Below are 72,089 nucleotides of genomic sequence, written 5' to 3'. Positions count from 1 at the left end.
ACCAAGTCAGCAGCTTGGTAAAGGAAATATCAAAAATACTTAAGAAAATAACATGTTAAGACTCAGTTTAGGTCAAATGGATAAAGCAGTCCAAAAGGCCAATGAGGAGAAGAATGCCTTAAAAAGCAGAGATACAAAAACTCTCTGAAAAAAATAATTCCTTAAAATGTGAATGGAGTTAAACTGATGACTTTTTGTGAAATCAGTAAAACCAAAAGAATGAAAAACTAGAAGAAAATGTGAAACATCTTATTTGAAAAACAACATGTGGAAAACAGATTCACGACAGAAAAGTTTAAAATTGTTGGTTTACCTTAAAGTCATGACCAATAAAAGAACCTAGACATCATTTTTCAAGAAATTTTCCAGGACAACCACCTTGATATCCTAGAAGGAAAAGGTAAAATAGAAATTGAGGGAATCCACCAATCACCTCCTAAAAGAGATCCCAAATGAAAACTGCCAGAAATATTATAGCCAAATTTCAGAACTCCCTAGTCAAGGAGAAAATATTACAAACAGTCAGAAAGATACAATTTAAGTATCATGGAGCTACACTCAGAATAACACAAGATTTAGCATCTTCTACATCAAGGCCTTATAATGTATTATGATATTCCAGAGGGCAAAAGAGCTAGGATTACAACTGAGAATCAACTACCTAGCAAAACTGAACATACTCTTTCAGGGAAAAAGATGGACATTCATTGAAATAGGGGCCTTTCAAACTTTTCTGTTTAAATGACTAGAACTGAACAGAAAGTTTGAGCTTCAAGTACAGGACTCAAGTGTCCCTGGAGAGGGTTTTTGGAAAAAACAAGTCATGAGTACTTTAATGATGTTGAACTGCTGGCATTCATACATGGGAAGATGATACTGATAGCTGAAATGAATTTTCTCATTTATTAAGGTTGTTAGAAGAAGTAAGACAAGGCAAGGAGGGAGATTAATTTGAAGGTAGAGAAAGGAATGTACTGGGAGAAAAGAAAAGGAGAAGTAGCATGGGTTAAGTTATACCACATAGAAGAGTCAAGGAAAAGCTTTTGTAGTGGAGTGGAAGTGTGGGAAGGTGGGGAAGAATGAGTGAGCCTTACTCTCATTGGAAATGGTTCAGAGAAGGAATAACATACACAGTCAATTGGGTATAGAAATATATTTTCCTCTAGGGTAAAATGAAGGGATATATATTTGTATAAATGAAATCAATGTAGCCAAGTATAGAAGGAAAGTAGAAAATTGGAGAAAAACTTTTATAATCTCTCAGGATGTGATTGTGTTGAAATACTGTTGTGGTGTAGGAATGAGCTGGTTGATTTAGAAAAAATATAGAAAGATTTGAACCAAAAGAAGGAAGATGCTATACAGCTCCAGAGAAAAGGATGACAAGTGAAAATATGCATAGTACAGTTTTACATATATGTATATGATAAATATGGGAGAGTTCCAGGCTCTTTGTAAAGTGGGAAATGAATTCCACATAGGGAATAAAGTTTATTAAATATTATTATACTTTAAAAACAATAGTATAGAAGTTAGTAAATTAAGTAGTAATAATAGCTAGATTTCTTAAGGAAATCTACCAAAAGATGAGGTGTTGGGGGGAGACAGAGCAGGAGAGAAGAGGAGAGGGGACAGGAGGGGAGGAGAGGGGAGGGGAAAGGAAAGACAATTGTGAGATTACAAGCAGCAGCCAGGGAACTAAGCAAAGCAAAAAAAAGAAAGAAAGAAAGAAAGAAAGAAAGAAAGAAAGAAAGAAAGAAAGAAAGAAAGAAAGAAAGAAAAAAGAAAAGAAAAGAAAGGACAGTTACAAAAGTATTGCTGGTGTGCTATCAGCATCAGATGGGGAAGGGGGCACAGGGAGTAGGGAAAGGGAGTAAGATGGTTGCAACTAGACTGAATCCTCAGCAACAGCCATTAGGAGAACAAGCATCATAGAAAGAGAGAAGTATAAGTAGCATTACATACATTTGCAAAATGCTTGCATCTGGACTGATATTAGTAGTCTTCAAGGGTAAGAGCAGGGTTTTATATAAGGGAGCAGTAGAAGGTGTATATGCTGGAAATAGGGAAAGGGAGGAATTAGATGAAGGAGTTGAGGTAATTCCTATTATCTCAGCAGATTTACATTTCATTTGGATATTTACAACTCAGTACTCCTTTTGGTGGGGCAGCCTTTGGGGCACCAGTGTGAAGCATCTGAATATCAAAATATACTGTATGGGAGTCTTCTAGTAAGATAGCTTCTGGTGTATAGGTTCCAGTGGCCCACAATGGGACCTATTAATCAAGACTGCAATGGGTTGGGAGGAGGTGGGCATAGGTGGATCTCACCTAATAGCTTAGAGTCTAAGCCTTAGAAAGAAATTAATTATTTAACATAGTAGATACAGACCATTTTTGAAATAAGTTAACTATAACATTTTTCATTTTTTCTGCTACATATTTCCTCTACTTAATAAATATATATGTATGTATATATGTGTATATTTATACACACATATATATAAACATGTATATATCTGCATTTAATTGTAGTCTTCTTTAGGTAAGAGTAAGGGGGAAGGGAGGGAAAAATAAAGTAAGTGCACAGCAGAGAACAACAGCAAAAGAAGCAAAGACAAACTGGGCAGCTTTGAAAACAATGTGTAATATTTATTATATAGATTTTTAGTGAAATGGAAATTTGTTATTTTATTCAATAATCTTTCCTATGTTCTACTGAGTACATAGAAATGCTTTTTTTCTTTTCTCATTTTGTATTTGAGTTTAAAATGAATAAAAATTTATAAAACTAATTTTATGGTATGACTGTGAAATGTGTGCAATGTGATATTTCAACCAAAAATTGTCTTACTAGTATATGTGATTAATAGTAATATGATCCTATTACTACAGAGAAATTATGTTTTTATTAAACAATAAGTTTCCTAATTAGTAATCCCAATAAGCAATCCCAAGGCTGAAGATGTTTATTTTATACCTACAAAGATTTCCTACTGTGCATTAAAGTTTCTCTTAATATTCTGATAGCATTAAATGATAGTCATGTTCAATAGGAAAATTAATATACAGTGTTTCAACAATAATCCCAAAGAACCCAGTATGCTGATTTATATTTAGGATGAGTCTTATAATTGGTTGATTCAAACTGACGCTGCTATTGAGTTTTATAGGCATTTGATAATATTGAACAATGCTGAGTAAAAATAGATTAATCTAGATCAACCGCTATATGATGCTTTTTTTAATTTAATGGAAACTGTAAACAAACAGAACTGCATAGTCAAAGTCACTATATAATAATCAAATTGCCAAAATTATGGTGTTCTTATTTCTTAAAATGGCATTTAAAATTCTTTAATAACTTTAAAAGTTGCAAAATAAAATGGTTTGAAATTTTGATTTGATTTCTAAAGATCCAAAAACCCTCACAGAGACAACCTAAGAAGTGCCTCCATCTAATTGCTGATATATATATATATATATTTAACTTTAGCTAGCAATTGTGACTTGTATCTAAATGGATATAGGTGATTCGTATATCTAGACCCTCAATTAGAACTGGATTTTCCTTTTAACATTGTTTTTGTAGTTTATCTAGATGATAGACCCAAATGACAGACTAGAAAGTGCTGGTTTCTTCTTGATCACATTAAGATAAGATAAGGTAAACATGGTTGAACAAACCTTGTAGTTTTGCATCTATGATTATATTGATTCAGGCACAAACCATCCTTTATTACTGGTAGACATTAACTAATAATAAACTTATTAAAAGACACAACATAAATGATAGATCATCTAAAAATAAAATTAATGTGAATTTGTGAAATAAGGAAAAAACTGATGAACTCAGGGTATGACTATAAGGTTAATAGAAGATAAAAGCTATTTTAGAGTGTGTACCAGTGGGAAAAGTTCTAAAAACAGGAAAAAAAATACTGTTTCAGATATTTATCTACTAGTTATCTGGTAAAATAGATGCAGTGTCCCTTTCACTTTCTGACCTTCTCCTATTATCCTATGGTGAGTAAGAATCAGTAAATTAGGAAGAGATGGTTAAGAGATGGTTAAGCTTAAGAGAAAGACACAAAGACTTGCTATGGTAATTCCTCTTCTTGCTGGGCTAATTACTAATTTCACTTATGCTACTTCTTGAAGGCTTTTCTGAAAGCAGGAAGTCATTATCCAGACAAAAGAAATCGGACAAGGTATAAACCTATTTGAATCCTGATTCACATTGGAATCTGAGTTGTACACCAGGACCTAAGTTCATATGTAGCCTGAGTTCACATCACTGTGCCCTAAATCTGTTTTAGGAATCCTCCAGATTTTCAGCTTCTTCACTTAGCATTTCTTTGGTCACTAGAAGGGGAGTAGAAGCACAAAACTAAAAAAAAAAGCAGCAAAACAAAGCAAAATGAAACAAAACTCAGACCCTCAAACTGACTATATTCTAGAAATTCTGGGTTCAGATGGTTATGTCTGGAGGGAGGGATTCCAGAAATTTAATTTGTATGACAGGTTTTTGTTAGTCTATTTGGGTTATTATGTATTTTTTTCTCTGATTACAATGTAATCCTCAATTCAATTTTCAATCTACACCAAGATTAAATACTGTATGCCATATTTTCCTGCAAGTCAGAATTTTTGTTTCATTGTAAAATCAATACCATTATATAAATATCATGTAACTAAAGGTCACTGAAATTGAGAAAGTTCAAAGGAAAAAGAAGTAGGTGAAGTTGGTCATAAGGTTCCAACTGAAAACTCATTTTGATTAGGGAAGTCTCTGAATACATGTAGTCCTTATTAATGAATCAGAATTGCCTTTCAGATAGAGAACAACATGAAAGATAAAAGGTCACTAATTTCCTATTAATTCTGGAGCAATACATCTCCATTTTGGCCCCAGGGTAGCATTTGCTAACTGATCAAAATGAGTGTAGGATTGACTTCCTAATAAATGATGAGCAGCTCCCATTGGTGTCCAAGAATGATGTTTGTCCCTACAGGTTGTGTTGAAGAAAGTGCATTTCCATCCTTAAAGCATCATAAATATGAATTATTATAATAATTTTATATGACATACTTCTTTAATTAAAATTAGCTTATAACTATACAGTACCTTAATACTGTTATCATTGACTCATGAATACCCAGTCCAGAGTGATTAAAATGGTGTTTTATTAAGCTATTTTTTAAGTGTTTCTTTTGCAAGGCAATGGGGTTAAGTGGCTTGCCCAAGGCTACACAGTTAGGTAATTATTAAGTGTCTGAGGCCAGATTTGAACTCAAGTACTCCTGATTTTAGGGCTAGTGTTCTAACCACTTCACCACCTAACTACCCCTAAAAACCTATACCTACTTTGCATGGGCCAGGAATCAAACCCAGGCCTCCCACATGGCAGGCGAGAATTCTACCACTGAACCACCCTGCAACTATCATTAAGCTAACTTAGTGGCACACCTCTCTCAAGGTGGGAGAGGGGCCCTGAAACCCCCAAATTTTATATGCATTTTCAAAGGCTTTGTTCCTGTCCCTTAACAACAGTCATTGCCCCCCCCCATACTAGTTTCCCCACCTTGCTCTCCAAGGACAAGGGACAATAGCACAGACTCCCATTCAACCTATGCAAAGTTATTTAACCTATTTCTTTTGTCTTAACTCTGTCCTTCCTGTAAACAGGTTGGGATTCTTTGAATTTCCACAAAGACCAGGCAACCAAGTTTTTGTAATGTATCATCCTTACAGACATCTGTAAGATTCTGGCAATATCCTTTCTCACCCTTCTGAAAGCAAAACACTTGATTCTTTCCCACACTCACAAAAATCTTTACAGATATTAAATTATTTGATCTTCCTGTGAAATAGGAATTTTGAACTTTTATGCATATTTTATAGCTAAGGAAACAATTAGAGGTTAAATGAATTTACTCACTCACACAATAGGTGCTAAAAAAGGATTAGACTTCAAGTTTTTTTACTTGAGATTCAAACACATTCTCATTATACCATATTATCTCTGTGGCCCTGGAGATACAACACTCCTCCAGCTCACAATATATCCCTCAGACAAGACAATCCACTTCCAAAATATGTTGTTTAACAACATTTTTTTAAATCTTCTAAAATTGTCACTTTTTTCTTATCAGATAAAAAACAATTAGTTAATAATAAAGGCAAATAAATGAGCCATCACAGTAAAAATATAAAAAATACACAATGAGATCATGCATTCTCTATAGCTTTCTGTAAGCTGCTGATAAGAAAGATGTAATATATTGCTAATTATAGCTTGCCAAACCATGTTTCCAATGAATACTTTCATTAAGAATGCTCTTGAAGCACATTTTGATGGTTCTTATAAATTTTTTTTCTAATAATGTAGCCGCTGGCTACTTGAGTTTGGTTCTGCATATGAGGAATCATTATTCAGACTCAGGAAAACAAGGGTAGAAAGAAAACAAAAATTTATTCAAAAGGTTACAGGATATAGGAAGGGATGAGAGAGAGAGAGAGAGAGAGAGAGAGAGAGAGAGAGAGAGAGAGAGAACACCAAGCAGCATTGGCATGGACAGAAGGATCCTGAGCTGTAGTACAACTCAGGTTTTTGTCTTGCCTCTGATCCAGAGGGCAAAAGGTGAACTCCCTTCCCCTATACCAGACCAGAATTAGGTAGAAGGTAAAACCTAAGGAAATCAGGATACAAATTAAACAGTGAAATCAATGGTATATCAAGAATGAGGATCTCTGCCCAATTTGAGCAGCCTTTAAGATTATAATTGTTTCTGTCAATTAACATCTCAAGAGTAGGTGTTAGTCAATTTACATCTCCACCCAATTTCTTTCTCTTAGATTCACAATTGTCTTCATCTTTCCCCAGCATCAATAAGAAAATAGGAATATAGGCCAGTAGTTCTTAACAGTTTTTCTATTAATTTTTTTTCTTTTTGCATTAAGAGATTCCCCAAGAGGCAGAGCCAAGATGATGACAAGAGAGGCTCGTGTCTTAGGCTCTTTCTCATAAAACTTCTAAACTAAGGACTCTAACTAAATTTTCAAGAGACAGAACCCACAGAGGGACAAAGTGAGGCAGTTCTCCTACTCAAGGTAACCTGAAAAAGAGCAGAAAGGCTCTGCTCCCCGGGGTAGGAGGGGCGGCCCATCAGAGGGGTGGCCCACCAGAGCAAAAGAACTTCAGCCTCCGGGAGGCAGTCCTAGGGTTCTGGGAGCTGGGGCTCACAGCAGCAGGGGAGTTTCCTGATCTACGCCCTGGGGAGCACCAAGCACAAATTGGGAGAACAGCAGGGGAACCTCTGCCAGAGTGAGCACGTGAATCCCAGCCCTCAGGGCACACAGTAAGCCATATGGCCAAGGCAGTCCAAATCCAGGAATCAGAAGCAGGTGGAGCCAGTAATCAGGAGCCCCCAGGGCATGAGCCCATTGAACCTAGGGAGGGGAGTGAAGAGAGAGACTGTTGAGCTCTGTCCCTGGAACAGGACTCTGGGGCTCTGACCATATTCAGATCCTGATCACAGTGTAGACCCTCCCCATAAAGCAGCAGCCCCCCCCCCCCACCTCAGCCCTGTGGCAGAGGGGGGCGCATATGGTCATTCACAGACCAGGAGGGAGGACAGAGCCTCACACACTGAGATCCTTGTGGGAATGTCCCAAAAAGCTCAGGAAGCACCCCAAAACCAGGCTCAGTCTGGGAAAATGAGCAAGCAGAGAAACAAGAGGAACACTATTGAGAAATATCTTGCATATGAGCCCAAGAAGGATCAAAATACTAAGTCTGAAGATGAGGAAACACAAGCTCCTGCATCTAAAGACTCCAAGAAAAACAGAAATTGGGCTCAGGCTATGACAGAGCTCAAAAAAGACTTTGAAAATCAAATGAGGGAGTTGGAAGAAAAACTGGGAAAAGAAAGGAGAGAGATGCAGGAAAAACATGAAAATGAAGTCAGCAGCCTAGTCAAGGAAATCCAAAAAAATGCTGAAGAAAATAGCATGCTAAAAACCAGTTTAGGTCAAATGGATAAAACAGTTCAAAAAGTTATTGAGGAGAAGAATGCTTTAAAAAGCAAAATTGGCCAGATGGAAAAAGAGATAAGAAAATTCTCTGAGAAGAACAAATCCTTCAAACAAAGAATATAACTCAGGGAGAATGATGAATTTACAAGAAACCAGGACTCAATACTTCAAAACCAAAAAATGAAAAATTAGAAGAAAATGTGAAACATCTCATTGAAAAAACAACTGATACAGAAAACAGACTTAGGAAAGATAATTTAAAAATTATTGGGGATTGGATGGCCTGTCCGGGCCAGGTATATGCTGGGCCTAAGGGGTGGTATGGGGGCTTAGGGCCTCTTGGCTCCAGGGCCAGGGAACTGTCTGCTGTACCACTCAGCTACCCTACAGTAGAGTCAGTGAAAGGAGAGAAAATACAGTACAGGGTAGTGGAGGAATACAAAATACGAAAGGAGGGAGTTGTGATCAGCAATGGCAAAGGTGGAAAAATATGGAAGTAACTTTTGTGATGGACCTATCATAAAGAATGTGATACATCCACAACAGAGTTGGTGGTGTTGGAACAGACTGAAGCACATTTTTTATTATTATTATTTTGGGGGGGGGGAGGTGCAGGGCAAATGGGGCTGGTTGGCCTGCCTAGGGCCGAATAGCAGGGTGATCGTTGAGTGTCTGAGGCCGGATTGGGACCCAGGTGCTATTGGCTCAAGGGCCAGTGCTCTGTCTGCCACCCAGCTGCCATTATTATTATTATTATTATTATTATTATTATTATTATTATTATTATTATTACTACTATTTTATTTTATTTTAGGTTTTTTCTTTTTTTGGTTTATGCAGGGCAGTGGGGTTGAGGTGGCTTGCATGTCACACAGCTAGCTAGGTGATTGTTGGGTGTATGGGACCGGATATGGGCTTGGGTGCTCCTAGCTCCAGGGCTGGTGCTCCATCCGCTGCACCACCTGGCCATACCTACAATTATTACTATTATTTTTTTTAATTTTAATTTTAAATTTTTTCTCTCCCCTTTACTTTATCACTCAAGTGAGTCTATATTTTTGTGGGGGAGGGGGTATTTTGTTCACTCTTAAACAAGAATATTTTATTAATGTATATAAAATGTACAAAATGAGAATAAATAAGCATTAAATTAAAAAAAGAGATCCCCCAATGCTTTTGTATCTTCCCCTCTTTCAGATACTTTGTGAAATTAATCCCTCAATGTCATCACAGTAGAGTCATCTCCAGCAGAAATCTCCTGAATATATTTGATCTATTCCATCTGTTTTCCCATTTTTTTATTTTCCTTAATGCTAAATGTATTTTTTTTTCTAAGTATGGTGAGTTTACTGTACTCAATGTAAAAAAAAGTTTATTATAAAAATCTTCATTTTTATCCTTGGGCTGACTTTACTTGTCATGTTTTTCTTCACTTCTTTCTACTTTCTACTTTACGAGTGGAAAGCATAATTTCCTGTTACCTTCCATAAGATTTTACAAACAAGTTAGCAATTTATATTGACATTGCTTTTGACTACCACCTTTCATTTTTCAACAAATATGTCAAATGTTTGTTGACTAAAGGGATTTTTAGGCTCTTTTGGCATTTTTTCATCATAATTGATTTACTTCAGTTAAACTTCAGTGTGAAATTATTATAGTTAGCATCTGTGTCATTTCTTCTACTCTCTTACATACTTTTCTTTATCAACTTTGTTTGAATAGACCAGTTTTGAATTATTTTGATTGCATGTCATTTTTGAAGCAGCATAGTATGGTACTTAAAAACAAACCTCTTCAGTCAGAAGTCAGGAATTCAAAATCCCATCCATCATTTCCTACCCATATGATCTTAGGAAATAACTTAACTTCCTTGAACCTTAGTTTCTTCATTTGTAAGTAGTACTTTTGTTACATTTGTTCTTATGGAGATAAGAGACTCAAGCAGTCACTACCGCAGAATTCATCATTGGGTGATATGTTGGAACTTGCACGTCTGAGACTATATTTTGAATGACTTCTGGAAAAGTGATGCCAAAATCGATGTATATCTGAGTCTTTTCAGTCTTAGGGTACAACTATAGGTGATGCATGATGACTACTAGATTCAGTGATGATTCCTTTGACAAGCAATTCTTTCAAATTCTTGGGATCTTTCATAACAGATAAGGGAATCCTCTATGATCTTCCTTAAAGAGGTCTGTTGTTTATGAGGCAGATTTGATAACTTGCTACTGACATGTTTCTCATCCTGCTTATGTAGTGATAACTACATGAGCTGCTTATTTAGCTGCTCTTTCAAACATTCTTCTCTTTCTTCAGGCAATAGAAACTCAGCAAAGTCAAATTTCTTTTGTTTTAGTATACTTCTGCATAAGCTATATGGATGATCAAAATATTCTGCTACTAGCTTGCTGTTTATAAGGTTTTACTAGTATCTTGAATAACATGGAGTTGATCTCAATTGGTGCTGATATGAAAATGTTCTCTGGGTCAGATCAAACCAAAGCTAATACTTTCCTGTTTATACCAACAATTTTTTTTTTAGGTTTTTGCAAGACAGACAGGGTTAAGTGGCTTACCCAAGGCCACACAGCTAGGTAATTATTAAGTGTCTGAGACTGGCTTTGAACCCAGGTTCTCCTGACTCCAAGGCCACTAAGCCAGCTAGCTGCCCCTAAGCCACCTGGCCACCCCTATACCAACAATTTCTTTAGCAAATTTCAGGCTCATTCCAAAATAACCCAAGGATGGATTGTCCTTTCATACAGTTCTAATATTTGTAGGCTATGATAGAATCCACTGGCCCCTGATTTCTCTCAATGATGATCGTGTCTTCTGTTCTATCTCTCAGCACATCTTCAGTAGATAATTTTCCCTGAATGTAGATCAATAGAGGTGGATTGCCCAATTTCTGCAATCCATTTAAGAGTCTATACCCTGGAGTCAGCTAGTCTGCATTTAGTTTTTTTCAAATTACATTATTCTTAGCAGTTTGGAAATATTTCATAAATTGGTTGTCTTTGTCCAGAAACTGATCATGCTTTGAATATTTTCATTTCCTAACTCAACTCTTTGACTATACTATATCCCAATAAACTTGCTTTATTCTAACTGAATTCTCTTCTACAGATTTTATTTCTACTTTTTACTGTAATTGACTAGCCATTTAAGTTACAAATGGAAAAGGTTTTTTCCCTTCGATTCAAAAGATAAGAAACATATATGCATCTTGTGATGTCCTACAAATCACAGTGAATCATTTTTCCAGATCAGGTCAAGATAGGGAGACTGAGAAAGGCATGCAGATATCAAGGAAAGAGTCAAGGAAAGAAAGAGTATATATTTAGCACTGAGATTCAACTGAATCTACCACTATATACTGGACAAAGAAATTGGTCAAGACCCAAAACAAACAGGTAAGCAGTGAAAGGAAAGAATTATTAGCTCTATCAAGCAAAACCTACACTTGGGCTACAGACATAATGTGAATTGAGAAAGAACTTGAATGTAGGGGTGAACAATAATACATAATACATATAAACAGTATAGTGCCTAAATATTTAAAGAAAAACTCAATTATTGCTATAAGAAAAATAGTAAAACGATAATACAAAAGATTTCAGTGGGTTTCCTTATCATCTACACATAGATGACTTCAAATGTTGAGCCATGATTTCTCTCCTGACCTCTAGCCATAGATCTCCAGCTGTTCATTGACTATTTTTAAGAAATAATTTCCTGGAGAAATCTAAAACTCAAATTTCTTTTTTTTTCAATTTTTTTCTCTTAATAAAATTTTCTGACAGTTACATATAGATAGTGTCATCATTCATTTTTGAAAAATTTGCTTCCTTCTGCCCTTCTTTACTCCCCTCATCAAAACAGTCACTCTCTCCTTACCCCCTCACCAAATATAGGTTATTCCTGTGCAGTAATGTGAAACATTTTCAAATTGATTATGTTGTGAAAGAAAAAGTCAGAACAAAAGGAAACATGAAAAAGAAAAATAATTTATATGAAAAATAGTATGCTTTGATCTGTGTTCAAGCTCCATTTTGCTTTCTCTGGATGTAGATGGTATTTTTCCATATTGAGTCTTTTAGAATTGCCTTTTTTTTAGTTAATAATATTTTATTTATTTTTCCAATTACACGAAAAGATGGTTTTCAATATCCATTTTTTTATTTTTGCAAGACAATTGGGGTTAAGTGAATTGTCCAAGGTCACACATCTAAGTAAGTATTAAGTGTCTAAGATCAGATTTGGACTCAGATCCTCCTGATTACAGGACTTTTGTCTATCCATTGTGTCACCTAGCTGGCCACCTCAACATTCATTTTTTTAAGATTCTGAATTTCAAATTTTAATCCCTCTCTTCCTTTCCTCTCCCTTCTCCAAAGCAGTAAGTTATCTGATATAGGTTAAATGTGTACAATCTTGTTAAACACATTTCCACTTTAGTCATGCTATAAAAAAAAAAGAATCAGAACAAAAGGGAAAACACCATGAGAAAAAAATATTAAAGAGGAAATAATGTGCTTTGATCTGCATCCAGATACCATAGATCTTTCTCTGGATGTCAATGGCTTTTCCATCACAAGTCTTTTAGAATTGTCTTTGATTACCATAGTTGTTGCTGTTGTGTATAATGTTCCCTTAGTTCAGTTCACTCTGTTCATGTCTCTCCATGTTTTTCTAAAATCCACCTGCTCATCATTTCTTTTTGTTTTATTTTTGTTCTTTAACATTTTAATTTTTTCTAAATTACATGCAAAAACAGTTTTAATATCTTTTTTCAATTTTTGAGTTCCAAATTTTTTCTTCCTCCTGTCCCCCCCACTGAGGAAATAAGCAAGTTGACATAGTTTATACATGTATAGTTATGAAAACACATTTCCATGTGAGTCATACTGTGAAAGAAAACAGATTAAAAAAACAATCAAATAAAGAAAGTAAAGTATCTGCATTCAGATGCCATCAGTTCTTTCTCTGAAGATGGATAGAACCTTTCAATCATAAGTCCTTCAGAACTTTCTTAGATCATTATATTGCTGAGAATAGTCAAGTTATTCACAGTAGATCACATTACAATATTATAGTGTTCTGCTTCTACTCATTTAACTCTGATTAAGTTCATGTTAAGTCTTTCCAAATTTTCTTCTTTTTTCCCCACTTACATGCAAAGATAGTTTTTAATATTCATCATCTGCAAACTTTTGAGTTCGACATTTTGCTGCCATCTTCCCTTTCCTCCTTCCTCCCCAAGGCAGTGAATAATCTGATATACAGTCTACCCATGATTTAGAAATTATCAGAGAAAATTGTCTTTATATAAGTATATTTTACATACTCTTATATTAGGTATGTTATCAAGAAAGAATCAGAATTAAGTGAGAAAAAAAGATTATGAGAGAGAATGAAGCTACTTTAAAATGTTTTATTTTCAGGCAGCTAGGTGGCACCGGCCCAGGAGTCAGGAGTACCTGAGTTCAAATCTGGCCTCAGACACTTAATAATTACCTAGTTATGTGGCCTTGGGCAAGCCACTTAACCCCATTGCCTTGCAAAAAAAAAAAAAATCTAAAACAAAAGTTTTATTTTCCTTCATACCATCTTCCCCCATTTGTACCTTACTTTCTCCTCTCCCTTTATCCTTCCTCACCATTGTTTTGCTTCTGATTGGTGTCTACATCACACTATTCTTTCTCTTTTCTATTTCTCTGTAGAATTTTTTTTTATTTTTAATTGATTTTAGTTTATTTTTACAATTACATATTATTGTAGTTTTTCAAATTCAAACACATGCAAATTTATAAGTTACACATTTCCTGCCACCCTCCCTTCCCCCCCTCCATTTAGCAGTAAACAGTCGAGTAAAAGTTATACATGTACATCAGTATTTAACATATTTACATATTTGTCATTTTTTTACAAGAGGAATTAAGACCAGGGGAAAGAAATACAACCATGAGATAGGAAGGAAAATCATAAGATAAATTTTAAAAAATGATTCAGATTCCATGGTATTTTTCCCCTCTGGATATGGATGGCAATGTCTATAATAGGCCTCCCAAGGTTGTCCTTAATTTCTGAACTGCTGAGAGGAGCTGCATGCATCACAGTTGATTAACTCACAATGTTTTTGTTAATGTGTACAATATTCTTGGTTCTGCTTCCTTGGATCAGCATCAGTTCATATAATTCTTCCCATGATTCTGTAAAGTGTGAACACTCATGGTTTTCTTATAGAACAATAGTATTTCATAACATTCATATACCATAACTTGTTCAACCATGCCTCAATTGATGGGTATCTCCTCAATTTTCCCATTTTTTATGATTTCTTTTGGATATAGATAGACCTAGTATTGGTATTGTTGGATCAAAGGGTATAATCAGTATTATTGCTCTTTGAGTATGGTTCTAGATTTTTCTCCAGAATGGCTGGATCAGTTCACAACTCCACCAACAGTGCAGTAATGACCCAATTTTCCCACATCCACTCCAACACTGATTGTTTTACATTTTTGTCATTGTAGTCAATTTGATAGGTGTGAGGTGATAACCTTAGAGTTGTTTCAATTTTCTTTTTCTCTGCTCAATAATGAATTGGAATATTTTTCGTATGACCATAATTTCTTCATATGAAATCTGCCTGTTTTATCCTTTGACCATTTATCAATTAGAGAATGACTTATAATCTTATAAATTTGATTCAGTTCTCTATATATTTTAGAAATGAGATCTTTATAAGAAATGATAGCTGTGAAAATTGTTTCTCAACTTTACATTTTCCTTTTTATCTTGTTAGCATTGGTTTTAAAGTGCAAAAGTGTTTTAGGTTAATATAGTCCAAATCATTTCCAATTTATAATGTTCTCTATTTATTTTTTAGGAATGAATTTCTCCCCTTTCCATAGATCTGACCAATACATCAAAAACCTTATGTCTAAATTCTGTAGACATTTGGATCTTATTTTGGTGCAGGGTATAGGTCTATGACTAGTTTTTGATAAACTGTTTTCCAGTTTTCCTAGAAGTTTTTGTTGAATAATGAGTTCTTATCCCAGAAACTAATGCCTTTGAATTTGTCAAAGAGTCAATGAGTATAGTCATTTGCTACTGTTGCTTTTGTACCTAATCTAATCTATTGGTCCATCATTCTATTTCTTAATCAAATGGTGATGATGACTATTTTATATATAGTTTTAGAACTGTCATAATTAGACTACCTTCTTTTGCATTTTTTCATCAATTCCCTTGGCATTCTTGATCTTTTGTTGCTCAAAATGAATTTTGTTACTAGCTATGTAATTTTTTCTAGTGATGTAAAATAATTTTTTTGATAATTGGTATAGAACTTAATAAGTAATTTAATTTGGATAGAATTGTCATTGTTAGTATATTATCTTAGGCTAATCTTGAGCAATTGATGCTTTTTTACCAATTGTTTAAGCTCTGACTTTATTTGTGTGAAAAGTATTTGGAGGGGCAGCCAGGAAGAAGGGGCCGGTAGGTGGTGCAGTGAATAGAGCACAGGCCCTGGAGTCAGGAAGACATGAGTTCGAATTCAGTCTCAGACACTTAATAATTACCTAGTTGTGTGACTTTGGGCAAGTCACTTAACCCCATGCCTTGCAAAAAAACAAAAACAAAAACAAAAAAAAGGTATTGGGGTATTTGCATTGATATAGTTTCTGGGTTTGTCTTGGGAAGTAGATTCCCAAGTATTTTATCTTATCTACAGTTACTTTAAAATGTAATTTCTCTTTCTATCTCTTGCCCTTGGATTTTATATATATATACATATACATATACATATACATATATATATATTTATATATATAATGATTTGTGTGGGTTTATTTTATAACCTGTTAATTTGTTGAGCTTTTTAATTGTTTCAAGTAGTTTTTAGGTGATTTTCTAGAGTTCACTAAGAATACAATCTTATCATCTGTGAAGAATGAAAATTTTGCTTCCTTATAGCCAAATATAAATCCTTCAATTTTTTGACTTCTCTTAGTAACATTCCAAATCCTATAATAAATAGTAGTGATGATAATGGACTTCCTTGTTTCACCCCTGATCTTATTTGAAATGCTCCTAGTTTATCTGCATTACATAATGTTTGTTAGTGGTTTTAGATAGATATTGTTTATTATTTTAAAGAAAACCCCATTTACTACTGTACTTTCTCATGTTTGTAATAGGAATGTGCTCTGTATTTTATCAGAAGCCTTTTCAGCATCTATAGAGATAAATCTATGATTTGTATATGATATGATAATATATGATCTATAGAGATAAATATATGAAGCTAACATGCTCCCAGAACTTTTCCCTCCCAAAGAAAAAAATGTAGCCTCTACCCTGAAATTCACACTATAGATCCCACCAAGAAAAAGAGAAGATTCAAAGAAGTTTTCAACTGTAGACATCATAGCAGATCTGGTTTTATTATTGAAATGGTCAAAGTTTTCTTAACACTGAACCACCCCTGTGATCCTATTAAGTTCATTTTTAATTGATATTTTATTTTTCCAAATACATGTTATGAAAGTTTTTCCACATCCATGCATATGACTAATTGAGTTATAAGATTTTCTTTCACCTTCCCTAACCACCTCCCTCCCCTCAACAACAAACAATGAGGTTAATATTGTACATACACATTTGTGTTAGACATATTAACAGATTAGTCATTTTCTGAATAAGGAATTAAGATTAAGGGAAAGAAATATATGAGATATTTTTTAATGAGTGAAAGTAGTATTCATCAGATGCTGAAGGATTTTATTTTGTTTTGATTTTCTTCCTCTAGATGGGGATAGCATTGTCTATAGCCAGTCTAATAAGGTTGCACTTGTTCTCTGAATTGCTGAGAGGAACTGCATCCATCAGGGTTGGTCATCTCACAATGTTGTTGTTAAATGTGTAGAATGTTCTCTTGGTTCTTCTCCCTTCCCTCAGCATCAGATCCTGTAATTCCTTCCTCTAGAGTCTGATCATTTATGTTTTCTTACAAAACAATAGTATTCCATAATATTCATGTACCATAACTTGTTTAAACATTCCCCAATTGTTGGGCATCACCTCATTTTCCAATTCTTTGCTACTGCATAAAGAACTGCTATGAATATCTTGGAACATGTGGTACTTTTCCCAATTTTTGTTTATTTCTTCTGGATACAGGTCTAATTTTAGAATTGCTGGGTCAAAGGGGATGATCAATTTCATGGATTTTTGGTCATAGTTCCATATTGCTTTCCACAATGGTTGGATCCATTCACAACTCCATGAGCAATGCATTAATATCCTAATCCTCCTAATCCTCCTAATCCTTCCACATTGATCATTTTCCTTTTTCTTATTTTAGTTAATGTGATAGGTGTGAAATATTGTTTTAAGAGGTATTTTAATTTGCATTTCTCTAATAAAAATGATTTGTAGTATTTTTTCCATATAAATTTCTCCATTTGAAAACTGTTCATATCCTTTGACCATTTATCAATTAGGGAATTATTTGCAACCTTATAATTTTGATGCAGGTTTCTATATATTTTAGAATTGAGACCTTTATCAGAATTCCTAGTTGAAGATTGTTTCCCAGTTTTCCACTTTCCTTGTAATTTTGGCAGCATTGACTTTATTAGTGCAAAAACTTTTTAATTTAATTTAGTCAAAATCATTCATTTTATAGCTTCTAATGAACTCTATTTCTTGTTTGTTCATAAATTTGTCCCCTTTCCACAGATCTGATAGATAGAGCATTTTATCTATGGTGTCACCCTTTATGTCTAAATGCTGTGCCCATTTTGACCTTATTTTGGTATAGGGTAAATCCTGTTAAATCCTACCCGATCATAGTTATTATCCTAGGAATAACTTACTATAATCCCTTTGCTAATATTTTGTTCAAAATTTATGCATCAATATTCTTTTGAGAAATTGGTTTATAATTTTCTTTTTTGTTTTTCTTCCTGGTTTAGGCATCAGCACCATTTTGGTGTCATAAAAGGAATTTGATAGAGCTCCTTCTATTTTCTAAAAAATTCTTTATGCAGAATTGGAATTAATTCTTCATTAAATGTTTGGTAGAATTTACTTGCATCTGGATCAGGAGATTTTTTTCATAGGGAATTTATTTTTTGTTGTTGTTTTTATTAGTTTGGGGGTTTTTTTTGCAAGGCAATGGGGTTAAGTGGCTTGCCCAAGGCCACACAGCTAGGTAATTATTAAGTGTCTAAGGTCGGATTTGAACTCAGGTCCTCCTGACTCCAGGGCAAATGCTCTATCCACTGTACCACCTAGCTGCCCCTTTATAGGGAATTTATTGATGGTTTCTTCAATTTCTTTTTCTGCAAAGGGGTTATTTAAGTATTTTATTTCCTCTTCTGTTAATCTGCGTAGATCATACTTTTGTAAATATTCATCCATTTCACTCAGGTTGTCAAATTTATTGGGATATAGTTGGGGAAATAGTTTCTAATTATCTCTGTAATTTCCTTCTCATTGATGATGAATTCACCCTTTTCATTTTTTTTGATACTAGAATTTGGTTTCTTCTTTCTTTTTTTTTAAATCAGAATAACCAAAGATTTATCTATTCTATTGATCTTTTAAAATAAAACAAACAGCTTTATTTATTAGATCAATGGTTTTCTTTGTATTAATTTCTCCTTTTATTTTTCAGAATTTCTAATTTGGAATTTAGTAGAGAATTTTAAATTTGTTCTTTTTTCTAGCTTTTAAAGTTTCTTGTCCAACACTTTGGTCTCCTCTTTCTCCATTTTATTCATATGAGTATTTATAGATATAAAATTTTCCTGAAAAACTGCTTTGGGGAGGCAGAGCCAAGATGGCAAAATAGAAGCAGGAATTCTTATAAGCTGTCCTTCAAAACACTCCAAATACCTTTAAATAATGACCATAAACAAATTCTAGAAAGGTGGAACCCTGAGAAAGACTTAGTGAAACATTTTCCAGCCCAAGAGAACTTGGAAGATCCATTGGAAAGGTATGTTACACCAGGTTTAGAAAAGCCCACAGCAGACTTCTGGAGCAGAGTCAAGATGGTAGTGAAAAGCTAACATGCCCCTGGAGCCTTTCTCTCCCAAAGATAAATGAATTCTCTACTCTGACATTCATGCTATAGATCTCACCAAGAAAAAGAGAAGATTCACAGAAGTTTTCAATTCTAGATATTGTACAGTATCTTCAGTGAAGATTTGTCTTTTGAGGGGGGAAAGGGAAGTAAAGTCTGGGAGGCAGGAGAACAGGGAAAGCCAGCAGGAGGCTTTCCACCACAGTGCAATCCAGGTCCCAACAGCTTAATAATAATAGAGGTCCTGGCAGCTAGATAGCAAGTTAGCAGGGAGGATCCCAAACAAAGTCTGAACCCTGAGAGCACTGAGGTAAATGACAGGATTGGGTTGGTAAGTCAGAACCTAGATATAAAAGAGGAAATAAATCTCTGCAAAGGCAAGCCTTGGTCTGCATAGGCAATGTCTTGGCCAACAAGAGCCAGGGATCAGACCTTAGCCCCAGCAAAATAGAAGATTGGATCTATACTCCATATACCCCAGGAGAAGAACTACGACAACAAAAATGAGTGCTAAAAGAGCACTCACTATAGAAAAATAATTCACAGATAAAGATGACAGCAATGCCATTTCTGAAGAAGAAAGCAGCAAAAAATTACTCACAAAAGTATTAAAAAGTCTATAAATTGGACTCAAATACAAAAGTTCATCAAAGAGCTTGAAAAAGAATTTAAAAACCAAAGAAGAGAGGAAGAAGAAAAGTGGAAAAAAGAAATGAAAGTCATGCAGGAAAATTGTGAGAAGTTGACCAAAGAGATCAATTCCATTAAAAGTGAAAATAACCAACTAGAAAAGGAAACGCAGAAGATAATTGAAGAAAATAAAATCTTAAAAATTAGAATTGAACAGTTGGAAACTAATGAATCTACAAAACTATGAGATTCCCTGAAACAAAATAAAAAGGCTGAAAAAAAATTGAAGAAAATGTAAAGCAACTAGAAAACAGATCCTGGAGAGACACTAACGAATCATTGAACTACTAGAAATCCTGGATCAACAAAAGACCCTGGAAAATATCATGCAGGAAATTATAAGGGAAAACTGCCCTTCTAGAACAAAATAACAATCTAACAATTGAAAGAATCCACAGAACCATTCCAAAAAGAGAGACCAGGACAAAAACTCCAAGAGCTGTAATAGCCAAATGCCAGAACTCTCAAATAAAAGAGAGAATATTGCAAGCAGCAAAAAGAAAACAATTCAAATACAAAGGGAAGACAATCAGACTTACATAGGACTTACCAGCCTCAACACTGAAGAAATAACATATTTCAGAGAGCTAAGGACCTGGGATTACAATCCAGAATGTACTACCCTGAAAAATTCAGCATATATGGATGTTTAATGAAATACAGGACTTCCAGAACTTCCTGACACAAAAACCAGAAATGAACAGAGAATTCAATTGCCAAATACACAACTGAAGAATTACATTAAAAATGGTAAATGAAAAAGGGGACTGAAAAAAAATTGTTTTTAAATAAGTTGGTCCTTAAAAATGTAGATATATAACAATTCTAATTCTTTAGAACTTTACTTCTCTATAGAAAATTAGAGGGTAGAATATAATTAAAGTAAATCAACCTAAAGGATAAGGACATAATTGGATCTTATCTCTCAATTGAAGGGATCCAAGATCACATGACTATGTTTGAGACAAAAAACACCCTGAGAAAAAGCAGAGTATTAACTTCAACTTAAGTGTTTCATTATACTATAGCACACTTTAATCACAAGGTGTTAAGCACCTTGTCTAATGAGGGCATCATAAGCTGTGAAGAGATGAGACAATGAAGAGATGAGACAATGAAGACATGAGACAATGTCTCTGTTACTCTGCTAAGCAACTGAGACATTTGTAAAGTTCACAGTGAGACCTCTAGAACCTCCCAGTTCTTAGAAATCTTCAAGATCTTACAGTTACAGCCTCTGGTGCTTCACTTAACAAGGGATTAAGTACCCTGGGTGGGGCAGGGGGAGGAAGTAAAAGGAGGAGAGACAATTGGCATTGGTTCATTTAACAAGGTATTAAGTATCCTGGGTAGGAAGGGAGAGATAAAGTGTGAAAGGAGGGGAGGTAAAGTATGAAAGAAAATAGACCTGGGGGAGGGGCACAAATAGTTCAAGAAATGATATGGCATTGGATGATACTTTGACTCATGAGGAGGATTGTGTATACTTGAAAGATATTTGAAAAGGGGGTAAGGTAAAAAATGATTATAATTACAATCTGATGCAGTTTGAGTAAATGCTGCTTATCAAGCAATCAAGTAAACAATCTGTGATGATATCTTGAAAACAATATGAGGTTAACAAGCAATCAAATAATTGAAATGTGATTGATGATACCTGATTAATAATATTAGAGGACCAAGTGAAGAAGCAGGAAGATTAAAATTTTAGAGGGAAAGAAGGGAGAATGTGAATGCTGAGTAAATTCTATTCAATAGATTTAGGCCAGTGAGGGAATAAGATACATTCCCATTTGGGTTTAAAAATCTAACTTAATCTAAAGGGAAGTATGTGGGCGGGAGGGGGGGGCAGGGAATGGGAAAGATAAGGAAAGAAGGGACTGATAAAAGAGAAGGAAAGGTATAAGTGAAAATAAACTGAAAGTTAAATTCCTAAAAGAAAAGTCAAAGGAGAAAGGTAGTAAAATTTTGGCCAGGAGGAATAAGAGAAAATGAACGAGATAAATGTAAGTGGAGAAAGATAGCATGGAGGAAAATACCCAAATTAGTAATCCTAACTGTAAATGTGAATGGCATGAAATGTTCCATAAAATGGAAATGGATAGCAGAATGGATTTAAAAAAAAAAAATCCTACAATATATTGTTTACAAGAAACACATTTGAAGCACAGTGATATACACAAAATACAGGTAAAATATTGAAGCAAAATATATTATGCCTCAGTGGAAGTAAAAAAATCTGGGGTAGCAATTTTTTTTAGGTTTTTTTTTTTCTTTTCAAGGCAAATGGGGTTAAGTGGCTTGCCCAAGGCCACACAGCTAGGTAATTATTAAGTGTCTGAGACTGGATTCAAACCCAGGTACTCCTGACTCCAAGGCCAGTGCTTTATCCACTACACCACCTAGCTGCCCCAGGGACAGCAATCTTAATTTCAGTCAAAGTAAAAGCAAAAATCAATCTCATTAAAAGGGATAAGAAAGGAAACTACTATCTTCTTAAAAGGCACCATTGGTAATGAAGCCATATCATTACTAAATATGTATGCACCTAGTGGTATAGTATCCAGATTCCTGGAGGAAAAACTAAGTGAATTGCAAGGAGAAATAGACAACAAAACTTTAATAATGGGGGAACCTCAATCTCCATCTCTCAGAACTAGATAAATCTAACAACAAAATAAACAAGAAGGGAGTTAAGAAGGTGAATGAATATTGCACCTCCACCAAAACTGACATGGACTAGGGCACAAAAACCTTAAAATCAGATGCAGAAAAGCAAAAATAATAAATATACACACTGAGATGATGCAATAAAAATTACATGTATTAAAGGGTCAAGGAAAGATAAACCAAGAACTAATTTGAAATTAAATAACTTCATCTTAAATAATGGGTGGATCAGGGGTGGCTAGGTGACACAGTGGATAAAGTGCCAGCCCTGGAGTCAGGAGTACCTGAGTTCAAATCCGGTCTCAGACACTTAATAATTACCTAGCTGTGTGGCCTTGGGCAAGCTACTTAACCCCATTTGCCTCGCAAAAACATAAAAAAAAAATAATAATGGGTGGATCAAACAGCAAATAATAGAAATAATCAACAATTATATACAAGAAAATGATAATAATGGGACATCATAGAAAAATTTATGGGATGCAGCCAAGGAAGTTTTGAGGAGAAACTTTATATCTCTAAATGTCTATATGAATAAAATAGAGAAAGAGGAGATAAATGAACTGGGTATATAACTAAAAAAGCTAGAAAAAGAACAAATTAAACAACCCTAATTAAATGCCAAATTGGAAATTCTGAAAATCCAGGGAGAGATTAATAAAATGGAAAGCAAAAAAGACTATTGATCTCAAATAAAAATAACAGTTGATTTTATGAAACAGCCAATAAAATAGACAAATCTCTGGTTAATCTGATAAAAAAAAAAAAAGAAAGAAGATAACCAAATTACCAACCAAATTACCAGTATCAAAATGAAAGGGATGAACTAACCACCAAGGATGGGGAAATTAAAGAGATAATTCAGAGCTACTTTGCTAAACTAAACTGCTCAGATTAACAGAAGAGGAAACAAATTACTTAAATAACCCTATTTCAGAAAATCCCAAGAAAATCCCTGAGAAAAAGTCTCCAGATCCAAATGGATTTATAAGTGAATTCTACTAAACATTTAAGGAAGAATTAATTCCTCTTCTATATAAACTATTTTTTAAAAAATAGGAGAGGATGGGGCAGCTAGGTGGCACAGTGGATAGAGCACTGACCCTGGACTCAGGAGTACCTGAGTTCAAATCTGGCCTCAGACACTTAATAATTAAATGGCTGTGTGGCCTTGGGCAACCCACATAACCCCATTGCCTTGCAAAAACTAAAAAAAAAAAAATAGGAGAGGAAGGAGTTCTGCTTAAAAACTCCTTTTTGATCAAAAATTCCTTTTATGACATCAACATGGTACTGCTACCTTACCCATGAAGAAACAAAATAGACAAAGAAAATTATAGACCATTTACCCTAATGAATATTGATGCAAAAATCTTAAATAAAATTTTAGCAATGAGACTTGATAAAGTTATTACCAGGATAATACACCATGATCAGGTAAGATTTATACCAAGTAGGCAGGGATGGTTCAATATTAGAAAACCACTCAGAATAATTAAATATCAATAGTAAAACTTACAGAAATCTTGTGATTATCTCTGTACATACTGAAAAAGTCTTTGATAAAATACAACATCCACTCCTATTAAAAACCACCAGAAAGTTTAGGGATGAATGGAGTTTTCCTTAAAATAATCAATAGTATCTAACTAAAACTATCAACAAATATTATATTTAATGGGATAAACTCAGAGCATTTCCAACAAATTCAGGGATGAAACAAAGATGCCCATTATCATCGTTACTATTCAATATAGTATGGAAATGCTAGCAGGAGCAAAAAGAGAAGAAAAGGAAATTGAAGGAATCAGAATTGGCAATGAGGAAGCAAAACTCTCACTCTATGCAGATGATATGATGGTATACCTAGAGAACCCAAGAAAATCATCTAAAAAATTCCTTGAAACAATTAACAAATTCAGTAAAGTATCAGGATATAAAACACACCCACATAAATCATTAGCATTTATACATATGAACAAGAAAACCCAAGAATAAGATATAGAAAGAGAACTTACTTTTGAAATAACTGTAGACAACATTAAATCTCGGGAATCTACCTCCCAAGACAAACCCAGAAACTGTATGAACACAATTAAAATAAAGTCACATCTAAATAATTGGAAAAATGTCAAATGCTCATGGTTAGGTAAAGCAAATATAATAAAAATTACAATTCTACCCAAATTAAATTACTTATTCAATGCCATACCAATCAAACAACAAATAGCTACTTTACTGAGCTAGAAAAAATAGTAGCAAAATTCATCTGAAGGAACAAAAGGGCAAGAATAGCAAAGAAACTGAAAGGGAAAAAAAATGTAAATGAAGGTTGCCTAGTTCTACCAGATCTCAAGCTATACTATAAAGCACCAGTCATCAAAACTGCCTGGTAATGATTAAGAAAGAATAATGGATCAGTGGGTTAGGATAGGTTTAAAAGAAACTGCAGTAAAAGACTACAGCAATCTACTATTTGACAAATTCAGACATTAGCCTCTGGGATAAGAACTTAATGATTTGACAAAAATTGTTGGGAAAACTAAAATATAGTATGGCAAAAACTAGGCATAGATACACATATCACACCCTATACCAAGATAAGGTCAAAATGGGTACAGGATTTAGGCATAAAGAGCGATGCCAAAGATAAATTAATAGATCAAAAAATATTCTATCTATTTGTTCTTTGGAAAAGGGTAATTTGTGACCAAACAAGAATTAGAGCACATTATAAACTGCAAATCAATGACTTTGACTAAATGAAATTAAAAAGGTTTTGCATTAATAAAATCAATGCTGCCAAAATTAGAAGAAAAGCAGAAAGCTGGGAAACAATCTTCATACCCAGGAGTTCTGATAAAGGTCACATTTCTAATATAGTTAGAGAATTGCATCAAATTTATAATGTCACAAGTCATTCCCCAACTAATAAATGGTCAAAGGATAAAAACAGTTTTCAAATGAAGAAATGAAAGCTATATATAATCATATAAAAATGCTCCAAATAACTATTGATTAAAGAAGCGCAAATTAAAACAACAATGAGGTATTATCTCACACCTATTAGATTAGCCAAGATAAGAAAAAGCCAAGATCACCAATGTTGGAGAGGCTGTGGGAGGATTTTGACATTGATGCATTGCTGATGGAGTTGTGAACAGATCCAACTTTTTTGGAGAGAAATGTGGAGCTATGCCCAAAGAACAATAGAACTGTTCAATAGAACCCTTTGACCTAGCAATTCCAATTCTAAAACTATATCCAGAAGAAACTGTAAAAAATGGGGAAAGTCCTACATGTTCCAAAATATTCATAGCAGCTCTTTTTGTAGTGGCAAAGAATTGGAAATTGAGGGGATGTCCATCATTTGGGGAATGGTTAAACAAGTTATGATACATGAATACCATGGAATATTATTGTTCTATAAGAAAACATAAATAGTTGGACTCCAGAGAAGCAGAGAATGACTTATGGGATCTGATGCTGAGCAAAGGGAGTAGAACTAAGAGAACAATGTATACACAAACAACATTATGAGATGAACAACCTTGATGGATGCAACTCCTCTCGATAATCCAGAGAGCTAGGACAACAGTATTAGACTGATGATGGACTATTTTATCCCCAACCAGAGGAAACAAAACAAAACAAAACAAAACAAAACAAAACAAAACAAAACAAAACAAAACAAAACACACAGAAAAAAAACACCCCTACTGAACCTGATGAACACTTTATAAAAAAGTATCTCTTATACATCTCTTTCCCTTAATCCTAATTCCTCATGCAAAAAATTATTAATTTGTAAATATGTTTAATATGGATGTAAAATGTTAACCTGACTGTTCCCTACTGAGGTGAGGGGGGAGTGTGAAGGAAGGGTGGTGGGAAATTTTGTAACTTGGAAATATGCATGTACAAAGAGGTGAAAAATAAAAAAAATTAAAAAAACAAATGGAATAAACTTGAACTATACTAAAAAAAAAGCTCACAGCACAGTCCCTGCTGCTATGCAGAAGCAAACCAGCTCCAATCATCCAGGCATCTCAATCCATGGTAGTAGCAGCAGTTTTGAGACCTCTCAGAACAGGGATTGCCAAGGACAATGTGGAAGGATACTGGGAAAGCTCTGCCTCACCAGAGTGAGGACGAAGTATCGACCAGTGCAGACCCAGTCCAGAGACCAGTAATAGGCCTATGGAATCACCTGGCAGGTGCTTCCAGAACTCAACCCATGGATGGTAAGGGGGTTGTAGGAGATTGCAGATTTCTCTCAGCTATCTATAGCTGAGGCAGTATTCTGTGACTTTGCTGATCCTCAGTTCCAAGTTGCAGTCTCAGAGAAAAGATCTTTATTATATTAAAAAATCCAATAAAATTGATATACCTCTGGTCAATTTGATTTAAAAAAAGAAAGAAGAAAACCAAATTGCTAGTATCATAAAAGAAAAAGGGGAACACCAATAAGGAAGAAATTAAATTAATAATTCAGAATTATTTTGCCCAACTCTATGTCAATAAATTCAGCAATCTAAGTGAATTGGATGAATATTTACAAAAATATAAGTTGCCCAGATTAAGTGAAGAGAAAATTAAAAACTTTAATAACCCTATCTCAGAAAAAGAAATTCAACAATCCATTACCGAACTCCCTAAGGGAAAAAAATCTCTAGGGTCAGATGGATTCACAAGTGAATTCTATCAAACCTTTAAGGAACAATTGCTTCCAATTCTATATAAACTCTTTGGAAAAACAGGTGAAGACAGAACTCTGTCTCACTCTTTCTATGACACCAATATGGTGCTGATACTCAAACCAGGAAGAGTTAAAACAGAGAAAGAAAATTATAGGCCTATCTTAAATAAAATGCTTAGATGGGGGTGGCTAGGTGGCACACTGGATAAAGCATCAGTCTTGGAGTCAGAAGTAACTAGGTTCAAATCCGGTCTCAGACACTTAATAATTACCTAGCTGTGTTGCCTTGGGCATGCCACTTAACCCCATTTTCCTCCCAAAAAAAAAAAACAAAAAAAATGCTTAGATGCAAAATCTTAAAGAAAATCTTAGAAAAATGATTACAACAAGTTATCACTAGGATAATACACTATGACCAAGTAGGATTTATTCCTGGAATGTGGGGTTGGTTCAATATTAGGAAAACTGTTAATATAATTAATTATATCAATAACAAACCTATCAGAAATCATATGATTATATCAATAGATGCTGAAAAATCTTTTGACAAAATACAGTATGCATTCCTATTGAAAACACTAGAGATTATAGGAATAAATGGACTGTTCCTTAGAATAATAAGCAGTATCTGTCTGAAACCATCAACAAGCACTATATGCAATGTGGAGAGAGGCTAGAGGCACTCCCAATAAGATCAGGGGTGAAACAAGGATGCCCATTATCACCACTACTATTCAATATTGTATTAGAAATGTTAGCTTCAGCAATAAGAGAAGTAAAAGAAATTGAAGGAAGTAAAATTGGGAAGGAAGAGAGACAAAACTCTCACTCTTTGCAGATGAGATGCAGAATCCCAAACAATCATCTAAAAAACTACTAATTTCCAGGGATTCAATGAAAAAAGTGCAAACGAAGGTGGCTTAGTTCTACCAGGTATAAAATTATAAGAGCATCAGTCATCAAAACTGTGTGGTATTGGCTAAAAACTAAGAGTGGTAGATCAGTGGAATAGACTAGGTGCAATAGCAGGAAATGATTATAGTAATCTGCTGTTTGATTAAACCCAAAGAGTCCAGCTATCAGGATTAAAAACTCTCTCTTTAATAAAAATTGTTGGGAAAATTGGAAGTTGGTATGGAAGGAACTTAGATTAGACCAACACCTCACACCCTATACCAAGACAAGATCAAAATGGATACAGGATTTATGCATAAAAAAGATATTATAAGTAAAGCAGAAGACCAAGGAGTAGTTTACCTGTCAGAACAATGGAAAAGGAAGCAGTTTATCATCAAGAAAAAGATGGAGAGCATCAGTAAAAACAAACTAGATAATTTTGATTACATTAAATTACTTTTTGCACAGATAAAACCACTGTAACCAAGGTAAAAAGAAATGTAGTAAATTGGGAAACAAGTTTTTAACTAATACTTCTGACAAAGGACCCATTTCTAAAATATTCAGAGAACTGAGTCAAAATTATAAAAAAAAAGCCATTCCCCAATTGACAAATGGTCAAATGATATGCAAAGGCAATTTACAGATGAGGAAATCAAAGAGATCCGTAGCCATATGAAAAATTGCTCTAAATCATTACTTATTAGAGAAATGAAAATTAAAGTATCTCTGTGATACAACCTCATGCCTCTCAGACTGGCCAATATGACCAGAAAGGACAATGATCAATGTTGGAAGATATGTGGGAAATCTGGGACACTTAATACATTGTTGGTGGAGCTGTGAACTCATCCAACCTTTCTGGAGAGCAATTTGGAATTAAGCAAAAAGGGCAACAAAAATATGCACACTCTTTGATCCAACAAGGAAAATAATGCCTTAAAGGGCAAAATTCGCTAGATGGAAAAGGAGATACAAAAGCTCTCTAAAGAAAATATTTCCTTCAAATGTAGAATGGAGCTAAGGGAAACTCATGAGTTTGTGAGAAATCAAGCAACCAAAAGAATTAAAAACTAGAAAAAAATGTTAAATATCTCTATGGAAAAACAAAGTGACCTGGAAAACAGATTCTGAAGAGATAATTTAAAAATTATTGGGCTACCTGAAAGTTATGACTAGGAAATTGTTTTTCAAGGAATCCAGGAAAATTTCCCTGATATCCTAGAAGCAGAGGGTAAAGCAGACATTGAGGGAATCCACCAAACGCCTCCTGAAACAGATCCCCAAATAAAAATTCCCAGAAATATTATAAACAAATTCCAGAACTCCCAAGTCAAAGGGAAAATATTACAAGCAGTCAGAAAGAAACAATTCAAATATCATGGAGCTATAGTCAGGATAACATAAGATTTAGTAGCTTCTACATTAAGGAGTTGTAAGGCTTGGAATATGATATTCCAGAGGGCAAAAGAGCTTGGATTATAACCGAGAATCAATCCAGTAAAGGAAAAAAAAATGGACATTCAATGAAATATGGGTCTTTCAAACTTTCCTGTTGAAATGGCCAGAGCTGGACAGAAAGTCTGATCTTCAAGTACAGGACTAAGGTGAAGCATAGAGAAGGTAGGTAAGAAGGGTAAATTATGAGGGATTTAATGAAGTCAAACTGCTTGTATTTCTGCATGGGAAGATGATACTGTTAACTCATATGAACTTTCTCATTGATTAGGGCAATTAAAAGGAACATATATAAATAAGGCACAGGAAGGAGCTGAATATGAAGATGTAATATATTTTAAAGATGGAGTTAATGGGTGAGATAGAGAAAAGAGAAGCAGAATTGGCTAAGTTATTTCATAAAAGAGGCAAGAAAAAGCTTTTGCTATGGAGTGGAAGGGAGGAAGGTAAGTGGGATTGAGTGAGCAAGCCTTCACTCTCATCAGAAGTGGCTCAGAGAGGAATTAACATACACATTCACTTGGTATGGAAATCCATCCTACCCCAGAGGAAAATAGGAGAAGAAAGGGATGGGAGAAAGGGGAGATTTGCAGGGCTATGACTGGACCACTATGCAGATGGTGGGAAAAAGTGTACTTTGAGAGACTGGACTTGAAATGATCATGAAACAATTTTACTTTGCTTGACCATAACTGGAGGAAGTGTTCTTGGGGAGAGTTAATATGGTTCTTGAAATGATTTTGATTTGCACGATGCTTTGTTTGACTCATAAGGATTGTGTGTCCATGGAGGGTACTTGGAAAATGGTATAAATTAACTGTAACTTTACTTTTTTTCCCCCTTCCCTTCCTATTTCCCTAAAGAGGAGAACAGATTTTTAAACCCAATTAAGAATGATTTCCTCTTTGGGTCAAATCTCTTGAGAGTATGATTTACTCAGTGTTCATACATTCCTATAATCCTAAAATAGGTAGCTGTGCCATTTCATGTGGTGTAATTTAACCTCTTATATTTAGCTCTCTCCTAGTACAATCCATCTTTTCATGTTTTTCTTGCTTTAACACCTCTGTCAAAATATATTCCTTTTATCTCTCCTGATAGAAGTATCTTTCTCAGGGGTTGATTGATTGATCGATAAGTAACATTGCCTCATAGTCATTGTCTAAGTACACTCCCCTCTTCTGTCCCATTAGAAATATACTTTTCAAGAGTTATAAATCACATCAAATTATAGTACTCCAGCCATAGCACTGCAAATCTAACCAACAGTACTGAGTAAAATCTCTCCTTCTGTCCCTATGATACTCCACCCATTATAACTCTCCTTAAATAAAATATCAGGCACACTCTCTCCCATTATTCCCATAGTATACCAACTATAGCATTATAACCCTTATTAATTAAAGTATGAAATAATGCAAAATCACTTCATGATCTCATGATGTTCCACCCTTCTAAGTACACTCACTCTCTGACCCTATTGTACTACAGTCCTCCTTAACTAAAGTATCTATAGAAATGAGATGACTTCATGATTAAATTATGTATAGATCATATATATGCTCCCCATTCTTCTGTCCCAATAGGAAATTCCAACCTCATAATCAACATTGCCTCCTGTCTTCTTTACACCCATATTTTCTAAGTTCAATTCCTTCAACTATATTCAACCCTCTAAGGTTATGGCTAAGATAATGGCTAAATATTCAACATGTTATTGATCATAATATAGTCATACCCTCCCTCTAAGTATTGCTTCTTTGAAGTATTCTAAGAAAAAATACAATTCTCAAGATTTACAAGTGTTATCTTGCCTTGTAGTGGTATATACTGTTTAATATTCTTGACTAGCATTTTTCCCCTTTCCATTTACCTTTTTTTTTGTATCTCTTGAATCCTGCATTTGAAGATTGAATTTTTGTTCAATTCTGGTCTTTTGTATCAGAAAATTTTGAAAGTCCTCTATTTTATTGAAAATTCATCTTTTCTTTATAGAGAACTGAGTCAAATTTATTTAAAAAATAAGCCATTCCCCAATTGATAAAGGGTCAAAGGATATACAAAGGCAATTTACAGATGAGGAAATCAAAGTGATCCATAGTCATATGAAAAATTGCTCTAAATCGCTAACTATTAGAGACATGAAAATTAAAGAATCTCTGAGGTATCACATCACACCTCTCAGACTGGCCAATATGACCAGAAAGAATAATGATCAGTGTTGGAAAGAGTGAGAAATCTGGGACACTAATGCATTGTTGGTGGAGCTGTGAACTCATCTAACCTTTCTGGATAGCAATTTGGAATTATGCCTAAAAGGCAACAAAAATGTGCATATCCTTTGATCCAGAAATACCACTACTGGGCCTATACCCTGAAGAGATCATGAAAAAGGGTAAAAACATTACTTGTTCAAAAATATTCATAGCAGCTCTGCTTGTAATGACAAAGAATTGTAAACTGAGTGAATGTCCATCAATTGGGGAATGGCTGAACAAATTGTGGTATATGTATGTTATGGGATACTATTGTTCTATTAGAAACCAGGAGGGATGGGAATTCAGGGAAGCCTGGAAGGATTTGGATGAACTAATGCTGAGTGAGATGAACAGAACCAGAAGAACATTGTTAACAGCAACATGTGGTTGATGATCAATCTTTTTTCTGGAAATAAAACAAAAATTTATTAAAAAGGTTACAAGACATAGGAAGGGTGAGAGAGAGAGAGAGAGAGAGAGAGAGAGAGAGAGAGAGAGAGAGAGAACAGCCATGCAGCATTGACTGGGGCACAAGTTGGTAGAGAAGACATGGCCCTGAGTAGGCATTTTAATAACTACACAGATCAGAAAAGTAATTTGCAGCAAAATTTTCTATTTTAGTTTTGGCCAAGTTTATAGTGAACAAAAATTCTAGTTGAAGAATTTATTTCTCCTTTACAGCCATTAAATATGCCAATAGGCATTATCCTGATCTGCAGGCTCACTCTCAAATTTAATTATGATGCACCTGGAATGATCATGGCAATTTGCTATTACAAAACAGAGAGGTACACTAGGACATGTTCCCTTTTGAAGTCAAATAAATAATATTTTTCAATGGACCAGGTGAAGGAACTTTTAAAAGAATCCTACCCCAGTTGAGGCTAGGGTCATTCTTTCAAAGGTCAATTACTCCATCTGCAGCATTTAACATCAAACTCCATAGGGCTAAATGGCTTCATTGGCATATTGTCTTTCCATCATACCTGATGTCAGGCATATCAATATGTTCTAATATAATAATTACCTATAACCAGAGCTTCAGGTGGCTGGAGCACTAAGGAGAATTAAGAGTGTTCCAGGCTGTAATTTGATATAAGGGATCCAGGGGAAAAAATAATAATTCAATTGTTGTTCCTATAGCTAAGGACAGTGCTATAAATGAAATGTAATAAACAGATTGAGATGTAAAAACACAACAATTCTAATTCATATTTTTTATGAAATCAACTTTTTGCAATAGACCCATTTAGCTATTAACTATGTTTAAAGTAACTAAACATCTTCTTCTGGCTAGGAGGTTACCCATCATCTCCATACTTCTCACATAACAATAGACTAGAGATTGCCACATAGAAATCTCAATTCATCATTATTTTGTCTTCCTCCTGTTACATTGGTGCTTTCCCTCAAAGGAAATGGCCAGTTTAGTCCCAGTTTATATATATATATAACTAGAAATATCTAAACATAAACTTAACTGCTAGCCATCTTCAGAATACAAATTATTACTTTCAGAATTCTTTAAAGCCATTCGAACATCTTGGGTTAACTTTAAATTTCTAACATGTGTTATTGATTCCAATGCAATAAAACAATAGTAAATCCACAGATGTATACCAGAAGGGGGCCATAATTTGTGATATTTCCCTTACCACCCTTTCAAAGCAATCACATGCTGATTCCAGGCTTTCACATTACAGTAGTCAAATAGCTTACATGTTCACAAGAGAATTTTGATTAACTGTTAACATTTCTTTGAAGTTACAAAAGAATATCATATAACTGATAAAAACATATACATAAATATGTGATGATAGATGAAACAAAGATTACAAACTTTCTTCCTTTACCACAAAACACCTTATGAGATTGCTGACAATTATCAATATTGATTTAACATCAAAACAAATCAGATTACAAAATTTAGTACAATATTTATCTTTCCCAGAAGAAATAAGTAAATTATCAATGCTCCCACATTCCTTGACATACAATTTATCCCAATTATATTTTCCTGCTTAATAACATATATAAATTCTCAATGCTTGTTATAAAACTTAGGTTACTAAATTACTCTGTTTCTTTTTTTTTAAAACACAAGGTGGTGACCTGTTCTTATTAAAGGCCTTACCACCCTTTTTTGGCCTCTTGAGGGCAAGGAGTCTACATTTACTAAACCTAAACCTTAAAGTCTACAATAACCTAAGTTGAATACACCCTTCAATCAATATTAAATCAATAAAAGCTTAGTTCACAGCTGAAATCATTTCACAAACTTTACCACTTACAAACTTTCAAATGGTATAAGAAGACAGGCTCAGATCACAACTTCATTAATTACTTAATTTTAAATTAGACCTTTTTAATTAATTAAATTCAAACCCAAACTAAAAGGAGTAACATTTAACTCAGGTAACTATTTCAGATCTGAATTACACACACACACACACACACACACACACACACACACACACACACAAACAGGCACAAATAACCAAAACAACTCTTTTGTATAAAGGTTTAAAATTTACCAGAGACTGTTGTATACCCTGGCCAGTACCAAATCTCAGAATATAGAAACAATTTCCTACCTCTCCAGGCCAATAGAGAGATGTGCCATCGATATTTAAATACACATGTACATACAAATACACACATATATTTGTATTATTTTTTAATGTACCAATTAAGACCAGTTGGAACTATATATATATATATATATATATATATATATATATATATATATATATATGATTGAATGCATTCTTCAGTAACTTTATAAAGTTCAAATCCAGTTAATCTATTATAGAAATATTAGTTATTAGCACAGGCTTAATTAAAAGATGAAATCTGAATTTCCTAAGTCCCAGAAAATGTTATCTTCCCCTTTTCTTTAACTAATTGACCAAGCTCTCAATCAATCTGCCCATTTCCCGTCCCCCTACGAAGAGTGGAACTTCTTCAGCCCAGCTAATGTCTTTAGGGAATGGGATTTGGAACTGAAAACATAGTCTTTGTCCAATCCCCCCCTCCCCAAACCAAGAAGAAGGCGTGAGGGTCCCCTGTCTCTTAAAACAAGTTTTTTTTTTTGGGGGGGGGGTCTTACCCTTCCTTCAGTGAAGCATGCATTCCATCTGAGACATAGGTTTGAGTTTCAAAGTTCTAAAAAGGGAGATTTCCCTTCTCCCTCCCCCCACCCTGGTGGCAGAGAAACAAGAGAGAGAGCATTTCAAAGAGAAAGACTGTATCCATAAACTCAACATTTTTCCATTTTTTGGAAAAAGGGAAACACAGAAGGAGGGCTAGAGGTCCAATAATTTTCCTACTTTTCTAAAAATCTAGGATCTAAAAAAAGGGGGTATTGCTTCACACTATGGAGCTCAATCCAATTTCCCAGTCTAGGCAGTCTCCAAGCTGGCTTACCATTTATGTAGCTGTAGCTGCTGGCTACTTCAGTTTGGTTCTGCCTATGAGGAATCATTATTCAGACTCTGGAAAGCATGGGTGGAAATAAAACAAAAATTTATTAAAAAGGTTACAAGTCATAGATAGGAAGGGCGGGAGAGAGAGAAAGAGAGAGAGAGAGAGAGAGAGAGAGAGAGAGAGAGAGAGAGAGAGAACTGCCAAGCAGCATTGGCTGGGCCATAGGCTAGTAGAGAAGACTGTGACAGATGATCAATCTTAATGGACTTGCTCATTCCATCAGTGCAACAATAAGGGACAATTTTGGGTTAGCTGTGATAAAGAATACCATCTGTATCCAGAGAAAAAATTGCGGAGTTTGAACAAAGACCAAAGACTATTACCTTTAATGTAAAAAAAATTATCTTATTATGAATTTTGCTATCTTTATTTCTTCCCTTAAAATATGATTTCTCTCTTAACACATTCTATTTAGATTAATATATAGCATGGAAACAATGTAAAGGCTAACAAATTACCTTCTGTGGGGGGGGGGGGGTAAGGGAGGGAAATGAGAATAGGAGAAAAATTGTAAAATTCAAAAATAAATAAATTTTTTAAAAAGTTCATCTTTTCTCCCTAACAATATATGTTGAATTTTTCAGAGTAGTTAACTATTGGTTATAATCTAAGTTCCTTTGTCCTCCAGAATATCATATTACAAGTCCTCTAATCCCTTAATGTTGAAGCTAACAAGTCCTGTGTAATTCGTATTGTGCTTCCTTCCTATTTAAATAGCTTCTATTTGGCTGTTTTCAGTATCTTTTCCTTTAGTTGAGATTCTGGAATTTGGCTATGATATTCCTTAGAGATTTTATTCTTGAGTCTCTTTATGAAGATGTTCTGTGGAATCTTTCAAGAATGATCTAGGATATTAAGGAAGTCTTCCAAGATAATTTCCGGAAAGACCTTTATCTGGGCTCTTTTTTTAAAATTTAAGTTTCCTAACAGACCAAAATAATTCATTAATTATTTCTCCTGGATCTATTTTCCAGATAATTTGCTTTTCCTTCAAAGGCACTTTACATTTTCTTCAATTTTTTACACCTTTTGATTTTGTTTGATGTAATCTTAGTGTCTCATAAATTCATTAGTTTCTATTTGTCCAATTCTAATTTTTAGGATTTTATTTTCTTCATTGTGCTTTTGTGTTTCCTTTTTCAGTTGGTTAATTTTACTTTAGAATGAATTACATTCCTTTTCCAGTTTGTTGATTTTATTTTTTGATGGGTTATGTTCTTTTTCCAGTTGATCATTTTTATTTTTAAAAGAATTAATTTCTATAGTCAATTTTTCAACATTTTTGCCTCTCATTTCTTTTTTTCCATTTTTCTTCTTCCTCTCTTCTTTGCTTTTTAAAATCCTTTTCAAGTTCTTTCATGACATTTTTGGATTTGATATCAATTCATAAGCTCTTTTGAGACTCCACATGTGGGCAATTTCTCACTGTTTTCTTCTTCTGGTTTTTATCATCTCTATCTGAAAAGTAGCTTTCTATGGTTACAGCTCTTTTTGGTTTTTTGCTTATTTTGATAGTTGAGTTCTATTCCTAGGGTAAAAGCTTTTTGTGCTGAGGCCAGAATCTGATCTATTTGCCAAAGTGTTGCCTATGCAACCTAGTTGTTACTTATTCAGAGATCTATTTCCTCCTTTATTCCCAAACTTTGCCTATGCAGTGGTTCCCAATCCAATCCTATCTGTTGTCCCAGCATCCCCAGGGTTTGTATTTTGTTTGGGGTTGCAACCCTCTGTTCTGACCTGCTATCTATCTGAACCAGGACTTGGGTTGCTATCTAGCTTAGCAGTGACCTGGGTCGTGCTGTGACTAATAGCCTCCCACTGGCTTTCCTGCTTTCTAGGCCTATGCTGGGTTATTATTTCCCTTTACCCTTGAAGAGACTGACCTTTACTGAAGATCCTACATGATATTTTGAATTGAGACTTTGTTTTGCTCTTTTTTTTGACAGTATCTATACCTTTAAGATCTGTATATAGGCTCCATTTAAAGTTTGTAGGGGAAAGCTCTAGGAGCATGTTAGCTTCATGCTGCCATCTTAGCTCTGCTACAGAAGTGTTATAATAAATTTCTAAATCCAATTTCCAAAAGGATATCATACCTTCTTTGAGCCAGATCTGTTAAAAAGAAGATTAACTTAGAATTTTCACTTTGCCTTCTTTTTTCTCTATTATGATATGTCCTTTCTGCCACTACACATGGCATACCTTCTAATGGTTTCACCTTCTTCACCCAGTATAATCCCTTTTTTATGTCTTATTCAGTTCCTGTCTTATATACCTAACTTCTGTCATAGTATATTCCTTTCAACCATCCTGATAGAAGTACAATTCTAGAGTCATGTCACCATCATGATAAATTTGTACCCTCTGTTCAAATACACGCCCTTTAACTTTCCCAATAGAAAAATAACCCTCATGAGCTAAAGTACCATCACTTCATAATTAATGTATAGCCATTCCCTCTATCTGAGTACCCTTCCTGCAACTGTCCTAATAGAAATGTAACCCTCAAAAGCTAAAGAAAATTGTCACATCATGATCCTCTGTCTAATTATGTTCCTTTCAACTGACCTAAGAGAAATACAATTCTCAATAGTTGCAGGAATTAGGCAGAGCCAAGATGGTGGCATGAAGGCAAGAATTCCTGGAAACTCATTTGCCCCCCAAAATCCAAAAGCTGCCAAATTATGACTCTAGCCAGAATTTAGAGGGGCAGAATCCACAGAAAGACTGAGTGATAAAATTTAACAGTCCGAGACAACTTAGAAGTTCTGCAAGAAAGGTCTGTTCCACCAGGACCAAGGGTTGGAAAAAGTGGCAGTGCAACCACAGCCTCAGGCCAACACAGCTGGGCTACATGCCTGGGTCCATGGCAGAAGGGGGAGTTTTCAGACCTCTTAGCCCAGGAATCATCAAGTGGTGAGAGAACTCTGCCACACCAGAATAAGTGCAGAGCAAGCACTAGCCTCAAAGCAGCCCTGAAGTTAGGATCTGCAATGGGAGTCAGCAGAGTCACCCAGGACATTCAGAGCTCTCAGGCCATAGACAGTAAGGGGGTCAGGGGAGACTGCAGAGGTCTCTCTGCTCTCTCTCAACTGTTTGCCCACACTCAGATCAAAGTTGCAGTCTGCCCCCCCCCACAACACCACTATAGCCAAGCAAGGACCATCCTTACAGCTCCAGGGCAGAAGGGAGGGCCTGAACTCAGGCAGGAGAGCAGTCATAGCCTCTCATAAGACCTTGGAGGAATTAAGGTCCCTGTGGGATGTCCCCCCAAAAAAACTCAAAGCCTTGGAAGTGTGGTAAATCAGTATTAAGCTGAGGAAATGAGCAAACAACAGAAATAAAGAAGAATCTAACCACAGAAAATTACTTTGGTCCCATGAAGGATAAAAATACATACTCAGATGATGACAAAATTGAAGCTTCTGAATCCAAAATCCCCAAGAGAAATAAAAAATGGGGTCAAGCTATGAATGAGCTCAAAAAAGACTTTGAAAAGCAATAAAGGGAGATAGAGGAAAAAATAGGAGAAGAAATGAGGGCAATGCAGATAAATCTTGAAAACTAAGGCAGCAACTTGGTGAAAGAAATACAAAAAATACTGATGTAAATAACATTAAAAATCAGTTTAGGCCAAATGGAAAAAACAACACAAAAGGCAAATGAGAAGAATGCCTTAAAAAGCAGAATTGGCTAGCTGGAAAAGGAGATAAAAAAGCTCTCTGAAGAAAATAAATTCTTCAAATGCAGAATGGAACTAAAGGAAGCTGATGACTTTGTGAGAACTCAGGAAAAAATAAAACTACCAAAAAGCCCCACAAAAATTAGAAGAAAATGTGAAATATCTCATTGGAAAAACAACTGGCCTTGAAAACAGATCTAGAAGAGATAATTTAAAAATTATTGGAATACCTGAAAGTCATGACCAGGAAAAGAGTCTAGATTTCATTTTTCAAAAAATAAATACAGCAAAATTTCCCTGATATCCTAGAAGCAGAGGATAAAATAGAAATTGAGGGAATTTGCTGATAACCTCCTGAAAGAGATCCAAAAGAAAAACTTCCAGGGATATTATACCCAAATTCCAAAACTCCCAAGTCAAAGAGAAAATACTAAAAGCTGCCAGAAACAAGCAATTCAACTACTGTGATTCTATGGTCAGGATTACACAGGATCTGGTAGCATCTACATTAAGGGCTTTTTGGGCTTGGAATATGATATTCCAGAAGGCAAATGATCTTGATTTATAACCAAGAATCAACTATCCAGCAAAACTGAACATCCTCTTTCAGTGGAAAAGATGAATGAAACAGGGGACTTTCAAACTTTCGTACTGAATCAACCAGAGCTGAACAGAAAGCTTGATCTCCAAGTACAGGACTCAGATGAACCATAGAAGGGGTGGTCAAGAAGGACTAATTATGAGGAAGTTAATTATGTTGAACTGCTTATATTTATGCATGGGAAGATGCTGATAACTCATATGAATTTTCTCATTTATAAGAACAGTTAGGAGGAGCATATATAGACAAGGTACAGGAAGGAGCTGGCTGAATATGATGGTATAATATAGTAAAAAGATGGAGTCAATGGGTGATAAAGGAAAGTACTGGGAGGAAGAGAAAGGAGAGGAAGAAGTGGCTAAGATATTTCACATTAGAGTCAAGAAAAAGTCTTTTCAGTGAAGTAGAATGGGGGAAAGTGAGGGGGAATGAGTGAGCCTTCATTCTCATCAGAAATGTCTCAGAGAGGAAATAACATGCACACTTAATAAGGTATAGAAATCTATCTTACATGAAAAACAAGCAGAAAGGTATGAGATAAGGGGGAATTGGGGTAGGGAAGCGGGGAGTACGTGATAGAAGAGAGGAAGATTGTGGGAGAGTGCACTCAGATACAATACACTTCTGAACAGGGACAGGATGAAAGGAGAGAGAATGGAATAGATGAGAGTGGGGAGGAATCGAATGAATGGAAATACAGCTACTGACAGCAACTGTGGGGAAAATATTTAAACAACTTCTTTGGTGGACTTATGATAAAGAGGGCAACTCGTCCCAGAGACAGAGCCATTGGAATCTAAACATCGACTGAAGTACACTTTTTCTTTCTCTCTCATTATTCTTGAGGCTTGTCATCTTTTGGGGAAGGGGAGGGGGGTTTATGAATACTCTCACAACAAGATTATTGTAATAATATAAAAGAAAGAAAGTTGCAGATATTGTCTTCTTGTTAATCTTATTGACTAATATTTTTTTTGGTTTTAACATATCTCTAGGGTCTTGTATTTGAAGATCAAATTTTCTGTTCAGTTCTGATTTTTTTTCAAGTATGTTTAAAATTCCTCTATTTCATTGAACAACATTTCCTCTGAAAAAATATGTTGAATTTTTTCAGGGTAGTTGATTCTTGGTTGTAATCCAAGCTCCTTTGCCCTCTCCTCTGATCTTTTTTTTTTAAGTTTTTGCAAGGAAAATGGGATTAAGTGGCTTGCCCAAGGCCACACAGCTAGGTAATTATTAAGTGTCTGAAACTGAAGTTGAACCCAAGTACTCCTGACTCCAGGGCTGGTGCTTTATCCACTATGCCACCTAGCTGCCCCTTCCTCTGATTTTTTAATGTAGAAGCTGATGAGGCCTATATAATCCTGACTTTGACTTCCTGGTATTTAAATGGCTTCTTTTTGGAGCTTGTAGTATTATCTCCTTTAACTGAGAATTCTGAAATTTGACTAAAATATTCCTTGGAGTTTTTAATTTGGTATCACTTTCTGGGGGTGGGGGGTGATCAGTGGACTCTTTCAAGGACTATTTAATCTTCTTTTTCAAGGATATTAGGGTAGTTGTCACTGATAATTTCTTTCATGATATTTTCCAAGTCCTTTTTCTGATTTGATTTTCAGGTAGACCAATAATTCATAATTGTACCTTTGGATCTATTTTCCAGGTTGGCCATTTTTCCTAAGAGGTACTTTACATTTTCAATATTTTTTTTTCAGCCTTTTGGTTTTGTTTGATGGAATTTTGGAATCCTATAGAGTCTTCAGTTTCCATTTATAAAATTCTAATTTTTAGGGGTTTTGTTTTCTTTGGTTAGCTTTTAGTGTTTCTTTTCCCAATTGTTTAATTTTACTTTTCAAGGCATTGAAGTCTTTTTCAATTTGATCAATTTTACTTTTATTGTTGTTTTCCTCAGTCAATTTTTCATAATTCTCTTGGATGACTCTTATTTCCTTTCTCCATTTTTATTTTTCCTCTCTTCTTTGGTTTTTAAAATCCTATTTGAGTTCTTCTATGAAATTCTTATGGATTTTGAGATCAATTCCAAACCTCTTTGAGGCCTCGCATGCAAAAATTTTGGCTTTCCTCTTCCAAGATGCCATTTTTATCATTTCTATTAACTATCAAAATGAGCAAAAAAAAATTATGCAAAAAAAAAGTATTTCTATGATTAGATTTTGGGATTTTTTCCTTATTCTTTTTTTTGCTCATTTAGATAGTTCACAGGGCACCGGGCACAGTCCCAAGCTGTTTGTGTTCGGGCCAGGGGTCTGATTCCTTGCTTACCACTTGATGTGAGCTATTTATTCTCTGCATTAGAGTAACCCAACCCACTCCCACCTGTTGCACCTGCACTCCCATGGGTTGAACTTTGTCTTCAGAGCTGAGGTTGGGACCCTCACTCCTGGCCTGCTGCAGCACTGGTTTCTGAGCCCAGATTTCAGCTCTGCAGGGGCTAAGAACCTCCTATATATGTTGGGCTATATTTACTTTTTTACCCACCTGAGACAGATCTTTACCAAAGTTTCCCCACAATATCTTGAGTTGAAAATTTGTTTCACTGGGTATTTTTGAAGGTACCATTGTTTTAGGTTCTGCTAAGATATTTCATTTACAGTTATTTTGTGAAAAGTTCCAGGAATTTCCTAACTTCATACCACCATCTTGGCTTTTCTACTAGTAGTCCTTCAACATTTCTTATACAACAATAGTATACTATTACATTCACATATCACAACATATTCAACCATTCCTCATTTGATGGGCATTTCATTAATTTCCAATTTTTTTTTGCCACAAAAAGGGCTGCTATAAAGATTTTTGTACTTGTAGGTCCTTTCCCCTGATCTCTTCAGGATACAGACCTAGTAATGGTATTGCTAAATCAAAGGGGACACACAGTTTTATAGCCCTTTGGGCATAAAAAAAACCTCAAAATTTCTAAAACTGATCTCATTTCTACCCAAAAATCCAAGTTTATTTCAAATGTCTCCTTTTCTACTGAAACCATCTTCAAGGTTCAATCAAAATTTTACCTTCTATAAGAGGATTTTCCTGATTACCTTCAGTTCTGGTACCACTATATAAGAGTATCTTCTAATTATATATATATATAAAATTTATTTGTAAAAAGAATTTATAAAGTAGCAAGATATTGAATGTGAGATCCTTAAGATTAGAGATCATACTTGTTTGGTTTTTTTCTTTATATCCCCACTACTTAGCAGAATGAGTGACATACATAATAAATGTTGACTGATTGAATTTGAACAAAAAATTTTTACATTGTATTAGACAATCTACTTAAATTCTCTTTTGATACTGATGAAATCAATAAAATAGGATGATGTAACTTCCTTAAGAGCAGGAATAATTTATTTACTATCTGGTTTTTTACTTCATAGAAATTTGAATATAATAGAAATTCAATAAATGTCCTCCATACAAATCCTTTTGTTGATTATAAATTTATTTTATGAGTAATTTGCTTAGAGTGGAACCTTTTTGGACTAATATATAATTTAGGCTTAAACAACTACTTGAGGCAATTGTTGACCAGTTATTTCAGTCATGGATATTCTTGGCAAAGATGGTGAAGTATTTTCCATTTCCTTCTCCAGTTCATTTTGCAAATGAGGAAAATAAGGCAAAAAGTGTTAAATTACTTGACCAGGTCATACAACCAGGAAAATATATTTGAACTCAAGAAGATGAGTCTTACTGACTTTGGGCCTAATATTTTCACCATTGTGCCACTTAACTGCTCTATATTATTATTATTTATCAGCTCTGTATTTCTTTACTCGTTCCCCAAATATTTGCATTCACCTTCATTCATGTCTGGCCACTGGACTCAAATGGCTTGGGAGGAAAAAGTGAGGCTGGTGATATAACACAACACCCTCTCAATAAAATCCAATTCTTATACTTGTCATGGCAACACCTCCCTGATGTCATGGTTGTCATCAAGAACAAAAGGCAAATATTATCTGCATTCACCTTCAAGGGGATGCCCCTTAATTTTAATAAGCATATCTGTAGTCACCCTACTGAGGCACTTCATTATTTTAGTCTACAGTTATGCTTCTCCATTTCTTTTAATTAAATACTAATCTCATCTTGAAATTACTTTTCTATTTTAAACAGATTTGATGGAAAGGTAACCAGGAGCCAGTGGTATTACATGGGTAAACATCAAAATGGTGAACATGGCTAGTGCTATTCCTTTCTAACTCAGAAGTCTCCAAGTTTTTTAATTAAATATTCCTCTTATTAAAAGAAAAAAATGAGCACCATCCCCAAAATATGTTTATTCAAAAAATGGCATATGTGTACTATTATATATATGTATGTATGTATGTATGTATGTATGTATGTAAAAGAAGCTAGATGCCACAATGGATAGAATGCCAAGCTTTGAGTCAGGAAGATTAATTTTCTCAGTTCAAATATGTCCTTTGACACTCAGTAGCTGTATGACTCTTGGCAAGTCATTTAACCCTGTTTGCTTCAGTTCCCCATCTATAAAATGAACTGGAGAAGGAAATGATAAACCACTCCAGTATCTTTGCCAGGAAATCCCCAAATGAAATCCTCAAATAAAGAGTTAGACATAACTAAACAACTACTATTCTATATATTGCATACATTATAAAAATTATACATTGAAATTAAAAAGGTAAGCAGTGTTTTAAAATATTTTCATTTATTAGTAGCACAAAAAACTTTTGATTTCAATAAAATAGTGTTAATAATACTCATTAACATTATTTGTGGAATCATTTAGAAAAATTAATAATATTTGTTAGTGACAGTAATGTTATAATATATGTTTGATTATATTAGTTTTATAATTAGTTTAATAATTTGTTATGAAAGATTTAGTTATTAATTCATTTATGTGAAGAGCTAATTTTAATGGCTGTCATAATTGAAAAAAAGTTACAAATGAAAGTCATACATTATTACTTATACCTGATCTCTGAGGCCTAGAGAAGTTCATCAGAACTTACCAAAGATTACACATGTAATAAGTATCAGAACTGCTTTTTGAATCAGGTTTCACTGCCTTCAAATCTCTTACGCTTGCCAATATGCTATGATGTAAGTTTTTGTTAAAGTCTGGGAGTTTGGGATAAAATTTCTACAACCTTGTTTTATATTTTAATTACTTGTTTTTGTTATGTTATTAATTTTTTTCATTTTAAAAATTATTTGTCCTTGTTGACTGTAAACTAGAATTAATTAAAATGTTTGCTATACCAGAGAATGAAAAGTTTTTTTAAAAGACATTAAGTATTATTACAGTAAGAGTTGAACATTTTTCCCCAGAGTTTACAAAAAACAATACCTTTTCTTTTTATCTATTCATGGATGGATAGCCTAGTCTATGTAATATGTGCATATCTAATTCTTTATATTAAACTAATAATTAGATTTTTAAAAAATCACATCCTTACCTCTTTGCTTCAGTCATGCCTGCAAGAAGGAAATAAGAATATTAACACAATGAAGAATGGTGTTTCTTAGAATAGGTACTGTTGATAAGCTGTATCCAAGGGCTCTGAAAAAAGTAGAAAAATACATTATAGATGAGACATTTTTACAAGGTCACTTCATTCAGGCTGGAAAGTGGCCAACACAATGTCATTATTTAAGACAGGATCTGAGAACACTTCAGGAAATTACAGACCATTTAGTTTTGATTCCATTGTGTGTATTTAGGGGGGTAAGTTTTAGAAAGTAGTTTAGGAGATTAAATGGGAAGTACTGAGAAAAGCACAGCTTGATTAAAGATAGCCAGTGTAATCTTAGGAATGAAAAGTCATGCTTCACTAATTTTTGGACTTCATTAAGGAAACAAATGCCAAGAAAAGCAAATTAATGCCGCACAATTCCTATTTCCAAATTTTCAGAACCTTTTTGGTAAAGTTTTACTGATTGACTATAAATTAAGGAAGTAGAATGAAAAATAGAAAAGAAAGTTGGTTTTTAAAAATCAGAAAAGATGTGTAAAAAATTCAAAAGAAAAATAAAACAAATTAATAATTAATTAAATTATTCTAAAAGGAATGGAGAGAAAATAGTTCAGGCACTAGGACTTACCTTTTTGAAAATATGATATCAGAGATAGTGAAATAATCTAAAATATACCATCTTTCTATCATCATTATCAATTGGCATTTAACATTTACATTTGATGTTTATATATTATTTCATTTGATTCTCATAACAATTCTAAGAAACTTCAGATGTGTGTACAAACATGAAAAAATATAGACAAAAGGATAGAAAATGAAAATTCATATAAATTAAATAACTTCCACTTTGATATTTACAATCTATTTTCTTCATAACTGGATTGTTTTGAGGGGGGTTTGCAAGTTTTATTAACCTTATTTTCTTGATGAAGTAGCTGAAATTTGGAAAGTAGTTATATAGTTAAAAAGTGCTATGAATAGAATTTGAACTCGGATCTCTGATTTTGAATACAAGGCTTCATTTGGCTATGTTATATTTAATAGTATGTGTTAATGAAAGTTTTTATTACTGAAAAACATTTTATATAGTGCCTCATTTAGGCAAAAAGGGAAGGTTATTATGAAAGTATACTAAGAATATCTTATCAATTAAGAAGCAAAAAATCTGAGAGTTTTTCTTATAATTGTTTTTGGTGCTGCTGCTATTGTTGTCATTGATATTAAAATCAACCCAAGATAACTAGAAAGCAAGTTAGGATTAACATTTTTGGTAGACCAAGACCTAACTGAATGGAATGGCAAACAGTCACTGGAGGTGAATGAATTTTCTGCACAAGAACTTGGAACTAATTTTAAATAACTAAAGATACAATTAAAATGATCATTGCTCTTTGAAAGGGATAAATGAAGATGGAGGCCCAGTCACCTTTTAGGTGCAGTATAAGAAGCAGTCTGGCATGGTACAGATATGCCACTGGCTGAATTACTGATCAGTATCTATCTGCTTTAGTATAGGGAGAATCCTCACTGGGAGATATCTACATCGATAAAATTCAAGGGGGAAAAATGTTCTTTCCCATATTGCCTGTCAAGCATGAAAAGTCTCTGGAGAATGGGGGTAATTTCCTTCATTGTCTTTCCCTAATATAAAATAATCCCATTTCTAGAAATATTGCTATGTCTCCTTACTCCCTTCTTTACTCCTTATAATCCATCTTTCAACCTTATCATTTCACCAAAATTATTCTCTCCAAAGTCACTATTCATTTCTTAGTTATCTCACCTATCATATCACTCTTCATTCTACTTTGCTGGATCCTCATAAAGATCATGCCAACTTGCCCCACAAGGTTCTGTCCTAGACTCTTCTCTTTTCTCTCTATCTCACTTCTCTTGTGATCTCATGAGTTCCCATGAATTTGATTACTATTTTACTAACAATTCTCAAATCTTGCTGATCTACAATTGTATATCTCCAATGGCCTTTCATATAATTTGACCTGGATGTCTAGTTAGACACCTTAAACTCATCATGTTTAAAATGGAACTAGAAGCAGGAAGTGAGAAGGGTACAAAGGAAGAAGGACAAATTCTAAGCAAAATAAGCTGAAAACTTGCTTATCAGGGTTTATAATCCCAGGGATAGATATTAAGGTTTCATTATAAGAATAAGGATGAGGAAGTTAATAATAATGACCAAAATATAATTGACATGGTTCAGAAATATCCAAGAAGCAAAAACCAGATCAGACAAAAACAGAAGATAAATGTAAGAAGATAACTGTTAAGTTGATCTGGGTTTCATTTGCAACCTTTTCACTACTTCCTTTGTTCTTAGAGGAAACTGTTTTCTATTTATCTGTCCATGACTTACTTGGAGAGATGGGAGTGGGGAGGAATACAAATACATACATACATACATACATATATATTGTGTATATATGTATACATTTATACACGTATATGTATTCATATGTATACATGCTTACATAAATAGGCAGATGATCAAAAGATACTCTTCCTAATTTTCTTAACTGTCAGACAAAGCAGCTAACATTTTAGAAACTTTATTCCATTGATCATTTATATTTCTTTCTATACTAATTTAAAATTGGTTATTAAAAACTAGAAAATCATCTATGATGATTTTGTCTAGGAATGCTCAGAATGGAAATTAACTCCCTAGGTGGAGCTAAAGTGAGATCAGGTGAAAAAGTAAGTTTATTATTAATAATAATTTTTCCAGAATACATAGGTATATTTGTATTCAAATCATGGTCCTGGATCATCTCCTTTGGAACTGAAGGGAGATATTGATAAGGAAAATGAGTTAAAAAATCATATAGCCTAGAGAGTAGATCATGAAGTAGTAGGTGAAGTTACCGTAGTCCTACTAGCATTGCCAGCCACTGAGGCAACCTAAAGCGTGTACATAAACTCTGGCACATATAAACAAACACATGCATGCACACAGGCACTCATGAACTCTCACACACTTTCCAGAGGTGCAAGTTCTTGGCTGTCCCACTTCATTTAATATATATCCCTAAAATATAGAGGGGCAACATATGGAATCTTATGTTCTGGGTTTTTTATTTCTATATTCACTTGAAATTAATATATTTATATGCATATTTATATTTATATATTCATGAATAAAATGAAGACCATAAATGTGTGTATGTAGTCTAAATCTTTTTATTTGAATTACCAAGTTTTGAAGCCAAGTGTTTCAGGTAGTGACACTGGATGCAATCACTCTAGAAGAAATCATTGTTCTTGATTATTTTAAATTTTAGCTTAATCTTTCACTAGTTTTTCTTTGGAGGGGGTCATTTTTAAAAGCTCTTTAACCAGTTTTTTTCAGAACATGCTTTTTGAAGACCTGGTTTTTTTATTTTGTTTGGTTCATATTTTTAATCTCCCATTTTTTAATCTGCTTTTTTTCATAATTTAGTTAATGTGTGTATATAGGATATTTTAGAGGTAAAGTGCAAATTATTGATACTTCTGATTCTGACATAAATTTAGTATAATTAAACTATGTTCACATGCAATTGATATTAATTTATTGGATGCTACTTATCTAGTTATAGACTTACAATATATATGATGCTGTAATTGCTATTGTGACATACTTTACATGCCATTTTGTGTTGTCACTAATATGCATACCTGCTTTAATTATTTTATTTGTTATCTTAATTGAATGCAAATATTTTATTATGTTATTGCTATATAATTAGCATTTCAATTCTTTGACTTAGCATTATTAGTTTGCTCAATACTATTATCATGCATCAATTTTAAAAAACTCAGAAAATGACAATTGAAATTTACGTTCTTGTCATATCTAAAAAATGAATAGAGATCTCTTATAGTGTCTGAAAGTTGTATAGCCTAGACTCACATGGAAAGTAGGTCAGTAAAACCTGGAGGGATTGTTTGGTGGTAGTGGGACTCCATAGAAAATGTATGCTATCTTTACTCAATCTTCTACTTAGTACAAAAGGAAGAAGCTTTCAGAATTGTACTTAGAGGAAATTACTGAAAATGTTAGAGAAAGAATCATATATCCTGAGGATACAAATGAAGTTAGATTTGAAAGAGTACATAAAAATATAATATATACTTCATGAACTTCAGTGGCCCCTGAATGGTTTCAGTGACAGAGAGGTTACAACTTTTGATTTGGGTGCTATATGTAGTAATTATTTTAGAAAGCAAATATACAGTTAAAATTAGAGATTAACTGAAAGAAGACTCAATGTCAATAATCTCATGATTATTTTCTTATCTATAAACCATGGAATCAAAACAAGAGAGTCATATTGCAAATGGAGAACTGAATATTCTATAAAACATATATATATATATGAAATCTTAAAGAAAAATTATTAAGAAATGGAATACCAAACAAAATAATTTTACTTTGAAAGAGAAAAGGCAAAATGAGCCTTCTGTCCTGTATATATAAATGCTATCCTAGAGCTATTGTGGATAGACCAGTTCTAAGAAGGTGATGGTCACCAGAAACTAATGGTAGTAATTAGCAAAGGACAAAGGACTGCCTGATATAAAGACAGGAGTCTTCACCTTTGAAGAAGAGCTGTCCCTGAAAGATTGAGTGATTATATACAGGGAATCGAATTTCAACATCAATTGACAAGATTACATTATCACATTTTGACCAATTAGAGACTGATTGCCAAAGAAGAGCAGTAGCATTAGCCAGCTGTGCATTGAGTGTAAACCAGGGAACACTAACATGAATGCATGTATCCTTTCCCAAAGTTCATGTGATTCTAAAGCTATGGTCTTACTGAAGGCAGAAGTCAAGGCTATATGTGAAACCCAAGGACTTGGGCCACAGAGAAGTTCAGCTAAGAGAGTGGGATTTTTACCATAGAATCTCTGAAAAATAGTTGAATCTTATTTCATTGAACTCTCTTAGCCTCAATTGTATATGAATGGCTAATGGCAAGGACATATAGTTGATGAAGGTCTTCAAGAAGTAATTCGTGCCAAGAAGCAAAAAAGCAGAGGTAAAGAATTCAATTTCCATTCATTATTAAGACACTTCTTGAAACAATTTTTTCTGTCCCAAGATGACAGAAGATATCCTAGAAAATGTGATACAAGAGCAGCTAGGTGGGGCAGTGGATAGAGCTCTGATTCTGGAGTCAGGAGTGGGGGGAGTTCAAATCCAACCTCAGAAACTTTATACTTACTAGCTGTGGGATTATGGGCAAGTCACTTAATTGCATTGCCTCACAGAAAAAAAACAATTATAAGAGAAAGAGAGAGAGAGAGAGAGTGAGAGAGAGAGAGAGAGAGAGAGAGAGAGAGAGAGAGAGAGAGGTGATATATGACCTATATGTTCAAAGAAAAATGTTCCCACTTCTCTATATTTGGATAATAGGAGCATTGGTAAACTTATAACTTGTCTGCAGTGATTTTTAATATCTAGAAAGAGATAGTAAGAGTGGTAATCAATCATTTCACCATGTATGCAAAGGAATACCCAATTAGGAAACTAAAATATTACCATGACCACTAAAATAAAAATGGGAAAAATATTGCATCGCTCATGGATTCTTTGATACGAGCCATTCTGATCCAGGTAGAAACTCTGAAAGCAAGTTACTTAGAACATACTAGTGCTGATAGCTATTAAATCATCTTAAATTATACCTTATCATCATCCCCAAGGACATCCACAACTTCATCATTCCAAGTGCACATTGAACATATTAAAAACATTGAGATCTAAGCAAAAGTCTCATTAGAGTCAATATGTATTGTTTCTGATATATACAATTCCACAAGGAATGCCACAAGTTTTATACCATGCTTGCTAGTAGTTAGGCAAGAATCATACCTCCCAGGCCTTCTGCTTTGGTATTTCAGAGTATGACAAGTGTAACAATACTTACAACTAGTACTCTTGATTAAAAGATAAACCGAAATACACTTACCAGCTAGCCTTGACTTTGGTCAGAAAAGCTCTGGCAAAAACAGCTTGATTGTATGATTCCTGAAATAGTTCTCAAGACCATTAACAAAGAGACTTTACTGAGAAGCCTTATTGTTCAGGGGACACACAAGCTGGCAGAACAATAAACTCAAAACAAACTAATGAAGACCTGAGTAACTTACCTATTTATAGAATAGCATGAGAGAACTGTGGAGGCTTTTTAAAGATATTCCATTACAATCACCTATCGCCATAATAGATTCTCTAATGAACAGAAAGAAAATTCTGAATAATTACCTAAAAAAGACTCGATAAAAGAAACCATTCATAAGTTGTACAAAGGATGTCTAAAGTACTCAATAGCTCAGAAAGTGAGGTTTCAAATGAAGAAGACAGAGTGTATTATAATCTAGCAATCTTACCTCAAACTATAGAGAATCCTGGTTCAGACTGGACAACACTTTCACTGATTAGAACTTCAGCTAAAAGTGATGTATAAGGTATAAACATAACCAATCAATTTTTCATTTAACAAACATTTATTAGGTGCTCACTATGTACAGATCACTATACTAAGCAATGGGGGTAAAAAGAAAAAGGATAAAACAGGTTATCCCTTCAAATTTCTAATGATTAAGCAGTATATATAATTCAAAATATACAAGACACAGAGCAGATGGAAGAGGGAACTGCACTAACAACTGGAAGGTAGAAATGATGAGGAAAGACTTCTAGAGGCACTTGAGTTAAAAAGGAAAAGAAGAGGGCAGCTGGCACAATGGATAGAACACTGGCCCTGGAGTAAGAAGGACCTGAATGCAAATCTAACCTCAGGCACTTAATTACCTAGTTGTGTGACCTTAGGCAAGTCACTTAACTCCATTGCCTTGCAAAAAACAAAAAAGAAGGCAAGAAAACCAGGAATTTTAAGGACTGGAGGGTGGGAGGGAGGGCATCCTAGGCATGAGGATGGGCAAATGTAAGAATATGGAAGTTGAAGTATGTGTAAGAGGAATAATAAGTTGACAGGGCTCCTGGTCTATATCATAGAATATAGAAAGAAATACAATCAACAAACATTTATTAAATACTTCTTCAAGTACTTAAGGGGAAAGAGCACCTGACATTGTGCTAAATAGTAGACATACAAAGAAAGGCAAAAATAAAGTTTCCACTCTCAAGTTCACATTTTAAAAGGTAGTCAAATGTAAGATTGAAAATGTAAGAAAGGATTATGCTGTAAAGAGCTTTAAATACCAAATTAAAATCTTTATATTTGGTTCTGAAGGCAATCAGAAACAACTGGAGTTTATTGAGGAAGGCAGTTGACATGCTTTAGGAAAATCATTTTGGCAGGATTTGGAGGATGACAAAGAAGAAAAAGACTTGAGACAGGGAGATTAATCTAGAAGAGAGAGAGATGATAAATTTTTATTGTGGTGGTAGTTTATGTGAATGTAGATAAGGGGTCACCTATGGAAGATAATGTAGTTAAAGAAATTACAAAATTTGGCAATTGCCTGAAGATGCATAGTGAAAGAAAATAGGTAATAAGACACTAAAATTGTGATTCTAGGATGATGGTCTTCTTGATAATAATAGGGTAGTTAAGAAGAGGCCAAGATTTAGGGAATTTTAGTAGTTCTGTTTCAAACACTTTGTTTATGATAACAAACTGAAAGTTCTGACAACTAGTCTGGAATCTCAATGGATTTACATTTAGAACTTTAGCACGGTACAATGATAAATGAAGAACAGTCAAAATAATCAACTAGGAAGCTAGACCCATTATTTAACTAAATAATCTTTGATACTCAGGAGAAACTGAAAAAGGGATTTGTAGCCAGAATAGTCACACAGCCAGACAACAAGGTCAATATCTGGCCATGTTATTGAATGTATCTACATATTTTTAAATATATTGATATGCATATTAATTTCTGCACAATTCTTTGGAGTTTGTTTTTCTTTTGTTATTTTGTTGTTTATTTGCTTTTGTGAAATACTATAGACAAATAGAGCAATATCTATTTTTTGTATTATTTTGTTGTTTGATATTTTATCTTTCCTAATGTATAGATCCACTGATAATGATACTGTTAGCTTTATATTTTGGGGGGGTTTACTTTTATGAATATTTGTTGGAGTTCAATGGATATTCATGTACTATCATGATATGTGTATTTAAAATGTACTAAAAAGCAGTTTTAGACATTTAGTCACCAAGACAAGTTATTGAACAATGTTTTGTATTACTTCATATCTACTGTGTAAAATTAATTTAATTCTAGTAAAAATGTTACTATGGTAAGATCTCTTATGATATTGGAATAATCACATTTGTTATTTTGAATGTTACTTTTTATTTTGATGCTTCTTAACTATATTTGTGGTTGGCAGATATAACAACTGGCTATACAAGATCAGAAAACATTTTGGCAGTTGAGAAGGATGTCAGGATCCACCTTGAATAGATCTCCCTTCCCAAAGATCTTCAATGGAGACTTGTTAAATTAGATATATCTGCATGAAAGTAGGTAGACATTATTGAGAATAGTCTGGATATATTTTGACATTGACATAGGATTTCCATGGAAAAGTAGTGATTAATAGAAACTGATTAAAATGCAGAATAAATAATCATATTCCAAATTTTCCAAGCATAAATTAATGGTATATAGCTATTGCTTGTCTGATGTCTATGACCAAAAATAGTAGAAATAATGGAAATAATAATAATAATATGATGATGATGATGGTAATAACTGACATTCTATAGTACTTTAAGGTTTTTAAAGTACTTTACAAATATTCTCATTTTATCAAATAAATAATGAAGAATTATTTATCAAATTTGAGTGAGAGACAGAAAAGAGGACTAAACAGAGTAGCAGAGAACAGATTAAGTCAAAGTAACATTTAATAAGTAGACTTAGATCTCTTTAGGAAATGATGCAAAGAAAAAACTACAAGAAAATGACTTCAAATTTCTAAATACAGAAAACAAAGCATCAAAAAAAAAATCTACAGATCACTTCCAGGAAAAAAGGGAACCTACATTTCAAACTCCAAGACATTATAATGGTTAAATTCAGCAATTCCAATAACAAGTAACAAATTCTTTCAGGAGAATGTCAAATAAAAAAGGAGAGGAAATTAAAATATATGCTAGAAAACACAAAAAGGATAAGAACATTAAATTTAAAAAAAGTGAAAGAGCTTAAGTTGCAAACCAAGATGACATAATGGAAATCCTGAGCCTAATCATCAATGGAAGAAAATGGGCATTCAGTACAAGAGAGACATTTGAAGTATTCTGACCAAAAAATCAAAAAACAAAAAACAAAGAGATTATTTGACCTACAAACATCCCATACAAAAAAATAAAAAACAAGAAACACAAGAAAGGTAAATAAATACAACCACAATAAGAAGAATAAAAAATCAAATTGTCATCTCTGGAGATATATTGTGAGCATTCTCCAGAGATAAAAAAAGAAAGGGGAAAGATGTCTGTTTGGGTTTTTTAAAAGGTGTGAAGAAGTGACTATTAAGTGATTACTTAAGGAGCTAAAGATGAAAGTGTGATTTAAAGAAATGGAAATGACAGTTAAGGAGTAAGACTGAAACACTTTGAATTAAACTCAACAACCCACTTAATAATGTATGTTGTAAGACTAAACTCAACTTTGAAGGAGAGAGGAGAATATATGTTATAAGAACATGGGTAAATAATGATGAAGGAAAGATTTAATTCCTATAATCTTTTAGATACAGGAATCAGAGAACCTTGAGAATGGGGGCAAAAGAAGGAGTAAGGTTCAGAGGAGGGATGGGAAGAATACTCTCATGGGTGAAGAGGTATATTCTGTAATGGGAAGCAAGTTATAACGACCTTACAACAAATCTATTTTCCTGAAAATTTCTGCATGGGGAAACTACTGAGAATGTTGTGTCTCTACAGACATCATACTAGCAATTGGCTCACAGAAGAGTGGAAGCCCTGAGGGAAAATTGCATGACAAACTGGAAGGTGATCTTGGAAAAGGCAATGGGTGGAACCAGACCATCCACTTAGAAACAATGGAATTTTCTATCATAGGACAATTTCTAATCCCCATTACTTTGCATTTCAGTTGATACTTTTATAGGAGTGAAGGTACAATAGAAAAACAATGGATGAGTGGGGATAAGATCTAAAACTTCAATAAAACAGATTGAAAGAGAAATTTGAACCTGTTGTTTCAGAATTTTTGATTCTATAAAGAGTGCAGAGAACCTAAAGAAATAATAATTAAGAATATAAGCCATGAATAACAGAATTAAAATTCACAATGAACAGAAATGGAAAAGTATAAAGGAACATGGTATAAATCTTTCTTAGAAAGAGATGAAGAAAAAATAGAAAAGAAAATAAGTTGCAAAGGAGAACAAAAAAGATGGGGGAAGATGGGGAAGAATTAGAAAACAAAATAAAGAAATCAAGAAAATCATAAAATTTAATAAAATTCTAAAATGTGAGAAAGAGTTAACAAAAAGGAGGGAGAAGATGAAGCAAAATTTATCATGGGGGATTAGTCCTTGCTGTTGCCTTAAAGTAAAAACTATTGACAAAAAAGGGGGAAATGGAACAAAAAATACCTTTATTTTGGAAAGAAAATTACAAAAAACTAAAAATGAAAGGAAAAAGGAAAACTCATAACTTTAAATGTAAATGAATCAAATAAAGTCAAAAATGAAAGTTCATAATCTATTTTGCTTACAAAAATACATCTAAAGAACAAACTTATATATTTAATAAAAATGAGAGCTCGGGACAAAATTTACTATAAAGCAAAATGCAAAAAATAATTTTAAAAGAAACAGAAAACAGGGATATCACATTATTCTTAAAAGAACCATAGAAAACAAACCAATACTCATCTTAAATCTTATCCAAATTGATTAGAATTTTTATTTATAAAGCAATAATTTACCAAATTACTAGACATTCATTGTTATTATTCAGTCATTTCAGCTGTATTTGACTCTGTGATTCTTTTTGGAGTTTTTACAGAGATGAGAAAACTGAGGTAAACAAAGTTAAGTGACTTACCTATTACTAGTAAGTAACTGAGGTCACATTTGAACTCAGATCTTACTGACTCCAGATCAAACTGTCTTTGAGAGCTGAACAAACTAAATGCAATGATGAACAAAAGGGAAAATAAGAACTGAACAAACTGATAAGTTAGAACAAGATGGTACTTTCTAAAACAGGGGGAAAAAAGGGGGCAGTTAGGTGGCAAAGTAGATAGAGCACCAGCCTTGGAGTCAGGAGTATCTGGGTTCAAATCTGACTTCAAACACTTAATAATTACCAAGCCATGTGGCCTTGGGCAAGCCACTTAACCCCATTACCTTGAAAAATCTTTAAAAAAACAGGAAAAAAATGAGAAAATGCTTCTATTCATGAGATAAGTATAAACCCTAATAATCAAATCATGTAAGATTTTTTTAAAAAAGGAAATATAGACTAATATCACCAATGAACACTGATTCAAAAATATTAAATAAAACCTTATCACTTATGATGGAAATTGCCAATCACATTCAGAGAAAAAGCAATGTAATCTGAATCCAGACTGTTGTCAGGAAAATTTGGCTTGGGGTAGGATGAGCTTTAAAGATGGGTGAAGAAATCAGCAGGCTCTCTGAATCAGGAGGATAAGAGAAAGCTTAAATTTTAATTCTAATTCTTACTGCAAAAGTTCACAGGTTATTACAAAAAGTTCAAGAGTTTTAAAAAAGTAGACAGGTAAGGTTCTTCGGAGAAGCAGCAAGATAGTGAGTTTCAGAAGAAATGAAGCTAAAGCAAAACAAAAAGGGTCATAAGCTGAACTGGTGAAAATATCAATCAAAGATGGTGCCAGGGTTTAGATCAACATGGAACTAGCATGGGAGAAAAGGGTGAGAAGGTTTGGGGATTAATGCTCCCCCAGAGCAGACTGGTCTCCTAAAGGAAGTCAAGCAAGCAGGAGATATATAGTAAAGAAGGACACAGGAGAATGAGAGGTTATTTGTAGGGATGACACTCCCCTAAAGTGGATTAGCTTCCCAAAGGAAGCAACTCAATTAAGGAGTGAGTGATCTTTTAAGGAGGACATGGGTAAACATAGGTGGGGGCAGGTAGCTCTGAGATCAGAGATGAGGTAATGAGAGATAAGTTGAGGAGGGGCAGAGATGAGATAATTAGAGATATATAGATGAGGGATGATAGGTCAAAGACTTAATCCTTTCAGACTAAAACAGGAATCCATTATTTTATTGATAATGCTTTTGTGCCAGAGAAGGGCAAGGTATTTTACTAAAAGTTCATAGCTCTCATCTCTTAGCTTGGACATTTGTATGGGAGTGGAGATTGTCATTGTTAATGTAAGATAAATGGTCAGTGCAGAGGCAATGGATTAATTATATAATGTATTTGTCTTAAAATTTCATCTCTTTCAAGACCAAAGCAAACTACTTTTACTTTTAAAACTTGTTTTATTTTTTCTTTTTCTCATAGTTTCCCCTTTTAGTTCTAATTCTTCTAACATATGGAAATACGTTAAAATGATTATATATATATAACCTATATCAGATTACTTGCTGTCACAGGGAGAGTAGAGGGAAGGGAAGAAGGTAGAAAAATGTGACACTCAAAAGCTTACAAAAAAAGAGGAATACTGAAAACTATCTTTGCATGTAATTGAAAAAATAAAATAACATTCAAAAAATAAAATCTTGTCAAAAAGATTATAGCAATTCATTCAAGAACTCAATCATTAGAACCAATTTTTCTTGTTCCAGTGAGGCAAATGTGGTTTAACATAATTGGCCATATTAAAAAAATGCATAAAATCACACGATTATCTCAAGAGATGTAGAAAGATCCTTTGATAAAGTATAACAAATTAGTTATGTTAAATAACCTACAAAATATAAGAATAGAAAGACATTTTTTAATTTTATAAAAAATATCTAACTAAAACCAAACACCAATGATAGCAGCTATGACCATACGTTAAAAAAAATTCCTCCATAAGTAGAATTTCTCTCTATGTAGAACTCTTGATTTTCCTTCCTAACTTTCTCTACAATTTCTCAGAGAGCTCTCTACCCTGGAAGTTCACAACAGTCTTGAACTTCAAACATTTCAAATATCCTCTATCCTTGCCTCTGACTGACTGATGACTCTGAAGACATTTAGGGCAACTATACCCTCTTGAACTTTCTCTACAATGTTCCCCCATACCTTTACAGCTTCCTTTAATGTATCTTCCCCATTAGAATACAAATTCCTTGAAGTCAGGTATTATCTTTGTTTCTGCTGGCATTTGTTTTCAAATTGCCAAGCACAGGTCTAGATTCATATATTTAATAAGTTCCAGGTGTAATAATTATTGATTGATTTAGTAAAGAAAGGCTATTTTTCTTTCTCCTATTACAATAATACCTTGCACTGGATGCTAATTCATTCTGTAACTCTTGTGTGTTATGAAACCAATAAGTACAAAGCAAATTTTTTCTATAAGAAATAAAATAATTAGAAATAATTGTTGGGGTGGCTAGGTGGCATAGTGGATAGAGCGCCAGCCCTAGATTTGGGAGTACCTGAGTTCAAATCTGACCTCAGACACTTAATAATTACCCAGCTGTGTGGCCTTGGGCAAGGCACTTTACCCCACTGCCTAGCAAAAACCTTTAAAAAAAAAAGAAAGAAAGAATTGTGAAAGTTTTCTAAAACTTTCACATTTTATTGGGTTAATATTAAGTAATGAAGTTGTTTTATAATATAGGACTAAAACTAAAGCGACATGAACAAAAAAACAATTAATTATATAAAAATAAAATAAAATTTAACTTCACTTTAACTGTACTGAGAGGAGTTCTTTGGCATAATGGTTGTTCTTAGTCTGACATCACAACATGCAAATAAATTGAACTGAAGAGAGGGGTGCTGTGCACAATCACCAGTCTCACTTTCACTTCCAGAGCCATCTGGGTCCAGTAGTCAGATATGGATCAGGACAACTTAGCCTTGGACACGGTGGAAGACCTTGATCTTTTAAAGCTAAGGTCTTTCTCAGGTCACAGTTTGCCTGAGGTAAAGAGGCCAAGAATGGACATTTTTGCTTAGGCTAAAAAAAAAATTAAATTGGTAGGGCCAGACCCTCAGGGCTTCTCAGTGACTACAGCAGGCAAGTAAGAAATAAAGCAAAGATCCCCAATTGACAAATGGTCAAAGGATTTGCAAGGCAATTTACAGATGAGGAGATCAAAGCAATCCATAGTCATATGAAAAATTGCTCTAAATCAGTATTGATTAGAGAAATGCAAATTAAAGTCTCTCTGAGGTACTACCTCACACCTCTCAGACTGGCCAATATGACCAGAAAGGAGAATGATCAATGTTGGAAGAGATGTGGGAAATCTGGGACACTAATGCATTGTTGGTGGAGCTGTGAACTCAGTAATTTGGAATCATGCCTAATTGGCAATAGAAATGTGCATATCCTTTGATCCAGCAATACCACCACTGGGTCTATACCCATGAAAAAGGGTAAAAACATCACTTGTACAAAAATATTCATAGCAGCCCTGTTTGTGGTGGCAAATAATTGGAAATTGAGTGAATGTCCATCAATTGGAGAATGGTTGAACAAATTGTGGTACATGTGTATTATGGAACACTATTGTTCTATTAGAAACCAAGAGGTGGGGCGGAGCCAAGATGGTTACATGAAGGGATCCAGTCTTAGAAGCTCTCTGATAAAAACTCATAAACTAAGGACTCTAACTAAACTTTCAAGAGACAGAACCCACAAAGGGACCCAGTGAGGCAGTTCTCCTACTCAAGGTAACCTGGAAAAGAGCAGAAAGGCTCTGCTCCCCGGGCCAGGGGGGAGGCCTGCTGGAGGGATGGCCCACCAGAGCCAAGGAACTTCAGCCTCCTGGAGGCAGCCCCAGGGCACTGGGGGCCGCAGCTCGCAGCAGCAGCGGAATCTCCTGGGCTGCACCCTGGGGAGCACCTGCACGGAGTGGGGGAGCAGCGGGGGACCTCTGCTGGGGCAAGCACGTGGAGCCCAGCCCTCAGGGCACACAGCTAGCAGCCTGGTCTTTCTGCAGCCTAGACCTGGAAACAGAAGCAGGTGGAGCCGGTAAACAGGAGCCCCCAGGGCATGAGCCCATTGAGCTGAGGGAGGGGAGTGAAGAGAGAGAGATTGCAGAGCTCTGTCCTCTGCCCCTGGAATAGGACTCTGGAGCTCTAACCACATTCAGATCCTGATCACAGTCTAGGCCCCCCCATAGAACAGCAGGGCCCCTCCCCACCTTGGCCCCGTGGCAGAGGGGGGCGCATATGGTCATTCACAGACCAGGAGGGAGGACAGAACCTCACACACTGAGACCCTTGTGGGAGTGTCCCAAAAGCTCAGGAAGCACCCCCAAAAAACAGGCTTAGGCTGGGAAAATGAACAAAGAAACAAGAGGAAGACCATAGAGAAATATTTTGCAAATGAGCACAAGAAGGATCAAAATACTGTCTGAAGATGAAGAAGCACAAGCTCCTGCATCTAAAGACTCCAAGAAAAAACAGAAATTGGGCTCAGGCTATGACAGAGCTCAAAGAAGACTTTGAAAATCAAATGAGGGAGTTAGAAGAAAAACTGGGAAAAGAAATGAGATGCAGGAAAAACATGAAAATGAAGTCAGCAGCCTTGTCAAGGAAATCCAAAAAAATGCTGAAGAAAATAGCATGCTAAAAACCAGCTTAGGTCAAATGGATAAAACAGTTCAAAAAGATATTGAGGAGAAATTTAAAAAGCAAAATTGGCCAGATGGAAAAAGAGATAAGAAAACTCTCTGAGGAGAATAAATCCTTCAGACAAAGAATAGAATTCAGGGAGATCGATGAATTTACCAGAAATCAGGAATCAATACTTCAAAACCAAAAAAAAATGAAAAATTAGAAGAAAATGTGAAATATCTCATTGAAAAAACAACTGATATGGAAAACAGACTTAGGAAAGATAATTTGAAAATTATTGGAATACCTGAAAGTCATGATCAGGAAAAGAGCCTTGACATCATTTTCAAAGAATTACTACAGGAAAATTGCCCTGATATTCTAGAAGCAGAGGGCAACATAGAAATGGAGAGAATCCACCGATCCCCCCAAGAAAGAGATCCCTCAAAACCAACCCCTAGGAATATTATAGCCAAGTTCCAGAACTCCCAAGTCAAAGAGAAAATATTACAAGCAGCCAGAAGGACACAGTTCAAATAGAGTGGAGCGGCAGTCAGGATCACACAGGACTTAGCAGCAGCTACATTGGAAGCTCATAGGGCTTGGAATACAATATACCGGAAGGCAAAAGAGCTTAGAATGCAGCTAAGAATGAACTACCCAGCAAGGCTGAATGTCCTCTTCCAGGGAAAAAGATGGACTTTCAATGAACCAGGGGAATTTCAAATGTTCCTGTTGCAATGGCCAGAGCTGAACAGAAGGTTTGATCTTCAGATACAGGACTCGGGTGAAGCATAGAGATTGGAGTAGAAGGGGAAAATATGAGGAACTTAATGAGGATGAACTGCATGTATTCCTGTATAGAAAAATGACACTGATAATACTCATATGAACCTTCTCAGTTAATAGAGCAGGTAGAGGGAGCTTTTATAGTTGAAGCACAAGAGAAAGCTGAATTTGAAGATAAAATATGGTGTAAAAATGGAGTCAATAAGAAAAAAAGGGAAATGGAATGGGAGAAAGAAAAAGGAGAGGGGGAATAGTCCAAGCTATTTCACATAATAAGATTTTTTTTTATTACAATGAGCTATTGCAATGATATGGAAGGGGGGAGGCAAGGGGGAATGAGGGAACCTTTGCTCTTATCAGAGATGGCTAGGAGAGGAAACAGCAAATATACTCAATGGGGTATAGACAACTGGAATAAGAAGGAGGGGGGAGCAGGAGGAAGGGGTAGGGATGTGAATAAAAGAGGAGAGGATGGACCATGGGGGGACAGTGGTCAGATATAACACATTTTTTTTTACTTCTTGCAAGGGGCTGGGATAGGATGGCCTGTCCAGGACCATAGGGCCAGGTGGATTCTAGGCCTAAGGGGTGGTATGGGGGCTCAGGGCTTCTTGGACCCAGGACCAGGGATCTGTCTGCTGCACCATTCAGCAACACTACAGCAGAGTCAGAGTGAAAGGAGAGAGAAAATATAGTACATGGTAGTGGAGAAATAAGAAAGGAGGGAGTCACGATCAGCAATGGCAACGTTGGAAAAATATGGAAGTAACTTTTGTGATGGACTTATCATAAAGAATGTGATCCACTCACGACAGAGTTGATGGTGTTGGAACAAAGACTGAAACACATTTTTTGTTATTATTATTATTTGGGGGAGGGTGCAGGGCAAGTGGGGCTGGGTGGCCTGCTTGGGGCCACATAGCAGGGTGATCATTGGGTGTCTTGGGCCGGATTCGGACCCAGTGCTCCTGGCTCAAGGGCCAATGCTCTGTCTGCCACCCAGCCACCCCTACTATTATTACTATTTTATTTTATTTGGGGTCTTTTTTTTTCTTCTTTTTGGTTTTTGCAGGGCAGTGGGGATGGGGTGGCTTGCATGTCACATGGCTGGGTGATTATTGGGTTTACAAGGCTGGATAAGGACTTGGGTGCTGGTGGCTCCAGGGCTGGTGCTTCGTCCATTGCGCCACCTGGCCATAGCTACAATTATTACTATTATTTTTTTAATTTTAATTTTTTTCTCCCCCCTTTACTTTTTTGCCCAAGCAAGTCTATCTATATTCATGGGGGGAGGGGTATTTTGTTTACTTGTAAACAAGTATATTTTATTAATGTAAAGGAAAACATTTGTACAAAATGAGAATAAAAAATAAATTAAAAAAAAGGAAAAAAAGAAACCAAGAGGCATGGGAATTCAGAGAAGCCTGGAAAGATTTGCATGAACTGATGCTGAGCAAGATGAGCAGAACTAGAAGAACATTGTACACCCTAACAGCTACATGGGGGGTAATGATCAACATTAATGGACTTGCTCATTTCATAAATGCAACAATCAGGGACAATTTTGAGATATCTGAGATGGAAAGCAACATCTGTAATCCAGAGAAAAAAATGTGGAGATTAAACAAAGACCAAAGACTGTTACCTTTAATTTAATTTTTTTAAAAAAGGTATCTTATGTAATTTTGCTATCTCATAACTTTTTTTTCCTTAAGGATATGATTTCTCTCTCAACACATTCAATTTTGATCAATGTATAGCATGGAAACAATGTAAAGACTATCAAACTGCCTCCTGGGGTGGGGGGGAGGGAGGGAAGGCAAGAGATTGGGGAGAAAATTATAAAATTTGAAAAATAATAAAAGAAAATAGACATTCCATGTTGTTTTAACATCAAATTTTGTTAACATTAAATTTTATTTTCAGTATTGAAATATTTAAAAACTAATAATATACTTGTATGTGTTAAGCATGATACTTTTAGTGGAAAAAAAGACTAAAAAAGAAGTCTTGCTTCTGGGGGAGAAAAAGAAATAAAACAAAGAAGAGCCTCTTTTTCTATGGTTAAAAAAAATCAATCTGGGAGTGCAGGAGGGCCTTAGGATTTTTAGTCAAAATTTAAAAAATTGCTATTTACATTCCCTCTGAACTAATTAAGGCCCAAATAATGTTCAAGTAGACATAGCTTAGGGATCTGCGCTGTATGAGTTGGACAGTGGCTGACTTCTGTTTCATCTAAAGATGGGCTCCTAGTAGTGAGGAAGCAACAAGTGTTAAAACATGGAGTGATTCATACAAGTTCTAGAAAGTGTGACAAGTCTCAAGTAAGCACAGAATGCTGAAATATATTTTTCTCATCAAAATGCAACTAGTAATGAGTTTATCAAGTTATAATCATGTGGGAATTCAGCTATTTTATGCCAGATCAGTGAAACTGATACCTAATTTTATGTTGAGTTCAGTGAACTGGTTGTTAAAATGGCACTTGTAATCAGGGTTCTCTTGAAAATGGGTACCTGGGCAATGGCCCAATGTGGAAATCACAAATTTACATTTCTTACTCTTTTTAACATTCAACTGCACAACACCCTTTTCTTAGCACCCACAGTAATGTTCATTCTGTCTTTAGATCAAAAAAATTATGGAACTATGTTTATAATATATTTATTCATTTCTTAAACTTCATTATACCTTTGATGAAATACTATATTTTAATTCCCTCATTTTTGTTACAGTAGATAAACATATAACTTAAAGAGAAAAAGTGCCAAACAATCATGGAGTGACAAGTGTCTTTATTCTTTGTGATAAGCCCCAAATTCCCCCAAGATATTATTAGTGTGCTGGCGTTTCCTGAATGGTGAACTGGAACACAATGAGTCACTAAAATTCTAGATTTCAAGGGTTATCTTGGAAGTTATGGAAGTAGAAGGAAACAAAAGAGTTAGAATAGGTCAAATGAGTATTGGTTCTGCATATGTTCCAACACTGACTACTTTCACTCTGTAAGAATATGTCTGCTTACTGTGAGTAATATAACAATCCAGTTTTGTGTACCTCTTTTATTGTTCTTCTTTGAGTATTAAATACATGACACATTAAACTACCATTTGGTATATCTTTTTGTAAACTTAAAATTGTCTTTAGGGCAGAGAATCAATTGTTAATTTATTTGAATCCCACGACTGCTTTAGAAGCCAAGGAATATCAAGATATCACTGTATCTGAAATCAGTCAGTCAATCAATAACATATAAGAACCTACTATATGCCAGATACTTTTCAGAGCAGTTGAAGGCAAACAGTTTTGTAGTTGATGCTGGAGTCCATGGGAAATCCTCAGAGTTGATGAAAGAGGGATGGTTGCAGGAGGAGGGTATTGTAATATGATTCAAGAAATGCTATCAATAGAAATAAGACAAGAAAAAGTAACTGAAGGTATAAAAGTAGATTGAGAGAATTCCTATTTGCATATGACATAATGGTTAACTTTGAAAATCACTGAGAATAATCAAAGAAACTAATTTGAAAAAAATTGTTAATTTCAGTAAAGTTTGGAAATGAACCTGCTTGCAGATTATAAATTCAATTATAAAATAGTCCTTCAAGATATAAAGAACAAGTTAAATAACTAGAGGAACATACAGTGATCATTTTTTGTATCATTACAAAATAATTAAAATAATGATGCTGACAAAAAATAATTTGGAAATTTACTTCTATAACAATCAAACTACCTAAAGATTACCTTATAGAGATACATAAAATAACAAAATTCATTTGGAGAAACATAAGATATAGAATATCAAGGAAAGGCTTCTGGCCAAGATGGCAGAGAGAAGACAGGCAGAGTTCTAAAGTCCCCTGATCTTTCCCCATCTAGGATATGAAACAAACCTCTTAACAGACATTCAATCCACAAAACCCAGAAAGAAAAGCCAGGAGAAAGAATATCTACCTCAGGATATGTTTTCCACTGTCCTGGGTGAGTCCAGGAAGGTGTAAAGGGCAGATCAGCCACCTATAAGTCTTATTAGCAGCAGGGTTGGAGCCTGTGAGCCTGAGGGCCCGAGAGTCAGATCTGCTTGATCAGTGGGGCTAGAGCCTGGTCGACTATGTGGGGGGAGGGGTGTCAAAAGCTGAGGCATTGGTGTTGGCGCTGACCATCTGGAGTTTACCAACAGGACTGGGGGGAGAGTTCCAGTGCAGGAGAGCTGCGTACATCATCCCTGGGCTCCTCTAGTCTGAGGAACTCTGTGTCCATGCCTCCATTTCAGCTGAGGCCTCTTCCCAGAACAGACACAATTACAGACCTTCTGCCCCAGGCACAGGTGTGTGAGCAAAAGAACCAGCCCAGCTGACAACAGGGAGAGGAATGACTTCACAGCAGGGTAAAGCCCACCACTGACTGAAGACAAAAGAATTTAACAGCTTCAATCATTCCCTCCAGGCTAAGGAAGAAGGCCTCAATCAAGGTCACAGACATTAGAGAAAGCACCTAGCACCTGCTACTGGCCAGCAGAGAAATTGCAATCAGTGAGTAAAGCCTCTAGGGATTCCAACACCAAACCTCTGTGAACCAGCCCCTCCCCAACTCAAGGTCCAAGCAAAATGAAGAAAGGTCAGCTAAAAAGTGGATCCATAGAAAAATTCTTGGGAGGAAAAGACCAAAATTCAGAGAGAACTAGAACCCCTGAGGAGAATGAGATATAATATCCAGCACAAAAACACTTCCTTGAAGAAATAAGGAAGGAGTTTAAAAATCAATTGGAAAATTTGGAAAAAGAAACCCAAGAGAAGATTAACACCTTGCAACAAGAAAACAAATCATTGGAAAATACAATTGGACAAATACAAAATGAGAATAATTCTCTCAGAACCTCAATTGGGCAAATTCAAAAAGAAAATAATTCTCTCAAAACCTCAATTGGTCAAATGGAAAGCTCTTTCAAAAGTAGAATTGACCAATTGGAAAAGGAATTGCAAAAGGTAAATGAAGAAAACTCCTCTCTCAAAAAAAAAAAAGAAAGAATGCAGTCTGTGGAAGCCAATGATTCATGAGACAGCAAGAGCCTGTTAAACAAAATCAAAAAAATAGAAAAATAGAAGGAAATTTAAAATACCTCATCAGCAAAACCACTCACCTCAAGAATAGATCAAGAAGGGGCAACCTAAGAATTATTGTACTTCCAGAAAACATTGAATAAAAAAAAAAGCCTGGACTTAATATTACAGGATCTAGTGATGGAAAATTGTCCTGATATCATGGAATCAGAAGGCAAAGTAGTTATTGAAAGAATACATCAATCCCCTCCAGAAAGAGAACCTAAAATAAAAACACCAATGAATGTTATGGACAAATTCCAGAACTATCAAGGAGCAGAAAGAAACAATTTAAATACCAAGGAGCCACAGTAAGGATTATGCAGCACCTGGCTGCATCAACATTAAGGGATCGAAGGTCCTGAAACAAGATATTCCATAGACCAAGGGAGCTTGGAATGCAGCCAAGAATCCATTATCTCGCAAAGATGAGCCTTCTTTTTCAGGGGGAAAAGATGGACATTTAACAAAATGGAAGAATTCCAAAAATTCCTGATGAAAAGGACAGAACTAAATAGAAAATCTGGACATCAAATAGGAGGTTCAAGAGACACATAAAAAGGTAAATAAAAAAATTGCTATCCAATAAGTTGAAACTGGCTATATTCCAGAATGGGAAAAAAAATCTCATAATTCTTGAGAATAGTAACTCTAACAGAGAGAATAAATCTAGCCAGAAGTGATGGACACGCTTGACTTATCCATGAGACTGCTATCCAATGGAATGAAACTGGCTATAACCCTACTTGGGAGAAAGACTCTAATAACTCTCAAGAATTGTAACTCTATTAGATAGAATGTACTTAGCTACAAGTGATGGATATTCAGAATTTTCTATAACTCACAAAGAAAGATTTCAAAATATCTCCTTAAAAATAGGGACAGGAAGGAGACAAGAGGAGGGAGGGAATTGAATGGGGCAAATCTCATTACACTAAGAGGTACAAAATACCTATGGTAATAGAGGGGAAGAAGGGAGGAGATGAGAAAGACCTGAATCTTCTTCTCATCAGACTTGGCTTAAAATTAACTTACAAACAAGCTCAGTTAACTTAGAAAACATTCAACCTCTTAAGTATAAAAAGGGGGAAAGGGGGAGGGGGATAGAGAAAGGGAGGGGGAGACAGAAAGGGGAACTAATAAAAGGAAGGGAAGAGAAAATGAAAAAAGGGAAAGGGGAAAGAAAAGGGGGGTGCGATATAGGAGGGCAAACACACTGAAGAGGGTAATATTCAGAAAGAAAAATACTGGAGAATATGGATAAGGGGGGAAAACAGGGGAAAATACAAACAGAGGGAAGATAGCATGGAGGAAATAAAGAAATAGTAATTATAACTTTGAATGTGAATGGGATGAACTCTCTCTTAACAGGTAAGCGAATAACAGAGTGGATTAAAAACCAGAATCTTACAATATGCTGCTTACAAGAAACTCATTTGAAGCAGAGAGATACATATAGAGTAACAGTAAAAGGTTGGAGCAAAATATATTTTGCTTCAGCTGAAATGAAAAAAGCGGGAATAGCAATCCTTAACTCAGACAAAGCAGTTGAAAAAATAGATTAGCATTAAAAGAGATAAGGAAGGAAACTATATCCTCCAAAAAAGGTACCATAGACAATAAAATGATTGCAATACTGACTATGCACCCAATGGGATAGCATGCAAATTCTTAGAGGAGAAGCTGAAAGAACTACAGGAAGACATAGACAGCAAAACTCTACTAGCGGGAGACCTCAACCTTTTGTTCTCAGATCTATCTAGATAAATCAAATCATAAAATAAACAAGAAAGAAGCTAAGGAGCTAAATAGATTGTTAGAAAAACTAGATGTGATAGACTTATGGAGGAAATTGAAGGGGGATAGAAAGGAATATACCTTTTTTTCCTGCAGTACATGCCACTTATAAAACAATTGACCATGTACTAGGGCATAAAAACCTAATGATCAATTGCAGAAAGGCAGAAATAGTGAATACATCTTTCTCAGATCACAATACAATAAAAGTCATATGCAAAATTGGGCCAGGGAGTATAGACCCAGAACCAATTGGAAACTGAATAACCTCATTTTAAAGAATGAATAGATCAAAAAACAAATTAAAGAAAGAATTAATCATTTTATCCTAGATAATGACAATAATGAAACAATATACCAAAACCTATGGGAGTCACTCAAATTGGCTCTCAGGGGATATAATATATCTCTAAATGCTTATATGAATAAACTAGAGAAAGAGGAAATCAAGGAACTAAATAAGCAACCAAAAAATTATAGAAAGAACAAATTAAAAATCCCCAATTAAATACCAAATAAGAAATTCTAAAAATAAAAGGAGAAATCATTAAAAGCAAAAGCAAAAAAAAAAACTATTGCTATAATAAATAAAATCAAAAGTTAATTTTATGAAAAAAAACAATGAAATTGTTAAACCTCTGGTCAATTTGATTAAAAAAGAAAAAAGATAACCAAATTGCTAGTATCATAAATGAAAAACGTGAATGCACTATCAATGAGGAGGAAATTAAAGTAATAATTGTAAATTATTATGCCCAATTCTATTCCAATAAATTTGATAATCTAAGTGAAATGGATAAATATTTTAAAAAATATAAGTTGCCCAGGTTAAATGAAGAGGAGATTAAATACGTAAACAACCCTATGTCAGAAAAGGAAATTCAACAAGCCATCACTGAACTCCCTAAGAAAAAATCTCCAGGGCCTGATGGATTCACAAGTGAATTCTACCAAACATTTAAGGAAAAATTGGTTCCAATTCTATATAAACTCTTTGAAAAAATAGGGGAAAACAGAATTCTGCCTAACTCTTTCTATAAAACCAATATGATATTGATACCTAAACCAGGAAGAGTTAAAACAGAGAAAGAAAATTACAGACCTATCTCTTGATGAATATAAATGCAAAAATCTTAAATAAAATCTTAGCAAAATGATTACAACAAGTTATCACTAGGATAATCAAGTAAGATTTATCCCAGGAATGCAGACTTGCTTCAATATTATACCTATCAGAAATCATATGATCATATCAATAGATGCTGAAAAAGCTTTTGACAAAATACAGCATCCATTTCTAATAAAAACACTAGAGAATATAGGAATAAATGGACTGTTCCTTAGAATAATAAGTTTTATCTATCTGAAACCATCATCGAGCATTATATGGAACAGGGATAGGCTTGAGGCATTCCCAATAAGATCAGAGGTGAAACATGGATGCCCGTTATCACCACTACTATACAATATCATATTAGAAAGGTTAATCTCAGCAGTAAGAGAAGAAAAAGAAATTGAAGGAATTAGAAAAGGGAAGGAGGCAAAATTCTCACTCTCTGAAGATGACATGATGGTATACATAGAGAATCCCAAAAGGTCATCTAAAAAACTATTAGAAATAATTGGAAACTTTAGCAAAGTAGCAGGACATAAAATAAACCCTCATAAATTCTCAACATTTCTATATATGACTAGCAAGTTACAGCAGAAAGAGCTAGAAAGAGAAATCCCATTCAAAGTAACCTCAGACAATATAAAATTCCTGGGCATCTACCTACCAAATCAGACTCAAGAACTTTTTGAAAACAATTACAAAACTCTTCTCAAGCAAATAAAATCAGATTTAAATAACTGGGCAAACATCAACTGCTCATGGATAGGTCAAGCTAATATAATAAAAATAACAATTCTATTAAAACTAAACTATCTGTTTAGCACCCTACTAATCAAAATTCCAAAAAATTACATTAATGAGCTAGAAAAAGTTGTAAGTAAATTTTGATGAAGAAATAAAAAGTCAAGAATTTCCAGGGATCCAATGAAAAAAAGTGCAAAAGAAGGTGACATAGCCTTACCAGATCTAAAATTATATTATAAAGTATTGATCCTCAAAACTGTCTGGTATTGGCTAAGGAATAGAATCGTGGATCAATGGAATAGACTAGGTGCAATAGCAGGAAATGATTATAGTAATCTGCAGTTTATCAAATAGCTATTGGGATAAAAACACTTTCTTCGATAAAAACTGTTGGGAAAATTGGAAGTTAGTATGGAAGAAACTTTAGACCAACTCCTCACATCCTATACCAAGATAAGATCAAAATGGAGACAGGATCTAGACATAAAAAACAATATTATAAGCAAACTAGAACATCAAGGAGTAGTTTAACTGTCAGATCTATGGAAAGTGAAACAGTTTATGACCAAGGAAGAGATAGAGAACATCACTCAAAACAAACTAGATAATTTTGACTACATTAAATTAAAAGGCTTTTGCACAGACAAAACCACTGTAACCAAGATCAAATGAAATGTAGTAAATTGGGAAACAAGTTTTGCAACTAGTATTTCTGACAAAGGACTCATTTCTAAAGTATACAGAGAACTGAGTCAAATTTAAAAAAAAAAACAAGCCATTTCCCAGTTGATAAATGGTCAAAGGATATGCAAAGGCAATTTACAGCTGAGAAAATCAAAGCAGTCCATAGTCATATGAAAAATTGCTCCAAATCATTACTTAGAGAAATTCAAATTAAAGTATCTCTAAGATACCATCTCACACCTATCAGACTGGCCAATATGACCAGAAAGGACAATGATCAATGTTGGAAGGGATGTAAGAAATCTGAGACACTAATACATTGTTGGTGGAGCTGTGAACTCATCCAACCTTTCTGGATAGAAAATTGGAACTACACCCAAAGGCAACAAACATGTGCATACCCTTTGATCTAACAATACCACTATGAGGTATATACTCTGAAGAGATGCTAAAAAGGGTAAAAACATCACTTGTACAAAAATATTTATAGCATCCCTGTTTGTGGTGGCAAAAAATTGGAAATTAAGTGAATGTCCTTCAATTGGGGAATGGTTTAACAAACTGAGGTACATGTATGTCATGGAACATTATTGTTCCATTAGAAACCAGGGGGGTGGGAATTCAGGGAAGCCTTGAGATATTTGCATAAATGGATGCTGAGCGAGATGAGCAGAACCAGAACAACCTGACAGCAACATGGGGGTGATGATCAACCTTGATGGACTTGCTCATCTCTTCAGTGCAACAACCAGGGACAATTTTCAGCTGTCTGCAATGGAGAATACCATCTGTATCCAGAGAAATAATTATGGACTTTGAACAGAGACCAAAGACTATTACCATCAAATTAGGGGGTGAAAGTAAAACTACATTATAGTATAATGCTATCTCATACTTTATATTTCTTCCTTAAGAATATGATTTCTCTATCATCACATTCAACTGAGATTAATGTATAACATAGAATCTATTTAAACACTAACAGAATGGCTTCTGTAGGGGGATGGGAGGAGGGAAGCAGCAAGGCAGGAAAAATTGTAAAACTCA

Source organism: Macrotis lagotis, chromosome 1 (assembly GCF_037893015.1).
Source record: "Macrotis lagotis isolate mMagLag1 chromosome 1, bilby.v1.9.chrom.fasta, whole genome shotgun sequence".
Lineage (NCBI taxonomy): Eukaryota > Metazoa > Chordata > Mammalia > Peramelemorphia > Peramelidae > Macrotis > Macrotis lagotis.
This window is presented reverse-complemented; position numbering follows the sequence as displayed.